The 72,089-nt window shown below is 36.8% G+C and overlaps 1 long non-coding RNA gene across 1 annotated transcript; it reads left to right on the forward strand.

Annotated features, from left to right (window-relative positions):
- Positions 1-33,083: 33,083 nt before the first annotated feature.
- On the forward strand, positions 33,084-37,643 carry LOC140226427 (uncharacterized). Its single transcript, XR_011900956.1, has 3 exons — positions 33,084-33,210; positions 35,275-35,325; positions 37,593-37,643. It is a non-coding gene; the product is annotated as an uncharacterized lncRNA (long non-coding RNA).
- Positions 37,644-72,089: the final 34,446 nt, after the last annotated feature.

Genomic DNA, 72,089 nt, shown 5'->3' on the forward strand with positions numbered 1-72,089 from the left:
CTAAGTAATATGAAATCTGTGTAACTTAAAAGTGAAAGGTCTAGACTTCACTTAGTCTATAATTAGACCAGACATTCATGAGGCAAAGGCCTATTTAGTAGATCTATTCTTATTCTATCTTAATGTCAATTCCTGCTAACTCGCCACGTGTTATTCCTAAGGCCAAGGACTTCCGGGTTAGTGATTTTTTTTTTTTTGGATAAATACCAAACAGCAGACGTGTTTCATTTGCATTCTTGCACAGACTTCATGAAAATATGTGCAGTATCAAAGAAATATGATGCACATGACAATGCCACTGTTTTATAGGTGAATGGTTAATACCTTTAAAAGCTGAATGATAATGTAGTAGAGTCTAGGTCTAATTAAGATGATACAGTCTCTGATAAGAAACAGGTTTGATTGTCGTAGACTGTTTCCCAAATGCAGGTAGTAATATTCAGCTACTTCAATGCAATGCCTTGTTTACAAGTACATGTAGATTTATATTCATGTGAATGATAATTCAATTTCTACATGAGACTTACTAAGTGCTAGACATAAGATCTTGCATCATTAAAATGTGTAAATGACGAGACAATTTGAATATGGATCAAAGACGAACAGCAGTATATTTTGACATTCTTTGATCCTGCATAGGCCTACCATTTTGTTTTATGTTTAATATAAATAAAGCAAAATAATTTCAACTTCAGTTTTGTTGGCTGATTTTTTTTTCTTCTCAAAATTAAAGTTGTATCTTGTACCATGATGTTTGATTTTAATCAAAAGTTCTTAATTTCTTTCTTTTCTTTCAGATGACTGGTGCCATGTAGTAGCGAAGAACTGGACTGTCTCAGAAAAGAAAAGAAAAAGTACAGGGTCGTGTACATCATCAACGGATGTGAATACAATGGTAATTAGAGTCTAGGTCTAATCAAGATGTTAAAGTCTCTGATAATAAAGAAGTTTGATTGTCGTAGACTGTTTCCCAAATGCAGTTAGTAATATTCAGCTTTTTCAAAGCAATGCCTTATTTACAAGGACATGTAGATTTATTCATGTGAATGATAATTTAATTTCTACATGAGACTTACTAAGTGCTAGACATAAGATCTTGCATCATTAAAATATGTAAAAGGCGAGACAATTTGAATATGCATCAAAGACGAACAGCAGTATTTTTTGACATTCTTTGATCCTGTATACCATTTTGTTTTATGTTTAATATAAATAGAGCAAAATGATTTCAACTACAGCTTAGTTGGCTGATTTCTTTTTCTCAAAATGAAAGTTGTATCTTGTATCATGATGTTTGATTTTAATCGAAAGTTCTTAATTTCTGTCTTTTCTTTCACATGACTGATGCCATGCAGTAGCGAAGAGCTGGACTGTTTCAGAGGAGAAAAAAAGTACAGCATCGTGCTTATCATCAAGGAATGTGAATACAATGGCTTAGGAAAGAAGACAATCTACAGATAGGATAGAAGGGAGAACTTGGGATGAAGGGCGACAACATAAGGACGGTATATCTACATTAAAATGTGATTGTAAAGTGGAAACATGAAAGAAGATTCTAAGATTGAAGGTGAAAACATGCATTCCATTCTGTGATGTCGTAATTACAATTTTGCTACACTTTAATAACACTACTGAGAGACATTTATATCAAGGCAAGCTTCATGTGGATATGGAATGTTAGATTTTCTTTAAGTGTTCATTGGTATGTATTTCATGATAATAAATCTTGAAGGTTTTGTGTGGTAATCATAACCTTGTGATACATCTTGATAAATTTCTAAGTGCACATTGGCAATATTCAGATGATGCTGTAATCAGATGAAGTTAGATGGTTGAATAATCATTGCATAGTTGTAATAGTTATCGACTGAGGATTAACATGCCCTTCACTGATTTATTTTTCGTAAACGGTGATAATTGCGAGAGTCAATCTAAATTGTCGGGGGCATAACCAAATGTGTCACACTGTCAAAATGTGTATATCAGAAACTTTTCGCTCGCTGTACGAATTTTCACAGAAAACAGATTTATGAGAGTCACAAATGGTAGCTTAGACCCATTAACAAAAAGTTCCAGCTTCATCTTCAACCATGTTCATGATACATGTTCATCTACATTTTGCAAACATTCTGAATGTTGATTGAGACATGTTATACATGTATGTATTTTTATGAAATTAATGCAACAAATAATCAAATATGCATCTCTGCTAGATGATAATATTAATCCAGTTAATGACATGCCAAACTCACCTCAAACTGTAATTCATTCTATTCTCCTTTATTCTTTTATTTATTATTTTGTTGTCTTCAACCCACTTTGAATGTGTTACGTATGATTCTTATAAACATGGGAAATGCACTCCATATAACTGATAGGACTTATAACAAATTGACATAATCATTCAACCATCACTAGACAGTTCTGTTATGAGATGTTCTTTATTTAACTAAAATTGTAAATTATGATACGTGTATGCTCCCATGCAAACTCACAACAAAATACAGAAATATGATTTCTTTTAATAATAATTCATTATGTCTCTAAATGTACAATTAAAGAAAGTCATTACAAAAAGGATGTCAAACATTGTATATTAAAATAATAGATTATTCATTTGTCTCCATCCGTAGTAACACATGCAACTGCAGTGTGCAGTTTGTGGGCTGCTGTGAAAAAAAAAAATCACAGGCAGCCCAAGCGGGATTCGAACCCACGACCTCCGGATTACTAGACCAGCGCCATAACCACTAGACCACCGGGATGCCCTAGCACTACCTTTAGACATGAATGATTAAATATAGAAGGGCTTGGGGGCGCTTCGAAGTTAACTGCTCTTATTAAATATGCACATGTCATTTGCAACTCGACTAAAGATGATTAAACGCACTGAAATTCTTACTTTAAATAATATTCATAATCTGTTTTTTTTTTTTTCTTTAATAGCTTGGGATGTACACTTCATACACTGTATCGGTCTACATTTCGCCTACAATATGGAATTCTTTACTTCGAGACGTTTGTTTTTTACAAAAGAAAATTAAGAGTCCTTTAAAGGTGCTGTAAAACAGTGGCGTGTTTTTTTTTTGGGGGGGGGGGGGAGGGGAGTCAAATTAGCCTTGGCCCCTCTCCACCGTCCTTTTTTTTTTCCCCCTTTGGCTGCATTTTTTTTTAGTCATCACGTGAAAATTCGTCTGCATCCACCCCGTAGTTTTGCCGATGACCCTTCTTTTTAATTATCTTAACCACACACAATTTTGGCCGAATTTCCCCACCCCTCTTGTGAATTTGCTAGCACATGTGTTTATAGTACTGATGGATTAAGGATTCGGAGGGGGGGGGGTCGGCCAAAATTTCTCTTTTCTCATATGTAACAAGCCTACGGGGCGAAAGGCTGATATTATGGGCTTTCTACACACACTTTTAGATGCTAATTATTGGTTAATATGAGCACGATCATTTATGTTGTGATTAATTTGTTTCCTTTTCATATATGTATAACTATTAGAGACTTAATTGCCTTGGCACTCCTTACATCGACCTATTTTAGACACCCATTTCCTTCTCTCTCTCTCTTGCTTTTTCTCTACTGTCCTGTGAATAGTGTAACTACATGTACATGCAGTACCTCTTCTCTTTTGTATGATATACATCAAGTTTCCATCTGAGCATAATGTGTGTTGCAGCACTCACAAGCTTCATGCATATGCAGCAACATCTTTTTATGTTCATATACATAATTATGCTTGATATATTAATTTGAGAATGTTATTCTTTTGTATATGTTCCGTCCGCACTCTATAGATGTAAATGTAAATTGTAAGATTTGGTGCGCATGTTCGAACTGTGTTTCTCTTTTTGTGAACACACAAGAACTGATGTAATAATGAACTTGAATTACGCATATTCTTTAATATTGATTCCATCTCCATTTGCCATTAGATATTTATTGATTTATGGAGCTCTTCCACAATTGTTATCCTTCCCATTGTCATTACTCATCTCTGAATAATTCAAATTTGATACTTTATTGAGAACCTATGTTTCTTCGATTACATAATGTACCTCTTCAATATATTGCTGCAAAAGGCATAATAAAACATGACCATTGTTATATATTTAAAATGAAGCTTGAAATTCTGATAATTTTGATATTTATGTATTTTAAGGAGTTTATCAGTTTCGAAGAGTGCATGCAGGATGAGTTTTATGTTTTTATATGATCAAGTGCAGCTATCAAAGAATATGTTGAGTAGGAAAGAGAAAGATGGAAAATGAGGAATTATGAGTGAATTCGCATGCAAGCCAAATGACAATAATGACACCGCTAAAAATTGTGACAAAGTAAAAGTCACAAATAATGTGGAATAATAAGAAATAAAGAAATTAATAGATTATTTCAGAGAAAGAAATAACAGAGTGCATGAGTATGAAAGATGAGTAAATGCAAGTAATCATTACTGACTGGCACATCTTTTTCCCTATATTTAGCGGTATCCTTCATCTTAGAACAAACATTCATAATTATTATGAAAGAAGTGAACTGAATTTGAATCAAAAATTATGTGAAAAATAAAGAAAGTAAGTTAAAAAAGTAAAAAATAAAACAGTAAAAAGTAAAAAAATATGAAACACAGTATACCGAGTACATATTAATTACCAAATGATAAATGTCCACATGCAAAAGTGTTGAATAATATATCCACACAAAAAAGGAGGGGGGAGGGCAAAGAAATCTTTGGAGCGATCAACGACAGCTCTAATAACAATGCTAAATGAAGATGAAAACAAGGACAACACGCTTTTTAGAACAATTAAGAGAAACTGGCTTATATTATCATCGTAATTATCACCCAATGTATTATAATCATCACAATAATCATTACATGACAATTAATTTCAATTAATAAGGTTATTGTTGATAAGCAGGTATAGCCCTAATAGTATTTGTATGTAAACACATACGAAAATGAAATAGCGACGGTTCGTAAATACACGCGTATTGCACGTTATCTATTGTGCAGGCCCTACAGCGCGGGTCTCACGAACCGGCGTAATACAACTTACGTCGGTTCGTGAGACCCGCGCTTAAGTACATAACCTATGGTGCGCGCAAGAAACGATGGATTTACGAACCGACGCAGTGAGTTTGAAGACAGAAATATCGTAATTCTTTTGAATTCACACTAAAATTACACTATGGATAGGAAGAACAACTTCCACTCTCATCACCCTGTCAAAATTTTCACACACAAAACAGGAAAAGTCATTGAAAACGTTGTCTAAAACTTGTGAGATCTTTAAACGCGATTTTCTCAGAATTGCATTTTCGCTCAAAAACGAAATAGCGTCGGTTCGTGGTAACACCGACGATATAATTTATATTGTAACGGTTTTATATTTATACATTATATGATTAAGTATAGGGTTCAGTACTCTGTTATGGTTTTGTTGTGTAAGCTATAGCTTAACGGCCGGCTCAGCGTCTTCTGTGTTTCTTTTCCTCTCTTCATCTAATTCCCCAGTCACCGGACAACCCCGGATCTGATCCGGGGAGAGATCCGTGTTGACGCCGGGAGGCCAACACGGCAACTTTTGGAGATCAAACACATCCGGCGTCATCCGGGGATTGCCGTGTTGGCAGAGCAATCCGGGGTGGTCCGTGTGACTCCCGTGTAGCTGCCGTGTTGATCCGTGTAGATGCCGTGTCTGTCCGTGTAGACGCAGCGCTCTTCCGGCCTTATCCGTGTAGCTGCCGTGTTGATACCGTGTGTACAGTCATACTTAAATCCCGGATCTCCCCGGATCTCCCCGGACGTCCCTGGATCTCCCCGGATCACCGTGTAGATCCTTAAGCATCCGTGTTTATAATGTGACTGGGGCACTAATTTGCTCGTCTATTGTCTCTTATGTTGTTCTCTGTTTCTGGTCTTGTCTCCCTCTCTCCCTCGCTAATGTTGTTTTTTGTTCTCTCCAGTCCCTCTCTCTTCCCCTCTCCTAAGTTGTTCTTTGTTTGTAATTCGGTCCATCTCTCTTCCCCTCCCCTATGTTGCTCTTTGTTTCCCGTCTAGTCTCTCGCTCTGTCTTCATCTCCCTTGTTGTTCTTTGTTTCTTGTTTACGCTGAGTCTGGTGTCTTTAATTTGTGTGTCTGCTTTGTAGTTGATTGACAGCTAGCTCTCCAGACGGTCACTGCCAAGTACACTATGAATAGAGCAATATTTCTCTTTGTTAGGCAGATTAAGATACGGATTGGCAGATTGGAAGATTGGAGTTAGCATAATACAGAGAGCTGAGGTTACAGTTTGGAGATGAATTAGTGTCAGACTTCGGCAGATTACAGAATAACAATGACATACACTTACAATGTTCAACGAAAGACACTAGAATGCACCTTTCCCTTGACTCAGCATAACCTGCATGTCTGCCCCCCCACGGAAGAAAGCAGTAACTGCATAACTGCTGAGCTGAGATAAATGCGATTTTGTGTTTTTTGCAGATTCTTTAAAAACACAGAAACATTCAAAAATAATTTTGTGGTATGATTATGCACCATACCTAGCTGTCTAACAATACCTAGGAAAAAATGATGTTTCCGTTATTTTTTAAATGTTATTTAGGAAAATGCAGTTACTGCGGTGGCTCACCCTTGATTCTGGGTAGTTTCCCCACGGAAAAAAGCAGTAACTGCAGACGGCCAGGAGTCTGCTGTTTTCCCCATGGAAAAAAGCAGTAACTGCACATGTCACATGACCATAGGAGGAGAATTGTTACCACCACCAGGTTATAAAGTTCTTCTACTTTCTGGTTAGTCTAGATCTATAAGATCTAGGACCTATCGCTAGACCTAGACTAGGTCTTGTAGATTGAATGGCATTCTGTGTAAAAATAAGGTAGACACCTATGTACCCTAATTGAACTTTGGAGTGCCCGGCCTGGCCCCTGACACATGACCCTGGACTAGACAATAAAGTCAAGTCTCTTCGTCTTAGATCCTAGTCGAACTCTGACGTTACACTTAAGCTAGACTACAGATCTATGCCCAATGTTAGTGCTAGACCTAGGCCTAGATCTATTACGTTAGATTAGGCCTACTGACATTTTGTCTAACACTAAACAGTTAACAATAGATTACAATCTAGATCTACTCTGTAACTTTAGATCTGGTAGACCTATTTTAAACTTTAGGGCCTACATCTAACATTAGACTAACGTTAGTGCATTAATACTACTCTAGTGCTCATCTCCCTTCAATATATTTTCAGCTCACCTAGATTTTCTGGTTCTGGCCAAAGCCATGGCTACCATGACTTTTCCTCTGCAATTCATGATAGATTTACAGGCATGCCTGGACCGCAGAAACTGTGTGACAGCATGGTTAGCACTGGTATGATCACTCAGACTGTACCAGACCTGCAATACTGTGCATGCAAGTGATGACTGTGATGTGATGCAATGTTTAGCTAGTTACTGTATGCTGCAGAATTTATGCGCATGCAGCTGCTGCACGCGTATTCTGCACTCTGAGCGCGCTGAGTCTGCCAGGTTTGCTAGTCTCCAGAAAGAAGCTTTTTCTACAACTTGTCATATGATTCCCTGCGGGCAGAGTCAAGTTACTGGTGAAACAATCTTTTTATATCTACTCTCCTAAATTATGGGAGAAACTGCTGTTTACATTGTTTAAAAAAAAAAAATTAGTAGAAAAAATAAATGGTATTAGGGAAAAAAAATACAGGAAGGACTATACAGAGTCTGAATGATAAAGACTAAATTGTTAGTTACTGCTTTCTTCCGTGGGCTTTGTTAGTTACTGCTTTTTTCCGTGGGGAAACTTGCAAAGTTGAATCAACTGGATGCAGTTACTGCTTTTTGCAAAAGTGAAAAATTGTATTTTTGGTCACTTTCATTTTTCTTTTCGCAAAACTGACCTATTAACATTGGAGAGCATTGGGTAAACTATTCATTTTTGCAAAAAAGTAAACATTCATAAAAATGTCAGTTACTGCTTTTTTCCGTGGGGGGGCAGATGTTCCCTCGCCATGTCTTTCGCTAGTCACGTTAATATGACAGAAACATGCAAGTTATGCTGAGTCGAGAGGAAGGTGTCTTTTGTTAGACATTTTAGTATACTTTACCAATGATTGACAGATGATGTCATGTCAAGAATATTAATATTGATTGGTATGGAAGGATTTGTGTGTGTGTGTGTGTGTGGGCGACCCCAAGTAATCTGAAGACAAATAGAGGAAAAATCGTTAACAATATAATTATGTAATGTTTGTAGATATTCGTTTCACCGCAAAAGTGATGTTGAGGTTATCATAAATCAACACAAATCAACATGCATTTGAATTGCAGGGCCCCTTTAAGTGACGAAGTGTTAATGAGGGATCAGGTAAATCACGAGCGGTGAAACTGGTAGTTAAAACAAAACAAAATGCATCAAATGAATACATAGAATGACAGAGTACTGGCTATGATAACGAAAATATATCAAGTTTACACATGAATGTACAACTGGATAAAACAACAAGCCGTAAATTGATACCGTGCGGGAAAACTTCTCGTGCACTTCTGATCACATCGGCGAATCAAAGTGTTAATGTCACTGTTTTCACTTATATTTTTTACCCCCCAAAATAGTCATTCACTTCCATTAAACTATTAAATACAAAACACATCAATTCACTTTCGTATAACTGTGCAACATAATGTAATGATACAATCTTTAGAGACAATTGAATTATACAATTAATAGTAGCATTTATTATGTATTCACGTCCATTCAAATGTTACAAGAAACATCAATTCACGTTAGTATTACTGTTTAAGGGAAGAGAATAATTCCTTCAAAGAGAATTAAAATATACATTTTCATGTCCTCAGTATACAACCAACGTGTAAACATCAACAGCACAACATTTAACGAAGAAAAAAAATAAGTACATGTATTATCATGTCTATAAGCCATTCCAAAAACATTTTCCTCTACCTAAACTAAATGTATTTCCTAATATACGGTACTCTACAATAAATCATATTGAAAAAACAGAAAAACCTACCAGCCCATGAAAGATTACCTACACCTTCCCTAGCAGTTGTTATGATAAAAAGGGGGAAAACATAAAAAAAAAAACGCGCAAGGAGGGACGAAACATAGTTATCATCTTTAATATCATCTTTGATATAACATATGTTGTTGTTTTAAATAAACCCAAACTCAACTCAAACAAAAGCTACACCATTACAAGCACACACGGCCGCATATACACACACATTGCATATCAAGCATAATCTATGTACATCATTATTCTTGTGTATCTATACTTAACTTTTTCCATAATGCGACCACATATGGAAAAAAGAAATAATTCAGTTGCCAGCAAACATGGTAATAAACTTGTAGAGATGCACTATATCAACAAGCAAAATTCAGCCTAGCTCAAATTTGTTCAAAAAATATGGAACCAAGAACATACGAAATACACAATTTACCATTTGTTTTGCGTCTTTCATTTTTTTTTTTTATGTGTTTAGTACTGTGAAGAAGTATTCTTTTGTTGTTGTTTTTTTTTCTCTCTCTCTTAGAAAGTTGGGGGTATATAGAGAAAGGCGGGGTTGGGTTTGTATTCAAGTAGTAAAACTTCGCCAACCCTTCAACACGCAACACAACAGCTATTGCTTTGTTCACAGAGCACTGAGCTGCCCTCAAATTCATGGCATTGACAGTGATAAGACTCTTTTCCTACACTTTTTTTCTGTCGCATAACTGACGTTAGAAAATTCCATTAAAGAAAATAATAATCCGAATATGACAGGCCATTAAGCTTTGGAAATTCTGTGAATGGAATAAGTTAAATACGTCAACTAAACTCAAACATGTGACATGCGGTCCTTAATGCAAAAAACAAATACAAAATTGTAATCGCAAGAGTCGATTTCGTGATTGCCACCTGCCAGCCTTGACTAAAGTAAACATGTATTTACGTTTAATGTATTTTATGTTGTTGCTCTTAGGCTGTTTCGAAACTTTTATATGATAGGATGTTTTGATACGAATATACGAATCATAGGAATGTTGTCTACACCGTTGCCAGCATGGATTTAATTCATGGGTCATCTGACAAAACATCATAGGTTTAATGTGTCGGGTTGTGACCCTCTTTGCTTAGCGTCAAACTAATGGGCTGTATGATGACTCGTGGGCTGTATGTTTGGTGGGTGTCAGCCTCGTGGCGTGCACCCATACTTATTAGATCTTAAAGGCACAACGGCTATTCATAATGTAGTATTATCTCTGCTAGATTATGGAAAGGGGGAGACCAGATACCGATGGCACAGTGTACGAAATGAAGGGAGAAGCAAGATTACCAACTCATCCAAATAATATGATGCTTATTAATATACGTTAGGTAAAGTAAATGCAGCTCCTGATATTGCCAAAACCTGTCTGATGACACACTTTTTACCCCTTCGAAACCTGTCTGATGACACACTTTTTACACCTTCAATAAACCTTAAGCAATACAAAATAAAGAAAAAAATAAAAACATATTCTGGAAGGCAAAAAGGGATCCTCCTCTTTACCAAAATGGAAATTTCAAGGTGGAGGTGGATTGAAGTGATTACACTATTGAAGTCAAAGTGTAAGTAAAGATTGACATGTTGGCAATGATTGACAGTATTTTGGTACGGATGAGATGAGAGCAGAAAGGCCACCGGAATAGTCCCCATGAAACCAAGCAGAAGCTATACCAACGTTTCAAGGGACATCTGATTGAGTTACAGTCTGAAAGATATGTCAGTCTATATAAAACATAATAGAGGACACATGCATTGCAGCTTTACATGTTCCAACAACACACCATCTTTGATTGACACATTTATTTCCCCTTGCGAAGGTGACGAAAAGGAAACAACAGGATTGTGAAATTGATGAAATTTCGTACGAGACGACTGCTGATGGAAACACATTCCGTGTAAAATATATGAACATGTATTCTCATGTTTCCTTATACCAACAACATAACACATAATGAAGTTCCATATTTATGTAAAATGTGGAAGACCTTCAAACTGCAAATTTCTTGCCGCATGTAGGGATCGAAAACAAAAAGTTTGGATATTGAAAATTAATTTCTGCTTCGTTAAATGGATACTTTACTGCTTAAAAATAAATGTTGTACACGTGATACAAATAAAATTAAATTTCTCGTATACATTTCATTGTTTTGGTTAGAAGTAGATATCGTCTAACACACATAGGATTATAACCATAACTACTTGATTCATCAATTAATAAGTAGTAAGTTATGGTTTCTGCACTATAGATACTAAAATATAATCATTATTGGAAACTATCTGGTAGTTAAACGTAACTAGACTGTAGGAAAAAATAATGAGAGAATTATTTGTAACTGCCTGAATTACACAAACCCAACTCGACTACCATTGATATTATTTTCGAGATTGTATCTTCTGTTTTTTATTGTATTGTATATTTGTAAGCATATACAAGGGTCACTGTTGTATCGGATGATATTTTCGTTCGTGATGGGGAGGGAAAAATAACATGAAGGGGCAAATAACATCATTGCAAAATTGACACATTTCTAACAAGGCAACTACCTTGCCTGTTCCATATGACTGCTTGTACACAAATACAATGGATGTTGAGCATTGGATAATTCATTGATCAATACTCGCCTTCATTCATCCGTTCATTCATTCATTAACGCACGAGTTCTGTATTGCACGCACCCAACTTTGAATGATGATTGTTTTCTATTTCATTTCGTTTAACGTTCACGATTGAAGATTTAATATGTGAAAGAAATTCATGTGAATGACAATGCCAATTAAAGTTTTTTGTAAAAGTAAATAAAGCGTACAATCTATTGGTCTGTGCCCAGTAAAATCTGAGCTCTGAAATATCGCGTATTGTTTTGTTACGGGGAGATAAGGGGGGCTATAAGTAGCAGGCAGTTTCCTCATCAGACACCATTCTTCAATCAGCAAGAGAAGAATAGACATCATCAACCATGAAGATCGCATGTTGTCTGCTCGTCATCGCCTTGGTGGGGTGCACCTCCGCCGCTTCAATTGCAGGTAGGTCTCCTATGAGTGATTTGTATTTCCAATTTCTAAAAGTTTGACATGCATGAAACCGGGATAGCTTAAAAATATATTGACACCGTCAATAGAAACCTAAAACATGTGCATTGAATCAAATATCTCTTTTGTTGTTGTTGTTGAAAATTGCCTTTCATATAAACTTGTGCGCTTGTCACATACTCTGAGATCTGCATCCCTTACGTAATAAAAAACAAAATCAATATCTTCTTCACAATTACACATTATCAGATCAGGCGCAGAAGACCTGATGTATTTTATTCCAAACGTCTTTTCTTTTCCCATGAAAGTGCATGCCGTATTGTATAATTCCTCATGAAATACTGCGACTTGATTCTTTGTTTTATCATTTTGTTTGTCATTTAAATCGTATGCAGTTCACTTTGGTGTATCCAAATCAGTGTTTTTACTATTCAGACGAAGTCACTTATACTTCTATGAAATTTGAAATCAATTTTTGGAACAAGTGACCATTAACAACTGGTTTAAGAATAAAAGGACAAAATCGTTTATAAACAAAGCATCAAGTATACTAGTGGTAAACTTATAGCCTTTAGGTAGAGGTAGCGGGGGTGGAACTTAATTCGCCCTTGTTAAAGTACCTTGGTGTAAAATAAACACATTATTTTCTCTTTCTCTCTTTCTCTCTCTCTCTCTCTCTCTCGCACACAAACATGAAGCAGAAACTTAAAATATACTCACGAATCAAGAAGGATGCATCGCTTGATAACCAATCACTACAGAAAATTCAAGCTACATGAGAAAGGAATGAAATCGCCAGAAACGCACTTGCTTTCTCTATGGCCGTATTCGGGCAATTGCCCCGCCCGGGGGGTAATTGCCCTAGACCCCTCTATGGCATGTGGCGAATTTTCGATCGGTTTGAGCGAGTTTGTGCGTTCGGGCAGAACATGTAAACCTAGCACGGCACGATGTTGCCTGAGTAGGGGCGTATGGCAAGCCTTTTTTATATTTGAAATTAACTTCTGATATCACGAATTCCATTTTGTGATATCACAAATTCATTTTTTTATATCACAATTACCCATTGGTTTATCACGTAAAACGAATAAGTAATATCACAAATTCGATTTTATCACAAATTCAATTCGAGATATCACGAAATCACATTTCTTATATCAAGAAATACAGTTTGTGATATCACTAATTCCAAATTGTGACAACATTGTTATACATGGAATTTTAGCACTTATCTTTTGCAAAAAAATCTTTTGATTTCAAGCATTAGTTTTGCACAGGAAACCACTGTGAATTCCAGCGTTAGTTTAGCGCAGAAATTCACAGGAAATTTGAGCATTAGTTTCGCGCTAAAATTCAACAGTGAATTCGAGCGTTAATTGAGCGCAGAAATACTCTGGGAATTCAGGCGTTAGTTTTGTGCTGAAGAGCAGCTATGATTTGTATTCCTGCGCTAAACCAATGCTCGAATTCACAGCGATTTTCTGCACTGAACTAAAGCTCGAGATCCCTGTGTATTTCTGCGGTCAACTAACGCTCGAAATCACAGGGATTTACTGCACTGAACTAACGCTCGAATTCCCTGTGTATTTCTGCGCTCAACTAACGCTCGAATTCACAATTGAATTTTAGCGCAAAACTAACGCTCGAATTCCCTGTGAATTACTGATATCACATATTCGAATTTGTGATATCTATAATTCAATTTGTGATATCACAAAATGGGATTTGTGATATCACAAATAAGAATTCTTGATATCACAATTTCAAATTAGTGATATCATAAATTCGAATTTGTATTATCAAAAATGTATTTTGTGATATCACGAATTACCACTGGTTTTTCACGTGAAACCTATATTTTATATCAAGAATTCGAATTTCTGATATCACAAATTCATTCAGTGATATCTCAAATTGAATTTTTGATATAACAAATTCGAATTTCTCTTATCACAAGCTGAATTTGTGATATCAAGAATGGATTTTGTGATATCACAAAGCCCATTTCTTGATATCACAAATTAAGTTCATGTGCTACACTCACGGGAATTTGTGATATCAAAAATTTGATTTTTTTTTTTGATATCACAAAATGGAATTCGTGATATCAGAATTTAACTTTAAATGTCAAAAAGGCTTGCCATAGGGGCGTACGACCGTGGCACATAAAAGTTAGAGTGTCATTGTTTAAGTGCTCGTCTTCCTTTGTAGACTGTGAGATAAGCAGTTCTGTTTTTGTGGTCTTTACCTCACAGCCCTGACAGAACTACAGGAACTGCTAGAGAGGAGCGGACTGGAGCTGCGAGAGGCAGGTCAGTAAACAATGGACGTTCATTTTTTTTGCAATAGAAGCGATAATTTTCTGCAATATAACTATGTGACCCCTTTCAACAAAAGAATCGAAAAGTCATGTTGTATGTAACACGACTCATAAAAGTACTCGGTTGCGGAGATATCAATGATTCTAGGAGAGCAAGTCGAGTGTTCCAGGAAATTAGCCGCGTTTCGAGAAAACCGCCATCATTTTTTGTTTTCGTTCGAAGTAATCATCATTAAAGGTGGGACAGTTTTTACCCATTGAAAATAGATCGTATGCTACTAGAATCCTCCACGATTTTCATTCAAGCTTGGCTTATGATGTCATACGGACCCATCGAAGTTGAATTTCCCAGCGTGCGTCAATGCCGCTATACAGTGTAAACATGCCAAAAAACCGCTAATTTTCAAGCCGTTATAGCTCGTCAGGATGGGCGGTGACCCCCTCCCCCTTTTTTCTTTACACACTCTGGCAGATGATGTTGTAGATATCACTTCATTTGTGGCCGATGCTGGCAAAATGATTAAAGTCTTTCAAATTCCTCTATAAAAGGAAAAGAAATATATCACAATGACGTCATATAATTTCGAGTTCACTCGAGCATATCTCCTATCACTGTAAGATTTTAACCCAATATATAACAATATAACAACAATTATAGCAATATATAACAGCTTCTTCGATGTTCTTTTTCCTGAGTTTAATATCAGGTTTCACATGACTTGGGTGACGTCATCACGTTGAAAAATTGATTAAATGGAAGCTTGTCAAATTTGAGCGGTTTACGTGCTATCTGTACAGATGTTCTTTTTTTTCTGTCTGGAAATATCTTCATCGAGCACTAGTTCACATTTTCTTCGGTGAATTTCTTTTAGAGTTCAATATTTATTATGTTATGGAGTATCGTAATTTACCATTTTTTTTTTCACTGGATTTCGGAATGATGTCATAAAATTCGCAATATTGGCGCAATGTTTAATCCATGTCACGAACATCCTTTCCTAAAGTAACAGGTATTTCATCAGACACCATCATGGGTAGGTAAAAAAGGGTCACAGGTCATACATTTCTCGTCCTGAATCTTTGTATTGCTGATTACATGTTATATATACATAAATAAATATATATTTGCACAAGTAAAGACCATGTTACAAGAATCATATCACAAAATAGCATCTTTTTGTCCAGATGCCATCTTGACCTTGCAACGTGAGGTCAAATGTCAAATATTTTTTTATTCTTTATCTTAGTTACTTCGGTGCAAAAGAAGGCAGGCTCGACTGCTTTTTCTGGATGAGAATATCACATTGCAAAATGCACCGAAAAAAAAAAATAAACAGATCGGATCTTGCGTATTGGGATCACGACTCAGAACATTTATTTCAAAATACATCGGATCCCTTACTTTATCAGTCTTGATAAATTTCGAGTGTAGTTACGTTTTGATCATTTTAAATGAAAATGTCTGGTCAATTTCTCTACATGAACACTTGGTAGGTACATGTATTTTTGATAGTTTGGCGTACAAATATACATTTACCATTTATAACATAAAGGCACCCTGCCCAGTTTCCTTTATTTTTGGGCAACAAGCAAGAACGCGAGGAAAGTAAACTGATGGCATTCAATTAAGAGCAATATTCCCCGGTTTCTTGTTGTTTTTGTTGTTTGTTCATTGTCTTGTTCTCTATCCCTTTCTTTTTCAGAATTGCCCACGTCTAAACGCGAACAAGGTGTTCTGTATGAGCGAGAGCCAGGTAATATAATTATGTTCTATTCGTTATGTTTGTGTGGTGAATGACAGGCTATTTTCATTGAGTATGCGATCGTTTTGTCAAGAAAACGGAAGGGACCCAAATGACCACGTGTTGCATTCGTTTTTGTTTGATGGAAATTTCTTAATATATTGATTCACGTACTGTTCTCTTGTAACAAAAGTCTTATTAACGTTTCGAGCGTGTTTGGGGAGAATTTTGTCAATGTGTCTGACTACAATGGCATATTATAGCCTTCATTTCAATTCAGGGTTGATAGAGCTTGAAATAAATATGGCATGTATATTATACAAATGATGCACAGGATAGAGTGTGTTAGTGAAGGTGCGGCGCGTTTGAGAGTATTGACAATGGTGCGACATGCACGAGGCGCAGCCGAGTGCATGTTTGCAACCGTTGTCAATACTCGAGAGTGAGCCGCACCTTCACTAACGCCACGAAATAATCCTGTGCATCATTTGTTTTATAAGATGGGTCGAAAACTAACAGCAGTATTCACCTACCTTTGTGGGTCAATACCAGTCAGCTACATGTAGCACTCGCTCAAAAGTCAAGATGTCCGAAGATGTTTGTCCCAAACATTTAAGCACGTCGCACTCGGAAATCCCACACATAAGTACTGTACGTACGTATAAGAGTATACGTACGCCACGTGTTATGCACAAAAAAGGCCGCCGACTGTCGTGTGGCAGCCCGAACTAGAAGTTGTTTACAGGATTGACAGCGCGTACAGTAGCGCGTGACGCACTTGTAACAACTGATTAAGTGCGCACTGCTAGTGTTAACATTCGGCCGTGATTTGGCAAAACAACGTATCTGCATTCTGGTACTTTCGAGATATTCGCGATTTTAGATTTTGAAGCCTCAGAGTACTAGAATTGCTCCCATTTCTCTCCAGTCGATTAATTTTCCAAGAAACTTTTTTTAAAAACATGGCTTCTATCATTCTTCTAGTATCTAGTCAGAATTTAAGTCAAAAAGAGCTTTTTTGTTCAAAATATCAAAGATTTTTTGTAGATGCGTTGTTTTGCCAAAACACCCAAACTTCGGACCACGTGCGTGGTTTGGTAAAACAACGCAAGTTGTTCTGCGCACCACGGCATTAGCACGGCAGAATAACGTATCTGCAGCCTGCAGCGTGCAGCCTCTCTGCGCATCATTCTGCGCAGGGAATGTGATTTGGCAAAACAACGTATCTACATTTTGGTACTCGGCTGTAGCAAGGCAGAACAACGTATCTACAACGTGTAGCATGAAGCCTCTCTGCGCATCATCCTGCGCAGGGAATGTGATTTGGCAGAACAACGTATCTGCGTTTTGGTACTCGGCAGTTAATCTGCTGCACTTCGCTCTGCATGTGCGGCATGCATAAGACCGGGCGCGGCGGCGGTTCAGTTCAGTCCGAGGCAACGCATCTTCGTTGTGTGACATGGCAAAACAACGTAACTGCAGCAGTTACGTTACTGCCATGTCACACAAAGAAGATGCGTTATTCTGCCAAAAAAAAAAAAAACCGGAAGCTCAAATGAGAGTCAGGGACAGCAACTGTTTTGGCAGAACAACGTAAGTAAGTTACGTTGTTTTGCCAAATTATTTGGACTTATTTTGAAAAATCGCTGAAATTCAAATGCATTTTAAAAAAAATTGATATCACTTTCAGAGTTGAAATTTTGACAGATGATAAAAAATGGCGTAATTTATCTAAAAAGCTAAAAGCCTGACAAACCACAAATTTTCAGATGCGTTGTTTTGCCAAATCACGGCCGCATTGTGACGTACGTCAGGCCCCGGCCGCGTGTTTTTTTTTTTTTTTAGACGGCACAGATTGGGGAAACTAAAAATCTATCGGCGACCTTATCCCTAAACCTAACCCTAATCCTAATCCTAACCCTAACCATCAAACCCTAACCCTAACCCTAACCCTAACCCTAACCCTAACCCCAACCCTAACCCTAACCTTAACCCTAACCATAACCATAACCAAAAACCCTAACCCAACGTTTTTCCCATAGGTTTAACACGCACGCGCCATGCCCCAATCTGTGCCGTCTTCAAAAAAAAAAAAAAAAAAAAAAAAAAAAAGAAAACACGCGCCCCGGCCGTGCATTTACTAAGAAATTTAAAATGCACGCACACTTGACTCATTTCAGCGCTTCCAATTGGTTACATTCTTGAACCCATTTTATAATGTGTAATGTCATGATTAGTATATATAATGGAATATAATGACCTTGCATCACAAAACGAACATAAAGTCGCACCCCTTGATTTTACATGAGGACTAAAAAAAAAAAAAGGTGAAATGGGTTAACCGATTCAATCTTGAGTTTTTCAGATTTTCTGACAGAGATATTCTTCTTTTACATTATTCTATCATTTGGGATCATAACATGAATGGAAAAGAGTGTTTCCAGCATTTTTTTTTTTGTCAAAACCCTTTTGTTGGGATAGTAGAATGACCAGGTGTGTCTTAGAGGCCCCTTTCATTTCTTCAAATCCTTTGCACACTCTTCACTTTCGAGTGCAATAAGTTTTGAAAGGATAACTGTACTGCTTTGAAAGTTAGCACCAAACATGGACAGAATGTGTTCAAAAGACTTGCTCAGTTTCAGCTTAATAGTGTTATTTGACAACCTCTCCATTGTTGTTCCCCGGTTGTTGACATCCTGTGTTTTGTCCCTTTCATCGCACATGCTAGCACGGCTTCGTGGAGATTAAATAGACCCTGTACCTTAGAGCCTGTTTTCTCAGTTCACACTTTTCCATAGTGTGTGCTTTCTTTCCAGTATTTAGACTGGGTAGAGGAGTCCATTTGAATTACGTTTCACATCATTTTAAAGCGTAGAGTCTGCTGTTTCAGAATCTGCCCTTAACTAAAAATCCAAGTCTGGTGATTTTTGGTTAGTTACGTGATGCAGGTCAATTATTCTAATAAACCCTGAAAAGAGATTGATTAATAGAACAGACACTGACCTTGCGTTATACATTATTCGGGGATGTATGTAGACATTAAATGTTGCCAGAGTTTGTATGCTTACTGTATTTCTGTAGTATGAAATCAAGTATGTTGTATTTTTTACAGTTGTGGAACTTCTGGAGCAAATCCTCAAGAGGAGCGGATTGTACGAGAAGAACTCAGGTCAGTATGTATGTCTGTGTATGTGTGAACAAACATAGCCAGTAGTAAGTTGACCTTTGAGATATTCATTTTAAATATGACGGACTATCGTATATCAGAGAGCTTTATATTTTGCGACGGTGACGTTCAGAAGAAAAAACAAATCTCAGTATGCGCTGAAACGCGCGTCAAGTTGATCTATTTTTAGCTTGCGTCGTCTGAAATTTCCCTACGCGCTCTAGGCTATTTTTACGTACGCTCAATTCACGACGTAGAGAGCTACATGATGCACCGATCATATGGGGCGCAATTTTATTCTTTTTATGCGTTGCGGTCCTCCAGCGTAGTCTAAAGCTACTTTTCAACACGATGCAGGGAAGAGGAGAACGTCCAGCTCAAGCGTCGTCTCAAGCGTCCGCGGTGCAAATATAAAGCTCCCTATTATCTACAAAGGAGACACGGCAGTTTAAGTAACGACGCATTGACAAATTTATCTTGGAGGTTCAAAGCGACAGTGATGAGCTCAAAAAGTTCAAAATGTTGTTTAGCAAAGTCCTCAGAGAGAACCATCCTTTGAACTCTTACGTGTTGTTCGAGTTGCATCTCATTACTCATCTCCTTTGTGTTGTATGCATTTATTTCTTCATTGTTATGTAAATTATTTTTTTTTAATTTTTCTGTCTTTCTATTCATTTAATAGCTGTCTTCTCTCGCTTCTTAAACGCGCTTTAAGACTTAAATGTTAATTGCGCTCCACAAAACTGTGTTATTATTATTGTTTGTTTCTCTTTTCCATTTCAGAACGACGCCAAGGGGCTTTGTTTGAGAGAAAGCCTTGTAAGTCTTCATAAGTTTGTTTTACATACATAATGCAAGATGCAACTCATCTGTAAGATATGGGGGAATCATTAAAAGGCCATAATGACACTTTCAAAGGCTGACGCCTGTCAACATGGCACAACTAGATATTGATCTACAGACAATGGGTTACAACACAACAATAAATAAATAGATAAAATCCCCTCATTATTTTCTCTCTCCCTTTCTGTCTCTCTGTCTCTCTCTGTCTTATTTTCCTCGAATACTTTTGCTTTTCGTTAATGCTAATAGGTAATGGTATTCTATTAGCTGGCAATTCAGCTAATTTAGCTTGTCATGGTTTAATCGTCACTGTAAAGGCTCGTCAGACCACCAAATGAAAGTATGCTTCAAAAATTTAATATTTGACCCGAAAATATTATAATTTGTCTTTTTCTTTTTCACTTTTCCTTCAAGTCCTGGAGGGGTCCCCTGACTCGAGGGGGCACAACCCAGCCTGACTCGAGCGGGTAGCTTCATGTTTCATTGACTGACAGGTAGTATAAACAATATTCTGTGCAAACATCTCAAACCATTTCAATTTCAACTTTTAAAACGTGTGAGCATCGCATAACTCTCAAACATTATGTACTGAGATATCCTTTTTCGCTATTTAATGCTTCAGCTCGAGTTAGCTGTATTTTCATTTTATTTCCATAATGGCAACCTGGAAAACATAATATGGAGGAAACATCTTCCACTTGTTTTTAATAAACTTTTTTTCACTTTTTTTTTTCATATTTTCACCCTTCAATATCTTCTCACGGCCGTTTATCATGTCATGAAGTTCCCATAAAAAGCAACATTTGAACGATATTCTATTTTGTGTTATTGTATTTCACCAATCCTTATTGTCGCTCTTTAGTTGAGCTGATATTGATGTAGCACGATCAATAGTTTCCCCCCCCCCCTTTTTTTTTTCTGGCATATGCATTTCAGCACATGAAGAAAGGAAAATGAATAATATAGGCCCGAATGCACGATTGTGGTACAAATTAAACCATGGTTTAAACGAAAAACCAAGGAGCGCCAAATGTCGCAGGGGATATTTCGTTACAAAATTGATCATTCGTCTACAAAATAACGAAATAACATTTCATGAACTAAATTTGCATTTAGTTACAAAATGTTGTCATTCCGTTACAAAATAATCATTTCATCGACAAAATGACTGATCTCTTAACGAATTATTCCACGCTACACATGGCGTTCCATGGTTTTAGTCAATGGTTTAAAACATGGCTTCATTTGTGCCATCTTCGTGAACTCGGGCCATATTTTCAAAGTTGACATAAGTCTACGTGAATTTGATGTCTCATTCTTTCTGCCTCCACTTCAGGTTCAAGTGGTTCTTATAACAGCATGGCCAAGAGCTTGTATACACAACGTAGCACATGGATTCTTTTCGACTTACTTGGCGCTCACACATTATCAGTTATCAATTCCTTTCTGTTTCTCTCTTCTATATAAACAGATAAAGTAGTGGTCACATGGCTTGTACACTTATGTCATTAAATTATGCGTTTTATTGCCTCTGAATTTTATTAGAAATAAAAGTAATGAGAGAAAAATGTTCCATTCAAGTATAAATTTTATCCTAAATGTAAAGCAAAAATGAAATCCGAAGAAAGTCTGGATGAAAATATCTAATAAGAGCTTGGAATTATCTAGCTTACAAAATCATCTAAATAACTACCCCAATTCTAATTGTTTTAATGGTTAGACAGATATTGATAATGATCAGAACCCATGCTACTCTCGAGGGCTTTCACCTTGCATGTAATGCCAATGACCAAACCAAGTAGTTAAGACAAGCAAGACGAGTTAAAAAAATATATTTCATCTCATTTTTGTCTGTTTCCTACGTTCCACTTCGTTTAAAGTGAACTTGGAATGTGAACTTTGCATACAATGCAGTGATATCTGAAACACATCTAGATGTTTCAGAGTAGCATCTTCATGTGTGGTTCATAGGGAGTAAATTCGAATAACAAACAAAGAAGTAATCAATCAGTGTATGTGAGCAACAAAATGAATACAATTCAGCATAATAAACATTGTTTTACGCAGTAATTCTTCCTTGTCTCTTCAGTATAAAAAGTAAAACATAATACGTATTCGAATCAAAATCCTTGTAAACAGACGATGGATGGAGTTTTTTGTTCAACATGACATTTGACTGACGTGGATGTTGAAAAATGATGATGATCTATAAAAACAGTGTAAAGATATTAAAGGATAGTTACTTAGAAATGATAAGGCTGTGATTAGTGTTGGTATGATACTGCTGTTGATTATAATTACAATTGTTGCAACGTTGAGGATGACGGAGGTTTAAAATTTTTATGTCCCACAATCGATGCCGGACTCATTTGACGTCGTGCCATGTTGGTCTATTTCGCTTAAACTCACAAACGCACTGTATTCGATCGATATATCTTAAAATGTGAGAGTGTAATATTACAGTGTCGAACTGATTCATGTCACATAAAGCTTGTGTTCTTCATGTACTGATTGACTATTATCAAGCGGTGTAATACATGAAGCTTGATATGAATTATGATTTATGTGTGTGTGTATGTGTGTGTGCGTGTGTGTCTGTGTGTGTGTCTGTGTTTGTGTTTGTGTGCACATTTCATGCCTGGAAAATTATTGTAGATGACTGGTTATTTCTAAGAAAAATAATCATAGGTTTGTAATAAAACAAATCACATAAAAAACAAAGCCGTCATTTTCTATACAACTTTGTTCATTACATGTTCAGCCCACAATGTACACCTACACCGCAGTCTAATAATGTGACAAATAGGAGGTTTACACAATGACACATAAGGAGCTAACAATATGAACGAAATTCTTTGCGTTTTAGTAATAATAATCAATTTCTATTCTGCTCCCTCAGTTGTCCGTATGAAACAAGGTATCAATGTCTGCACCCATGCATTAAAAGATCAACACAATCAACAAGAACTGTCAATTGAAGAATATGGTTTTAATTAAGCCAGAAACGATAACTACCCTTTTCCTGCGTTTTGTTTCATATTTGATACCCTGATGTTTTTGTTTGTTTGTGTGTGTGTGTTTGTGTGTGTGTATGTGTGTTTGAATTTCTATAGATAGCATGTATTCTTTAGTCTTTCAACCAAAGCTGAATAACGGAAACTAATACAATGCAGAAAAAAGGGATACTTCAATTGTATTTTCTTAGATATGATTGACTTTGTTCACATCGGGATATGAGTATGTCAGTGTTTATTGCTGAACGTTCAAGTTGGGTTATTAGGGAGCTTCAGATTTTAGACGCGCGGACGTTCAAAGGGGAAAAAACATGATATGAGCGTGCGCAGTATAATGACCCGCGCTTCTGCGCACGCTCAGAACATGTTTTTTCCCCTTTGAATGCCCGTGTGTCTAAAATCTAAAGCTCCCTATTGTCAGTATCTCTTATTTGCATTACTTTAAGAAAAGAACGCTGAGGCATGTGATACCATCGTTGTAGATTAATGATTGAAAACAAAATCTGAATTCAAGCAACTTATAGTGCATGCACCCTGTTTTTCACTATAGGCTCAAAAATGAAAAAAAAAAATCATAAGACACCATAGATGATTTTTAGTTGAGGCAGATGAGACTAAAGTGTGAAAGTGAAATGGCAAACAGTGTTGAAAGTAATTCAAAAGTAATGGGAGAAAATGGATAGATGCAAGGGGAGGCGAAAGAATTCCAAAGTAGGCGTGTTCATGTGCAAGGGAAAAAAAGTAACAAAGATAAACATGCATCGATACCTCGAATATATGCATATACTATTCTACGGAAATCAGATGCATTTGATGGCTGAAATTGCTCGCTTTACCGGAAGCAATGTTACTGTATTCCCATTCGAAATGACATTCGAAATGTCATACTTCTCTTTGTTCAACCCCATTTCGATTTTGACTAGTTATCGTTACAATTGATGTATTATCACCATGTATATTGTTTACAAGGTAGAAGAACTTGTATTATTATTTATGTTGTAATGTTCATATTAAATGAGAAGTATAACAATGAAATGAATTGGATTGAATTGATGATTATGGCGACAGTTTCCATTGTACAAGGACATCATGTGGAAGTTGATGTTGGAAACTGGCAAGTAAAACATTTCTTTCCCTACTCCCAAAATACAAGGTGGTACAACTTTCCTAGAGTGGCTCAACTCTTATTTTGGGTAAGCTTAGCTCTCATCGACCTACCGGAGACTTTTGCCGTTAGACATTGTTATTAGACTGAGTGCTACTTGAGCATGCAATAACCCTAAATGTCATAACCTTCACCATTTCACAGTATAGTGTTTAACTTCAACTGACAAGAAGTTCTATCAATAATGCACTCTTTTTCACAGTTAATGAAATCGATGACTCATTATAACTTGGCATAACTTTTCGGATCTTCCCAATGTGTGTGTGTGTTTTTTTTTATTATTATTCAAATTTTCACTATTATGCAACCACATACGCAAATGAAAAAAATAGTTGCCGGCAAACATGGCTAGAGACTTGTGGAGATGCAACGTATTATTATTATTATTATTATTATTATTATTATTATTATTATTATTATTATTATTTATTCGGCTTTCAATCACAAATACACTTTTCGAAATCAGAAAATTGTACATTGGAGTGGTAAGGGGGCACCAGGTTGGGTAGCCCGGGTCTGGAAAGAGCCAACTAAATGACTTAGGCCCTCAGGCCATCCTCCCCAACCCACCTGGTGCACTCAAAACAGTCAGTTTACACATATAAAAAATACAAATTTCATTAACAGGCATACATAAAAAACAAAAACAAAACAACTGTTTCTTTGTAAGTGTCAATTTGAGATATGTGAACCTACCAATCTTTCTTATTCCATTCAGATATCAGAGTTCATTTTCTAAATAAAAAAACTAAGAAAAAATATGATACATTGCATATGTGACAGTGCACCTCAAAACGAACATAAAGTCGCACACACTGATTTTGCGTGAGGACTGAAAATAAGTGAAATGGGTCAACCTAGCCGAACTTGACTTTTTCATATTTTCTGAAAGAGCGGGTCTTCTTCTACATTATGCTAAAATTTGGTATCATAAAACGGGCAGGAAAGTGTGTTTTTTTAGCGGTTTATCTCGAACATTTTTGGTAGAATAGTGTGATTAGGTGTGTCTTTAGAATCCATTTTTCATTTTTGAAAAACCTTGTCCACACTCTTAACTTTCAACTCTAATAACTTTTGAAAGGATAGTGCTACTGCTTTGAAAGTTGGCATTAATTATGGACAGAATGTGTTAATAAGGCATGCTTAATTTCAATTTAATGTGATAATCCCTTCATTGTTGTTACTCTGGTGGTTTACTTCCTGTTTTTTGTCCCATTCATCGCACAGCCAGCACGGTTTGGTAAAGATTAAGCGCTTGAATTGACACTGTACTTCAGAGCCTCTTTTCTCAGTTCACACTTTTCCTGAGTTTGTGCTTTCTTTCCAATATTTAGATGGGTTAGGAGAGTCCATTTGATTTGAGTTATACATCATTTTAAAGCTTAAAGTCTGCTCTTTCAGAATATGGTCTTAACTAAAAATTCATGTCTGGCGACTTTTTGTTTGTTTTGAGGTGCAGGGTCACATATATGTATGTCAGTTCTTAAATGACTACCGACATCAAAACCTATACTGTGTGTAAAAATGCATACAGTTAATGAACAATGTATGAATTTGAAATTTCCATGTAAACTATATTCCCTTACAACATTTCATTTTAACTTCATTATATTTGGACAGATAACATAACAGAACTGCGAGAGAGAGAGAGAGAGAGAGAGAGAAAGAGCGAAAGATAGAGAGAAAAATGATAAATTCATAGATAACTAAAACTATCTCTCAACGTGAGTAACACCCCTACCCAACACCCATGGAGACAGCTCAACCAGTAATGATCATCTGCATGTTTTCTATTGGAGGAAAAAAAAACAGAATACCATGGCAATGTACCGCTCAACATTGAACAAAATGTACACTCTGCTCACTAATACAGCATATAGTCACGTGTGCCATGTGTTATCTCAATTCAAGTGCTCATAACCCGAGTAAGGTATTGGAATAAACAATGATTTTCATTAAGGAATGTTGTTACCATGGCAACACAATGTTTGACATGAAGATAAAAAATATGGGAAAAATGAAATTTGCACAACTACACAATATATTTCATAGCTGTCACATGTGCCAAAATTTAAATGAAATTGCTCAAATGCTGAGGGAGTTAAATAAATTTACAATAACAATATGATTTTCATTCAAAATATGCTGTTAACATGGCTACACATTTTGTAACAATGACGAAAGATCGATTTTGTACAGGCAAATAGTATAGTCACGATGTGGTAACATGGGCCATATTTGATACCTTACAAACAAACAAAAAATACATACTTTAGATATACAAATATTATAGTCTAATCAAAGGAAGAAACATGTGATTTCAGTCTTTGTTGCCAGTTTGGAAAGTTCACAAACACAAAATCTGTGCGCAAGTTCGTGGGCAGCTGATCCCATAAAATGGGAAACAGGTGCATGGCTGTCTTTGAAAGTCTTTCTGTGCGAGCTTTCAGATGCTGGAAACGTACATCATATGGGCGTCGAGTAACAACTTTAATGGTAGACACGATGTCGTCACACAATATGAAATGATGCAAGGCTTTGGCGATGAAGCTCAGTAGGAGGTATGTGCGGCGGGACTCTAATGTGGACCAGTTCAAGGTACGTAGACGCTCAGGGTAAGGCATTATTTTGTTGTCTACGCTGCTTCAGAATCATTCGGGTTGCACGGCGCTGGGCGCCCTCAAGTCGGTCACACAAGTTCCGATTGTAGGGCATGCATGCAGGTAAGCCATACTCCAAGACTGGCAGAACGAGCGATTTGTACAGGGTAAAACTGGCTAATGATGTAAGGCCGGAAGACATGGAATTAATCAGGCCCAACAATCTATTGGCGCGAGAAATTATGTAATTAACATGGCTTTCCCACGACAACCTATGATTGATCACCACACCAAGATATTTAACTTCAGAAGCAACATCGATTGGAACTCCCTGTATGAAATACGAAGGTAAGGCAACATTCATTTTCCTTGCTCCAGCGATTCGCATGACTTTTGTTTTCTTGACATTGATTTCCATACGGTTGCGGGTACACCAGCATGACACGTCATTCAGGTCAAGTTGCAGATCCTCGACATCCCTGGCAGATTGAATTGGTCGATATAACACCGTATCATCGGCGAAGAGGGCAACTTTTGATGAAGCAATGACAGGAAGATCATTAATGAACATGTTGAAAAACAGGGGCCCAATAGCACTTCCTTGGTGGATCCCGGACGGTACAGGAGACCAGTCAGAGTGGACACCTCTATACAAAACTCGCAGCTCACGTCCGCAGAGGAAATCTTTTGCCCAGTGCCAGAGCTTTCCGGTGATATTGTACTGAGTGGAGAGCTTAATTAAGAGAATATCGTGAGGCATTTTGTCAAAAGCACGGGAAAAATCGAGGAACAGAACATCTACAGGTGAGGCATGTGGGCCCTCCAAAGAGTGAAGCCAGTCGTTCGTCAAGTGCAGTAATTGGGTAACACACGATTTCCCCCTCCTGAATCCGTGTTGGACGGTTGTAATCGGACAGTTTAAAGCGAGATTGTCCTCTATAGCTCTGGCCACCAAGGACTCCATGATCTTACTAGCTATTGAGGTAAGAGCAACCAGTCGATAGTTGGACGGGTCAGATTTGTTGCCTGCCTTAAACACTGGTATGATATTTGATCGCTTCCAGGATGTTGGAACAGAACCAGTCGAAAGAGAAATGGAGAAAATCCGCTGCAAAATATGAGCTGATACTGGAGCTGTTTCCTTGAGTAGGACTGGCGAGAGCCTATCAGGCCCTGGAACTTTTTTGGCTTTGAGAGTGAGGAGTTTCCGGTAGACATCCGCTACAGATATGTCAAGTGATTCCATGGAACTTATGGGAAACTGGAACTTTGGAGGTTCAGCGGGTACCTCTTGGCCTCCAGTAAAGTATCTTTGAAAAGTGGCAAGATACCCATTTGCAATATCAGCTGGGTTCCTGATCACATGGTCGTCAACTACAAGAACCGGAGGAGGAGAGTGTCTTTTCCTTTCCCTGACAAATGCAAAGAACCGTTTACGGTTGTCAGGGAGAGAGAACATATTGTTGACGTAGTGCCAATATGACGCTCTGGTGTGGTATTTCACCTGGTTGCGAATTGCACGAAACGCAGACCAGACACTCAAGAGCTCAGTCCTCCTAGCTCTTCTGAACAGCTTGCGTTTCCTGTTGATCATATGTTTCATCTCTCTAGTAATCCAAGGTCTGAATGTGGTAGAGCGTTTCTTGGTTCTGGGAATTGCATTACTAACAGCGGCGTCGAAGATGTCTAAAAATCCTTCCCAGGATGCATTGGGGTCATCAGGGTCCAGATATAGACTCCATGGGACGAGCTGCAGTAGGCGATTTAGATGAGAAAAGTCCCCTTTGTTGAAAAGCATGAACTCACGAATTACAGGATTAGTCGAAAACATCTTTGTAGACTTTATTTCAAAGAAGACACCATGACGGTCACTCGGAACCGGATTTGGACATACATCTGCTTGCAGAAAGACATCAGGGCGGTTGGTAAAGAGATGATCAATCAACGTTCCAGACATAGGATCGTCGCGTGAAGGGCGAGTAATAGAACTAACGAGTTGAGAAGCATCCAATGTGTTAAGTATGGACAGCAGACGAGTGGAATCAGGTGAGTGACGATTCAGCAAATCCACATTAAGGTCACCAACAAGTAGGATACCTGAGAAATCTGACGATACTCTTTGGACATTGTCAATGCATTCTTGCAAAGCTTCCCATGTATCAGCTGCTGCATTTGGTAGACGATACATGGACACCAAGAGCCACTTTGAGTTACCAATGACAAACAGAATACATCCTGCATGGCTGATGGGTACACATATTTCATTTTAGAGGTGTTCTTTAATACGAATACCTATTCACGTAATGTATGTATGGTGTAGTATAAGAACAACTCAGTGGGGAAAATTATACGGCTGAACATACCAATGATACAATATTCAATTTAAATCATCCCACATACTCCACTTTATTCAAACCATGTTGAAAACGTCAAAAATCGGATAAAGAATAGAGAAGATATGACATTTTGAAATTTCGCACTTAATAGGAAAACATTCTTGATCAGTCCTTGTGAATATTCGAATGAGCGAGTTGATGATTTCCTACCCTCGTAACTTTCCATGTGTGTTATAATACTATGAAATTCGGGAAAGATTGCTATATTTAGCTAATTGAAGTAAAGACATGTTAGCGCACTAAAATTTAACATTTGTTCTTTTTCGGTGCTCTTAAGACAAGTTTTCTGTTTTTACAGCTTAGTTATGCGGTGTTGTTTTTTTTCATTTCTGTAAATGAAATGAATACAAAATTGTGAGAGCATGACATCTTTAACTTGCTGCTTTGAATTTGGAATGGTCAAGAAATGTTTACAGAAAATAGACTGCAATTTCAAAAGTGTAGATGAACGTTTCCTTATATCGGGGACAGGGTGGCATGCAAGAGGCCGGGCTTGAGTGGCAAATCAGAGCAAAATACCTATACGTAATCTTGATTTGATCAGGAAGAATGCAAGGTTGGGGCAATTTTTGTTTGTTTCCTGCATTCTTTTCATTTCGTTTCATTTCATTTCATCCCATCTCATTCTATTTATTTTATTCGCATTTGCTTCCTATAAAATATAACACCTTCCTGTTGAAAACACTAAAAGGGTTTCCACCAAATGTGGAATGTAGCATTTTTAAAGTGGCATTATAAACTCAATTTATTCAAACTTTTAATTGCGGTCATCAATATACTTATCACTAACAAGACACTAGGTTGACCTCCTTTCGAAAGCAAAGGACTTAAAAGTAACATTAGAAATAAGATGGAGATTTCAAATCCCATTACTATGCAAATGCAATCTGGCAGAGTAGGTGGAAACTTGTTTAGGTATTTTAAAACGTGGGGCGCAAAGGAGTTTTTTTGTACAAATTCTTCTTCTTAAAAAAAAAAGTGCCAACTTTTGCACACATGCTGCCCAAATCACATTTTTGACGTTTGATGGGCGCCGAAAAATGCGCCATGACATTCGGGACGGTCAATGACGAAATATAATGCTTAATAATACTCGTTAGGCAAATTTAAGAATGTTCCTGACTTTGTATGTCCGATAAAAAAGCTAATAAAGTAATTTTCGATGTGGGCAAACCATCCATCTTCCCTCTGCCAGTTCAAACTGACTTCAAGCAATGATTGACAGAATTCAATGGCACGTTAGTTCACTGAACGAAGGAAGTTTGATCACATCAACCCTGTCCTGGCTGAGCTGCATTGACTTCCACTCCTAATCGTCACATATTCATGACTCCATGGAACCTGATGAATAATTTTTAGTGGAGATCCATACATAACATGTGCTATGGTGAGATATGAGGAGATGTAAATCACTCTGTCCAGTAAGATATGTATAAGAAAAATGGTTTCTTGTGAATGTTTTGTGTTGACAATTTCTTGGAATTTCATCCGCGCACGAAAGGAAAACATGAATATTCGAGGTTTCAAGAAACACAGGAATCCTAAACAACCTGAAACATATTCTGCCCAACCATATTTTGTACATCATATTCAACCACGATTTACCCATAATCTCCACCACGAATTTCTTGTTTGGGGTAACGCATCCAAATATTTGCTGAATTCGCCTTTTCTTGTTCAAAAGCGAGCGATTAAAATTCTTAACCATGCCGGGTATTTATCTCACACAAGCGCCATATTCAAGAAAAATAACATTTTGAAATTGACAGATTTGTTTTATTGTAACTTTTTTTTTTGTGTAAATGAATATTCCTCAAAAGATCTTCCTGACCTTTGTTATTCATAACAAACAACCTTTCCACCAATATCCAACTCCCCAAAGTGACGCTTACCACCTTCTAAGGACTCGAATAATTTTCGCTAAAAACATTTCTGTACAAGTATACAGGTCCTAAATATTAGAAAGATCCCCCGATACAAGTTGCAAGCTGTTTGTCATTAAAATACTTTAAGTGTAAACTCAGACAGCATGTATTGAATAGTTACAACACACAACTGCATTAGCATTTCTTTTGATCATGCTCACGGATGTTCTGGTATACTGCTTTGTTTTTGTCATATGAACAGACTTTAATATACATGTAGTTGCTTGCACTCTCAAATATCTGGCTATCGGTGTTTTCTTTCTACATCTAGTTTAAGACCTTCGGTCACGTCACATACTGTCATAGTTTCCCCTTCTTTCTTTCTTTTTTTTTTTTCATGCGGCATTGCAACTCGCTGGTATATCACACAATATAGGAATTGTTTTTCCGACTCTTTCCCCGTGTATTTTCAATGGAATTAATTCGGAATGTTAAAACCACAATGATATGTCGTATTCACATTTATCACTCCCCTGTCAAAATTGCTATTACAGCAAGTGCTATATAGTGTGCAGCATGTGGTCACATGTTCACATTTTCTTTTTGTGAAAAGAATCTTCTGTACCCCCGAGTATTGATAGTAATTCTCTTTTTTTTTTTATTCCTTACCATGGTCTTTACCTGTGCTCCTTCATGTTCTCCACAAAAGGCTTTTGTTGGGACATATTCAACGAGTTGTGCTGTTTAGTAGGTTCCATGTTATTTCTTTTTAGCAATAGTTTACTTTCATTAAAAATGACAAATCAACCGCTATGTACTATGTTTGTATGTCTTCGTATATCATATACAAGCTGGACATTTAGTATTATCATATTTTGTTATATTTTATGTATTTTCCACCGAGAAATACGAACATGAGATTGACAGTGAAATTGAGAAATCTTGATGGGAAATGTAAACGGTAATGTGCAAATGCTTCTGTGTTTGCTGCTGAAGTTGCTAGTTAGAGGAGGAAAAGAAAAGGCTATTGTGCAGAAAATAAAATAAAAGAAGAGCAGACTTTCTCTTTTCAAGCGTGATATTATTATGATGGCAATGGGCAGAAAAATATCCTGCTCTACACCACAATGGATGTCTCAAGGTGGAGGTGAGTTGAAGTGTATACACTATAGAGGACGAAATACACGTAAGGATTGACAAGTTGACAGTGATTGACAGTGGTTTGTTACAGATGAGATGATAGCAGAAAGACCACCAAGATAGCCATCATGAAATTAATCAGATTCTTTTTACACCCTTTCAAGAAGCATCTTGTAGAGTTACAGTCTGGTAGATATGTCAGTCTAATATAGAAAACATATTGGAAGCCATTAGCAACACAAACTTACATTTTCCAATGTCACATCATTTGCGATTGACACATGTCATGTGTGTCCATATTTATAATTCGTGGTGGGAAGGGAAAAAAGACATCAAGAGGAAAATAACATCATTGTAAGATTGACACATTTCAGACAAGGCAACTACCTTGCCTATTCCACATGACTGCATATTTGCAAACACGTACACAGATTGCATTGAATAACACATTGATCAATCCATGCACTCATTCATCCATTCATGCATTCATTAATACATGACTTATGGATTGCCCTGTAACATAATTTCAACCATGTTGAATTATTTATATGTAAATATTTACTTTTAGGCGTACGACGTTTATTACGATGCCACGTAAATCAAATTTGGGGTAAAAATAAATGAAACTGATAATTTGTTGGCTTTGTGCCCAGCATAATCTGAATTTGTAATATCCTCTTTTGTTTTGCTTTGGGGATGCCATAGGGCTATAAGTAGTATGGAGCATCCTCATCAGACACCATTCTTCAATCAGCAAGAGAAGAGAATACATCATCAACCATGAAGATCGCTTGTTGTCTGCTCGTCCTCGCCTTGGTGGGATGCACCTCCGCCGCTTCACCCTGGGGTAGGTCGCTGCTTTTTGATAGTACAGTTTGTATTTCCAATTTCGAATAAGTTTGACATATCGTGGCACAGGGTTATCATATCAGCGTGTTTGCGTATTGCAAATATTAAATATGATCCCTTGATCGCCTGAAGGTTAATGTTTGGCAGTTATAAACATTGCATTTGTGCCAGAAGACTACTAGTAACGTAATGACTTAATTATACGTTTACAACTACTTGTTCGAGGTTTTGTTAAGATCAACGTGCCGTAAAATATGATATATTTTTCTGGCACATAACTGGATGTTAAATCATTCAGGACTTTGAACATCATAATTTGAATGTGGAGAATTTGGCGAGATTTCAAAGCCCCCTATAGTAATATTGCATGCGCTTATCATAATTATATTGAAGTGCAATCGTGTTTTTATTTTTAAGATTAGTATTTTCTCTCTTACTTCATGTTTTTCATTTCAAATGATGCAAAGAGGTAGCTCGCGTGACATACGATTCGAGTATAACGTCTGCATAATCTACAAGAGATGAACTAACTGCTCCATATATCAAATCACGATGTCTCCTCTTGATAAATTTTTATAAACAACGGAGAAATGAAATCATGCGATCAACCTTTTGGCACAAATAACCAGCATGTACATTCCATTTAAGTGTAACATCAATTTAGGTCCTACAGCCCCAAGTATGGTGTGCTCTGTACTTCATTGATTACATGATCTTTTATGCTAACATCCAATCTTTTGTGCTTTTTCATCATGTGCCAGTTCCAAATCTTGCATTTTCTTTGTCAAGATCTCCTGTCTGCACTCTTTACTGTAAAAACAACATCTTCCTCATAAGATCATATTATAGCAGAGGTTTAAACAGAAGCAGAGGTTAAATCAGGTTGAAGGTAGAAGACCGGGGCCCCGTTTTATAAAATTTGTCATCGATGAAATATCACCATAGCTGGAATAAGATATTTAAATCCTTGCATCTGATTGGCTGATAGCATTTTTTTTTTCATAAGAAATGTTGAAATTTTTTCTGATGATACGCTTAATGAAATGGGACCATGGTACAGTGCCAAGAGTCTCTTGTGAGCCGCCACTCTTTCCGGGTCGGTTGCTGGGTTCGGCCCCGCAGTTTGTGCATTTAGTATGTTGGGTTGAAATTTACCCGGAGATGGCTTTGACATTCTCACCAACGCCATCGCTTCTCGCTACATTAAACTGCTTCATTCATTTGTTTCTGCATTTATATTCATTTACCCTTCTTCGAAGAAAGAGTGTGAGGATACAAATGTCGCTCACTGTCGACGGGACTGGCCTTTTGGGAAGACCCTCTCTCTTTATAATGACTATAGCGGGTGGGCGAAGGGCGTTTGTAAAAAAGTAAAGTTGGATATAGGCTTTACAGTTGATCAGTATCTATGAATTTGAAATTCATTCTGAAGCCTCCTCGAATATAAACGCTTGCTTTTACGGATATCGCAGTATCACAAGCTCTTTTTTTTTTTTTTTTTTTTTTTTTGGTTTAAAAATAATAAGACAGGTCGCATACATAATTTAACACAAAGTATGGGGTCAAGAAATTAAATCCTGAGGTATATGTATTTTATCAAGAGGGTCTCTTATTTACCCCGTCTCATGAAATAATAACAGTTTTTTTTTTTTTTTTCTCTCGTAACATTAACCACCATAAATGTGTGTAGCTGCACTCTGGGTGTGTGCAATTGTGTCAGTGCTTGTTTGGGCGCATGTATATTCCTGTATAGAGTATATGAAGAGTTTGTTCGCAAAAACCGATAAGTCCATTTTTTTTTTTTAAGATTCTGAAGTACGGTCTTTGTCATGAATTACAAAATAATACCTTTAAATGGTATATTGGTCACTACATAAACGTATGTATACATTTTTTAAAGTTATAGTCAAAAGAAGCAAACATTTTCTTATTGTTTTCTTTATTTTTCTTAACCTTTAATTGCTAATATCTCCATTTGGCAAATATGCACTTTTTGGTTTATGCGAACAAAGTTTACATATAATGAGCAGTTTTGCTAAATATACTGTGGTTTACTTTACAGCTCTGGCAGAACTGCAAGAACTCCTGGAGAGGAGCGGACTGGAACTGAGAGGTCAGTATACAGTAAACAGCTGTTGCAAAACGCTATTGTGCAAACGAATGCGTTGAAAATAATGCATTTTATTGATTAAATTTCAATCTTTTATATTACACACATGTTCAATGTTTTTTAAAGATGTAAAAATTTTGGGACCACAAAAGTTTCCCTGAATTCCCTTGTCTTAGTTTGTGTTTCAGGTTAAAGTACCTTTCATATAACTAACACTGTGAGACTGACCAAACTCGCCACAAAGTGCTCTCATGTCTTAGTACTCATGCAATTAACTGCGACCAGCAGCCCCATACGCATAGCGTAACGGGGCTTCGCATCGTAGCATTCTGGATCATGACAGATTTAGTATTGCGGGTTAATATCAACTTAAAATCCAAAAAAAAAAAAAAAAAAATTCTTTAATTTGAAGACTTACCAGTTAAGTTTAAGTCTTCAAATTGAAGCCTTTTTTTATTTCAATTTGATATTTACCCGCGAATACTAAATCTGTCATGATCCTGAATGCTACAATGCGAAGCCCCATTTAGGTATGAGTATGGGGCTGCTGGTCGTAGTACTGTTAGCTATGCGTATGGGGCTGCACGCTGCTGGTCGCAGTTATCATGCAATAACGGTTTCGTACAATACGTGTACTACCTCGCCGCCGTCCGGGGTCGCATCAAAACGGCTCTGGATTGCATGATTACTAAAGACATGAGAGCACTTTGGGGCGAGTAAGTCTCACAGTGTCAGTTATATGAAAGGCACTTTAACCTGAAACACAAACTAAGACAAGGAAATTTAGGGAAACTTGTGAGGTACCAAAACTTTATAATTATTATCTTTAATTTGATGGTTCGAATACTACATGAGAGTGCAAGTTTAGCAGATTTTTTTTTTTCTAATTACGCTAAGCAGAGTTTGTTTGTTTGTTTATATTTTTGTTGAATATATCATATGGAATATCAGCTAGAAATATGATGTGTCATTTCCTGGTAGTTCCGATCAAAGTTTAAGGGATTGTATAGTTCAGGTTGAGACTTAACATAACCCGCTTAAGTGAAATTTAACTTAAACCGCTTACCAAAAATCATATAATTTCAAGACATTTGAATTTATTGGATGAAATTCACCTTTGACATGGCGGAGATACCTAAAACAAAGTGACATAATACAAGATGTTATCCACCTTTTGTAAGATCATTTTTGATTTTCTTTGTTTTGGGATGTCTCAGCCATTCCAAACTCGATTTTTCATCTAATAAACTTTAAAAGTGAAAGAAATAAGTGAAAAGCCCAATCCCCATCTCCCCCGATACTATACATCCTTTTTAATCTCAATTTATATACCAACTCCGTGGCTTGTGCCTTTTATAGCGTAGTCAATTCATAAATTCACCATAACCCCTCATCTAAAAATCTTATTCTCCATTGCTCTTTCAATAAATAGCAATAAAGTTTACTCCCATTATAACGATCTTGTTTGTCAAAAAAAAAATGGTTATAATGATCGTAAAAAAAGAAAATATGACATCAAAGCGGTGCAATTTTATAAAAAAGTAGAGTCAATCTTGAGTTTAACACTGATGGCAATGAAAATACGAGACATCAGCCATCCGATTTCCATTTCCCCTCGTTCACAATTCCACGGCTGACAGAGGCAGCGTGTGATGGCACAAACCGTATGTCACGTGATGGGTAATCAACTAATAGATAGTTACGTTCTTTCTAGGTCTTATGAAATAGTTAACAGTGATATGAGGAAGTCATGTGTAATTATAACATTCATCTCTGTCATCGACCATGATTCACCATTCACTGCTGCGTATTACAATCATTATCATTATCATTATTATTCCCGCCAACAATTTGTATGACACTGAAAAATGTAATTCTTACATTTTCTTGTCTTTTAATATAATCGTTACGTACCAAATATTTTTTTTTTCTCAAACGATCCCCATGCAATGTTTGTTTCTCAAATAATCAGATATTTCATTAGAATTGTTTAATGTGTTATAAAAACGCATATTGGAAAAGATATCGCTTTTTCTTCACTCAGTGGATATTTGCTTCGACCAGATTCAGTATAGCGCCGCGAAGACTTGTCAAAATTGGACACATTTATATGTTTGCCTTTCTACTATCAAGATTCCTGCTACAGGGTAAACATTATTGGTCTGTTCGTTATCTGCCGTACAAGCAGATTTCTTTGATAATTCATACTTTATATTTTTATTTTGAATCCTTTTCAACACTCCTGCTTTATTCGTCTTTTTCTATTCCAGAAATGGACGTCGCAAAACGTGAACAAGGGGTCATCTTCGAGAGAGAGCCTGGTAAGTCTTCACACATTGTCCATAGTTGTCCTTTGTATACGTAAAGACACACACACATATTATACAAATAGAAGCAACTGAACATGTTTCCCCCTCCCCGCAGGTTCTAATGATAATATCGTGTGTCTATGACCAAAAGCAATGAAGAGGTTATTGTGTTTTGAGGGAGAGCCTTATGGTTGTCCCGTATTGTATGTTGTTGTTGTGTTTGGTTTATATCACCATGATATCTGAAATATAATTTCTTAGAGGTCTACATATAGCTTGTGTCCGTAACTCCTGCATTGCATTAAATATTTCCAATTCTGGAATAACATGATTGAGAATAGATGTTTGGGGCAGGGTAGGCTAAGTATTAAAGAGAGAAAGTAAAACCAATTTCTGTTCTGTCACCTGTTGATGTTCGGAGCGCGTGTACATTTACATATACAATACATCCATGTGAATAAGAGGCACATTATAACATGCGATGTTAGGAGTATGAATAAGCATAGATGTTCATGCCTTTAAGATATTATAGAAAAGAGTGTTGCATAAAAATTCTGGGCTTGCAATACATAGAGATCACTCAAAACAAGATAAATTGTTAGTATACATCATCGTTTTTCTAACCGTAATTATTTTGAAGCACAGATAACGCACTTTTAAGGGAATTTAATGTGGTATAGGGCCCTCTCTATCTCTCTCTCTTTCTTCTTTCTTTCTCTTAAACAACAACAAGAATAACAGGGAACGTAACAATGTTTAATTTCCAAACAATATTTGAAGACAGAAGAATGGCGAAGAAACTAAAAAAAAAAGAAACGAAAAAGGGTTAGGATGAGCTAGGGTCGTGATAAGGTTGAGGAATAAAATTAAACAGTTGAAGATTTTGTTCGCAAAAACCGATAAGTCCATCTTTGCCAAATGGAAATATTTGCGATTAAAGGTCAAGAAAATAAAGAGAATAGAAAAGAACTCTGTGTTTCTTTTGATCATAACTTCAAAAATGTACCTTTTAGTGACCAATATATCATTTAAAAGCTATTATTCTGTACTTTATGACAGAAGCCGTACTTCAAAATCTTCAAAAATTGACTTATCGGGTTTTTTTTTTTTTTTTTTTTTTTTTTTGCGAATAAACTCTTCAGTTGTAGATTAAGGATCAGGGGAAGAATATGGGATGGTCGCCCTGAGGAAGACTGTCCGAAAACCGACTCGTGTTTATGCATGTGAATAATGAGAGCATTTTTTTTTTTCAAGCAAAATTGTACAACCTTTTTAAAACACACTACACTACCCATTGTACTCTGACAGTCTAAAGTTCTCTCTACAATTCCGCTGTCAGCCAATCCTTCCAAGGTCATTTATTTAGTGTATAATCCACAAAACCTGAAAACATTTTCTTCAATGTCAATCATTTTAGACTCATCATAATAATTTTCTTAAATAAAAAAGGATAATATACAAATTGAGACTGATAAATTTCCGATTTTAAGTACAAATTCTGCGAAAATTCGTATCTCCTTAAAATCCATATCAGAAGAAAAATGACTTGTCCATATTTCAAATGAATTAATGGAGATTATTTTTTTTGCGTATTTTTTTTTACATAATGATTATATTCCTTTATACAGTATTTCAATATAATTCCTCTTTGATTTGATTTCTGTATAAAAAAGCACCTGTAGCAGATAAAATAATGTGCTTTTCGTGGGAGATGGGTACTCTTTCATGCGGGAAGGGGAGGTGAGGGGACTTGACATAAGATGGTCCATTGTAGCTCTTTGATGTTCAGGTTATTGCATTGAGATTGCGTTTACAAGATTTGTAGGTGAAAAGAGACCTTTACAAAGGTCGTACAGTAATCATGATGAAAAATTTACATGCGTGGGTATGTGTCTGTAAAGGGCTGTATACATATATATACTTGTCCTTTCTGTAATCTGAAATCAACTGTTTCAAATGTCGTACACTTCACAGCCCTGGCACTTTTGGAAGAACTCGCCAAGAGGAGCGGATTGTACTACGGTTAGTATGTATGTCTGTGTATGTGCCAGGAATAATCCGATCTTTCAACCTTTCATTTAATTGCAAAAATACAGAGGACTATCCATAAAGTAGGTAAAATAATTCAAAAGACCAAACTGACAAAAAAGTAAGCAAAGCATTGCTTCCTCTAGGAGACTCAAGGCCGGAATGATACAGTCAGAAAGTGCATAAAAGTTGATTTTCAACGTCCTAACGGAGAGCGCAGTTGTATTCATTTACATTTCTATCATAAGGTAATAGGTTTATAATCCTCCTTTGCTCATTGTGTTTTATGAAAAAAAAAGAATAAAGCTATGTGGCACATTATTGAATGACTTGCTGAGAGCATTCACGTGGCTAGTTGTTTTTTTTTTTTTTTTTTTTTTTTTTTTTTTTTTTTTACAGGTTCTGCAGGCATAAGTCTTTCACCATTGCCCCCCTTCCTAATGATCAGGAAAGACAGCACGGGATTATATAGCAATCGAGTGTGATAATCACACTCAATGATTTCATGTATGGTTAAATGGGAGGTTTAAATAGGTTGTGAAAGATATTCTATAAAGTAAATAATTTACAGGCATAAAGGACAAGTTTACTTTTATTAGGTCCTACATGTGAATCGAGGGAATTCAGCGATGGTAATAACATGGTAATTCACATCAGTGAATATTTGAGGAAATTCGGACTATCCGTTCAATGATTATGATTTTTCAGTGTAGCGTCATGACTAAGGGTTGTGGTGGTGCATATGTAAAGCGGAATAAAGAAATTATTCAAAGAAATTGATATATTTGAACTTGTTTTTGCATAACAAAGGTTATGGGTAAAGGGTCGGCAGGGATGAAAGCACACAGCTGAGAGAATGTCTGCCAGCAGTGGCTACCTAATAATGCACTATAGAGTATAGACACAGCATATGTATGCGCACACACACACACACACACACACACATGCAAATGTACTATACGTGTACATGTACATAACTGTGAGTCAAAAAAAAAATCGACTCTGGCGAAAGTCGCATTTTCTTTTTTCTTTTTCAGTCCCGAGAGCTTCGGCTCATGCGAGGTTTGCTGTACCCAGGTATATGCAACATTTGCCATAGCATGTAGCTTGTCACATACAATGTATTTTCATACTCATTGTTGCCTCTCTGTACTACTCCCTTTGAAGAATATTTCATTTCAATGTTGTCATGGGAACTATTATCATGTTTTCGTTGTTTGTTTGTTTTTTGTGTTTGTGTTTGTGATGTAATGTGTTTTTGTAAGGTAGCTCACCACAAGCTTTGCTTTGTTGAGGTTCTGCCTTCCTGTGAAATAATTTCATGCATGTGATTTCCTACATGAGAAAAAAAAAATAGAAATAAATGTTATACAAACTTGAACTTGAACTTGAACAAAATTTCCCATGAACTGCCTTTTTTTCAGAATGGAGAAGGAATATAACAATTCGAGGGATCTGTGTGTAACTTGGTGAAATTTGTGAAATTTCGTCAAATACCCTTTATATTGCCCTTATGTCATTCCACGCATATGACATGATAAGCTGCACAAGCCCTCTCATCAAGAAGTGATTGCACAAGTACTTTACGGATTCATAACTTGTGATCAGATTGTCGCATTTAGGTCAAAATTCCAATGATGTGTTCTACTCAAAATGCTGCATTGACTCATTCCACATGTATATGAAGGACAACGTCGTCTTCAAGATCGGGGCGTTCGTGTAGAATAAGCCCAATGTAAAGTCTCCATAATGCTGTGTATTATGAACTTTGCTTCAGCATTGTAAATCCATTAAGGCTCTCTCACCTATGTATCTCTTATTCATTATTTGATGGTATTTGTATTTCAGTGTTTAGTCTATTGTTTAATGTCTCTTATTTGCTCTGACTTTCCCTTTTCGGAACAGTGAGTTGGGTTTCAAAGACAGATTGGTATCTTTTTACTCTGTTGTTATAGTTCCTGAAAAAAAAAATGTTCTTCAGAATAGTAGTAAGAATGTAAAAACAACCCAAATTAAAAAAAACAAACAAAGTTAATCAGTATAACAAATATTAAGTACTGTTAAATATACAAAGTGTGAACAACGGTTGTACATAATAATGGAATTGTTTCTAGAATTAACCGTCTACAGTTAAGGTCACTTAAAAGAAAAAGTAAAGGTACGAAATGTTTACATGTAGGGAGCTTTGTGGCGCATATGCATCAAATATGATAACTCAAGCATTTTTTTAATCAAATCACTGCAGCAATTTATAAACAATATCTTTAGAATGAATCAATGCCCCCTCAACACATGTTTTAACGGCAACGCATAAAAAAAAATCACATTTTTGGTGGTAACAGCACAGATAACATTAACATGCATCATTTAGCATAAGGTATATACGTCAATGGATGGAGTCAAAACGTTACTTTGCAAAGAGAAAGAACTCGAGTGGATAAAAAAGTCTCCTTGTTCTCCTTAGTTTACCAAGTGAAACCCTGTGAAATTTTGATCAACATGCAATTCTGAAGATAATCGAACGTTAATTTAATGGAAATCGGTTTTGAAATGACTGAGATCTTAAAAAAGTAAAACAAAGAGATCCTGATAAATTCCTTACCCTGTCACAATTTATTGGGATCGTTTTTTCTTTCATACCTGAGCCATTTAATTCTAATTTAATGGCTACAGGGAATGACCCAGAAAAAGGGGGATTTTTTTTTTTCAATTTGAAATAGTTGCCTTGTTCAGAATGCCTATTTTCTACCATTTCCCGATTTCTCTTTGATTTTTCTTTTTTGACCCTCTTTTGAACATTTTTTTTTTCTCTCGTTACCAAGAAGTTATGTTTGAGGGACGTATGTCTTCCATCTTTTTTTCGTAGTTTCTGTTGCCGAAGATTTACAATAACACTAAAAAGGAAAACCTCCTTTCCTCAATTTCACTCATGGTGCATGCTATTTAATTTGACGGAGGCCAAAACGTGGGTGTTTTTAGAGAACTCGTAGTTCAGCTCCTTTGTGTGTGTGTGTGTATGTACGTGTGTGTGTGTTTTTTTTTCTTCTTTTTGGTGAGGGTAAAACCTCAGGCCAACAAGAAGATGGCCGCACATTGAATAATTTGCAATTGGTTTAACGATATTGTATTTTTCGTTCAATCTTCCCTTCAAGACCTGCCGGGGTCTCCTGATGCCAGGACTGGCAAAACAGGACGATAAGTTCATCTTCACCGGAGAGTCAGGTACTGGTGAAATTTCCTGTGAATACTTATTTTTCGGTTGTTAAACATTTCAACAAATTACACAAAACAGATTAGTGTTAACTGAATAGCTTTCACACATTTTAACTCTGTATGTGCCACGTTCGCACCCCCGACTCAGTCGTCCGGGTGCCAACTTCGCATATTCTGCTCAAAAGCACAAACTCGCAAAAACCAATCGATAAATCGCCAAATGCCACAATACAAATGAAAGCGTTTCTCGCGAGACAGTTCCAGTTATGGAGTGATTAAATATCAACCGGTGTTCCTTACTGGATTTGAAAGTAAATTCCCAGTTTCTGTCAATGCGTTGTGTGCAAAAGTTATGCCTCTACAACAGTGCATCTACTGTTCTTTTGAAAGAAAATAATCATAAATATGTGAATGCAATTTACATCAGAGAAAAGTTAGACATTTTCTGTACAACTTTGCTCAATACATGTCGAGGGTAGAAGAAATCTGTGAAAATTAAATGGATTTGAAAAACAGAATATTTTACCGAAGCAGAACTACGTTGGTGTCTCAGCAAAGTGTGGCACACAGGTGGTTTACACCATGGCACATGAGTTAAAGAGTTAATGGCATAATTGTGACCGTGCACCTCAAAACGAACATAAAGTCGCACACACTGATTTTGCGTGAGGACTGAGAAATAAGTGAAATGGGTCAACCTAGCCGAACTTCACTTTTTCATATTTCCTGAAAGAGCGGGTCTTCTTTTACATTATGCTAAAATTTGGTATCATAAAACGGGCAGAAAAGTGTGTTTTTTTAGCAGTTTATCTCGAACATTTTTGGTAGAATAGTGTGATAAGGTGTGTCCTTAGAATCCCTTTTTCATTTCTGAAAAAAACTTTGTCCACACTCTTCACTTTCATCTCTAATAACTTTTGAAAAGATAATGCTACTGCTTTGAAAGTTGGCATTAATTAGGGACAAAATGTGTTAATAAGGCATGCTTAATTTCAGTTTAATCTGATAATCCCTTCATTGTTGTTACTCTGGTGGTTTACTTCCTGTTTTTTGTCCCATTCATGGCACAGCCAGCACGGTGTGGTAAAGATTAAGCGCTTGAATAGACACTGTACTTCAGAGCCTCTTTTCTCAGTTCACACTTTTCCTGAGTTTGTGCTTTCTTTCCAATACTTAGATAGGTTAGGAGAGTCCATTTGATTTGAGTTATACATCATTTTAAAGCTTAGAGTCTGCTCTTTCAGAATATGGTCTTAACTAAAAATTCATGTCTGGCGACTTTTTGTTTGTTTTGAGGTGCAGAGTCACAATTTATCTTTCGCTCTTTTTTCGGATAGCTCTAGTTCAATTAGATATTAATAATATTCTTTTTACTTAACTACAGGAAAATGGAAAATCAGACACAACATATTATTACCCAAGATTTCGCAAGTGATTTAGCAATTTGTCCTTCTCGTATTCTTCTCCTTTCTACAGCTGCTGCTCATGGCCTTTCTAAAATAATCAAGTTCATAGCATGAAAAATTTGAAAGATATTATATTGCGTCTAGATAATTAACCTCTATTTCTCTCGCTCTTAAGTTTTGACGGAATTCAATAAGTGCTGGGTCACAGTATAAGCAAATATTAGATATGTCTGAGAAACACTTCTTTGAATATTTTGAAAGCCTGAATAATATGTCATGCATTGGCAATGTTTATAGTAACCTGAAGGAACGTGTGTACACGTAATTCATTTTCTTTTCGTCCTCATTGCAGGTTCAAGTGGAGCTGTATGACAGCATGACTCTAACTTTGACCAACAACGGAAGCACATGGATTCTCAACAACTTATAGCTCACACAAATATAGATCTTTCCATTATGTCACTGTCTTCTGTTCAAACAAATTACAATTTAGTAGCAGTGTGATGATATGTACTCCTAGGTTAGAATATATTTGTTCTTTCTTTTTTTGTAGTCAGGAGTTCGTTAAAAGAATAAGCAACTTGTGAAAACATGTAAGCATGCATAGGGGGAAAAAGGGAATTCCGAGAAAGATTCTGAGTCTTCTAAATGTCATAGAACATAAAGTTATTTAGATGTCCATTAGAGCTCTAGTTAGCAATTGAGATTTCCGGGGATACGACACACAAAGGCGCTTAATTATTCCTCAAGATAGAAAAGTCGGAATTTTTACAGTGCACTCATAGAATATAACCATATTACTTCTTCTGGATCTCTATTCTGCACACACGCTAGGGTCATGGTGAAGTCATGTAGTTTAGACAAATAAGACCAATGTTATACAAGCATTCCTTTCGTCTTCTGTTTTTTTTTTCTTACCTTACATTTGACTTCATTTGAATAATTCTCCAATTTGAACATTGTATGCAATGCATTGATTTCTGAAGAAGGCCCGGATATTTGAGAATAACATCTAGAATATTTGGTTAAAAGCGAACCGAATGAGAGAATTTTTATAAAGTATTTTCCTTTTCCGTTTACGTGAGCAACCAAGTAATAAAATAAGATTCAGCATAATAATCACACTTGCATTTAGTCATCATTTTGTATCATTTTCCTGTTCAGTGAATTAGATTACCATTTAGAAAAAGGAATCAATAGAACACAACGCGCAATCGAATCAGAATTAAGTTAATCAGACGATTTGTAGAATTGTTTTGTTTCGTGTTGATGTAGGCTGTCTTAGATGTGTTGATTATGATCTATAGTGGCAATGTGAGATAACAAGATGATTCACTTAGAAATAAAAATGGTGGTTTGCATGATGCTGATGATTATAATGACAATTGTTGCGACGTTGAGTATAGCGGCGAAAATCGATTTCTTGGCTACTAATGATCGAAATTCGTCTGGATTCACGCAATATTTCTTCGATTAATTCATGATTATCATCTTTTTCTTGCCTGATAAAAAGTTTTCAATGACTGCTATTACTCACATAAAAACAACAACACACATACACATACTCACGCACACACACAAACACATCTACTCTCAAAATAATTAATACACTTATCACGTTCTTTATATACACACACAAACATCCATAAACACAATCAAAGAATGAAAAGGTCTATTGTATTTAGAGAAATAAGCACACAGACATTTTAACGTTATCTTTATAAAGTTAAAACTCTCTGCTTTATTTGCAAATTTGCGGTCTCATTTATATCTCAAATTTTTACCCTTTCAAACACATCTAAGCATACACTTTAAGCAAACTATCATTCAAAATAATCTTGTTTTATTATCCTGTGTACACACACACACACACACACACACACACACACACACATATATATTCAATCATTGAAGAATTCATCTTGATTACTATGACTGTATAGACAACAATTGTAATATGCTAAGACTCACACGTTGTAGGTAGAACTACAGGTTGGGAAACAGAAATTAAGTAAAGACACATTACAGGATAAGTCGGATATTAACTGATCATGGGCAAATAATGAAACAAATTCACACTTCACTTGCCCTTTACTTTCAATTAGAACAAAATCTATGATATTGACCCGATCATGAATGCTGTCGGTTCAGAACTAGGAATGAAAGGGGGTTTGGCCTACATTTTGTTATAGTGTAATCCTAGCAGCAATTCAAACAAAAATTATTGTATTGCATGACAAAGAGAAACTTATTACAGATTGATATAAACATGAACGGCAGAAAATAAACTTGTGTGTCTTGCAGTTACTTAGATGAAAAAGCATACTGAAATGCATCTCGTGCATCAGATCTTGTGTCGGTGTTAGGCCTCTGACCACGTATCAACACACTCACACACACACACACACACACAATATATATATATATATATATATATATATATATATATATATATATATATAGATATATATATATATATATATATACACATATATATACACACACACACACACATATATATATATATATATATATATATATACATATATGGGTCTAGGGCAATTACCCAGGACCCTTCCCCTGTCCCTAATCCTAATCCTAATCCTGAAACTAATCCTAACCATAACCCAAACTCCTAACACTAAACCCAACCCTAACCCTAATCTTAACTCTAACCTTACCACTAATCAGTATTTAGCCGGGGGGTAATTGCCCTCGGGGGGTAATTGCCCGGATACGTATATATATATGTATATATATATATATATATATATATATATATATATATATGTATATATATAATGAGTATCTGAATATAAGAACGACCCAAGTCCATGGAAGACCATTTCGAATAAACTTTAAAAACTTATATACAAATTAGAGTATATATTATTATGACAATCAACGTTTATATTACTTGTGGAGAGGCCATTTTGTGTGATGGACTTGGGTTGTTCTTTGAATCATATGGACTTGGATGGTTCTTTGAATGATACATGATATTCTGCTATAGAGATGAGAGGACGAGAGAGGGCGCTATAACATGAATTTAAGAATGACCCAAGCCCTTCATTCTTACATTCATATAATATTTAACTCATTCATTTCAGGCAATTCCGGGGGTAATTAGGCATTATCATTTATACACAAGATGAGTCCATGCATAAGCTACAATTTCCCATGTCAAACTGAATTTGGTCAAAAATTGGACTTGGGTCGTTCTTATAGGTCTTCATATACACACACACACACACACACACACACACACACACACACATATATATATATATATATATATATATATATATATATATATATATTTATTTATTTAATTATTTATTTATTATATATATATATATATATATATATATATGACAGAATACGTGAGTTCATTTAATTTCACAGTATAAGGAGATGCCCACAAACAACTAAAGTAAAAACTTTTTTTTTCCACCTGATATATGACAAGAAAGTTGCCATTGTCATTTCTATCTTTATAAAGGCAATGTTAGCAAGCACGTCGCTACAGCTCGTACATACGTTGGCATGTTGAAATTTCCATTTACGTTAAAGGAAATCGATGAATTAATACTGTTATATTCATACTCAACTGCAAGTAACTATGTGTGCCATGTCGAAACCCGTGAGTTCCACATTATTCTGAGACAGCAACTTTGACATGCTTTGGGGAGCATTCTGTTTTGTTTTGTTTTTAAATCTATGTGACTGTTACAGACAGATTTTTGTTTCCCTTTAACGAGCAACGTTGTAGAGTAAATACCAAGATTTGCTTTGATGTAGGTTGTATGTCAATTCATGATCGTATTCTGTCTTTGTTTTGTTTTTTTTCTGTCAAGTGACCAGTAGCTATGCATTATTCTATAGAGACATTACTTTTGCACACGAAAAAGTGACGGAATCTTTAAAGTCAATCACAACATGGAATGAAAGCTATCATACATGTTTTAGGAACTGAACCGCGAGAAACGTTTTCATTGTAGTATGGCATTTGGCGATATTTTACCTATGGGTTTTGGCGGGTTTGTGCCTTCCAGCAGAATCTGAAGATATTAATATGCGAACTTAATCATATAATGACACGCTATCGACTAAGTCGGACGTGTGAACGTGGCACCTTTTAAAATCATAGCCTGTCCTAAATGTCCAATGTTCGCAATTTATTTCTACAAATAAACTACAGAGACAAACAGCATTCCTGCTCGAAAAAACAAACAAACAAACAAAAACAAACAAAAATAACTGGTTAGGTCGGAAGTCATTTTGAATACAATTTTACTGGATGGGAGGACTGGATAACGCTGACATCAAATTCGACAGACAATTAATAGTTTGACGCTGAAATGGCGCCAGCTAGCGGCAGCACAGTAAAAGCTGCACAGTGTGGTGAACTTTGTTAGGGTCTATTCAATTCCATGACTACAGACAGATTTGCAGTCCGTTGCAGATAGTGAAAAGGAGAGACTAGAGAGAGAAGAAAAAAGGGAGAGAGACACAGAGAGGGAGAGGGAGAGAGAGAGCGGGAGAGGGAGAGAGAAGGGCTAACGCAGGAACTGTAATGCAAACATTTCATTTTTCATTTCATTTCATTTATTTCCATATCCTGGTAACAAGCATTTACAAGGAATATAGGAACAATACATGCACAGTAGAACATTGGAACAATACAGGAAAAATGTTCCACATAACAATTCCACAACAGACAAACACAGCATAAAAGCAGTTATTTCAGTTTATGGGGGATCAACAAGGACCGTTGGTCTCTTTTTTCTTTTTTTTTCTTTTGGGGGGGGGGGTGCCTGATCCAAAGTATTACAATGAAATAGTTACACTAATACAATACAAACAAGACAACTATACTACAAAAAGAACACAATAAGAATGAGGAGGCAACAGTGACCAAAGTGTGGTGCTTAAACACTGAATAGATACTGAAACTTATAATATTTTATTATCTTTATGAACAAGAAAGAACTTGTAACTTCTTTTAAATATTGAAAGTCTATTAGAAAAAAAAATATTACATTTGGCAAATCATTCCATAAAACAGTTTTTTTTTTTTGAAAGTGTATCTTGAAACGCAGTATATTTATATTGTTGATATACAATATATTCATCTGTCCAGTATTTTAATCATTTTTATTTTTAGTGAAGGAAATATCAAGAAACTTTATCAAATGTTGTTTACATAAAGTGTACATGAAAACAGCGAGAAAGAATTGGTTAACATAAAAAAAATCATCAAAAATTTACGATCTTTAAATACAGGATCCGTGTAGACATAGAACTTAGAAACCATTGTAGAACATGGAAAACATTGTTATCCTTGCTTAGAAATAGTATTACTTATTAAAGGGTTGAAGTTCATCATCTTCATCTTCATCTCCATTCCTAAAACACACTTTAATACTCTTGAATGCACTGTGAATCATTCTTGCGAAATTAAGTTCGTAAATGGATGGTCAATGAAAGACATGGAAGAACTTAAATAGCGCCCTCATACTTTGATAATCGTCAAATGTCTTGTATTGCTGTATTGCTCTATGTCTTGTATTGCTGTCTTGTATTGATGAAAGTTCCAAAGAGTTCCAAATAAACCGTTAGCCCTAACTGCTCGTTTACTTGATCCGGCTTGACGTAGTATTGCACGTATCAAGAGAAAGCAAAATGAAGTGACAGATAGCTCTTGGAATTGATTTTCGGACATGTCGTGTTTTTTTTTTTTGTGTGTGTGTGTGTGTGTTGTTTTGTCTTTGTTTGTTTGTTTTTTTTTTGTTTGTTTGTTTTTTGCCTTCACGTAGTTATTGACATTGCTCTGTATGAAGTACAGAATAATTACTTAGGGCCTACTCCTCTCTTACTCATCTATCGGGATATGCTAGCTTCTCCACCGCCCTTCTGTCGTCTCTTGAAATAGTGGCTTTACAGAAACATCCATTGATTATTAATTTCTTATTGGGTTCGATGGAAGGTAATCTGATCAAGTAATTTTCGTGACTTGGGTAGGCAGATATGGACTTGTGGTGGTGGGGAGGTCAACCACTAAGAGTTGTGGGAAAACTGATGCGCCTGATGGTTTGTGTGTTTAGTAAAGATAATAAAGCGGCAGATTTATGTGAATTTTTGCTCTGTTCTAATTTAAAAGTAGTGTACCAAACTGTTCATTGTCAATGTGAAGTTAAAATAAGTTAAGGCAAGATTTGTTTTTAAAAGAAAACATTAAAAGAAGTAAACAAACAAAACACAAAAGACAAAAATTCCAGATATTGGAAGAGAAATGTTTGAGTTGACACCATGTGCATGTAGTCCTTAACCGGATAGTTGATTGGCAGAAGAAGAGTCTAAAAATTAGAATTGAAGACGGAAGCGAAATATGGGGGTTGTAAGGATTATTGTAAGTGAAGAGTGGGGGACAGTTAAATGGGCTGGAAGTTGAAGCTGCACTAGCGGAAACGCTAAAGAGGGGAACAGAGAGCGTGGTAAGGAAGAATAGGGTGAGAATCAAACAAGATGTTCGGAGATTGTTAGGAGGAGAAAGATGAAATAGAAGGGACAAGGAAGAGAGAGGAGGTGAAGGTTGCAAAATCATTGAGATAGGAGTGAACACTAAAGATTCATGAAACCCAAAAGAGCGCAGTCGGCGAACAATGTTGACTATGGAAAGCGGAATCAATGAAGAAAGGATAAAGAATCCCGCGGGGGAAGGTAAGTCGAGAAGATATAAGACGATGCTGACAAAAGGGAGAGAGAGAGGGGGGGGGGGGGAAACAAGAGAAGAGAAAAAAATGAGGAATGAAAGTTAAGAAAGTATAGGAGAGGGGGCTTGGCTGGATTGTAGAAATAAATGTTGAAGTAAAAGGACAAATTGAGGAGAGGAAAATTAATGGCAGTTAAATCCTGAAGACGTTCATGTGGAAGAAAAACAAATGGAGAGATCGAATAAACATTTGCTCGATATCATGTTAATAACTGTTTCTGAATTCCTATAGTTCCCAGAGGAGGCGCAGATTTAACCGCAATTAGCATTGACTTTCAAATCAAATGATACGTTGTACTTGAATGACATAGTAAACAATCGTTCTTTTGATCAATCAGCGTGAAGACTCCGTCAAACAACAGTTTTCACGCAAACATGACTTTTCTCCCACGTATTTCTTTATGTCATAAATCGGAAAATTCCTAACATGTTCTCCAAGGCAATTCAGGTCCCTTGTAGCGCATTCCCTTAAAGTTATTGTAGATGGTGATGAGCTTTAAGACAAATAACGGCCATCATATAGAATGTCTATATCATCATACATTCGATTTTAAATATGTCCTGTTTAGTAATGAATATCAATAATATTATATCTGCAGTGAAAAAAAAAAGAAATGTTAAAGCTGAGTCACAAGGTCATATCAAAGATATTGAGTCGGTCATTCGATAGCTGAGCATGAACTTAGCCATATTGACAAAATTAATCTTAATAATATGAATCCAAACGGGTGCAAGCTGAGATGATTATTAGACAAGTAAGGGAAGGGCCTACAAGCTGACAAGGTTTACATTTTAAGACTTGACACGCAATCGGCCCACTCAGCAATTTATTGGCTTGTTCTGTATGAAAGATGATAAATTGACTGGAATCAAGTTAAAATCAAACACATGACAAATAAACCGCTACATGTACAAGACAATGCAACATAATTATTTTTTTGTCTGTTGCCATTTCAATTGAAGAGCATGAAAACAAAAGAGAGAGGTGACGCTCCCCAGTCAATCCTTTATCTCCACAGAAAGGAAGGATAGGATTGAAATTCCAGCACAAGTCACGCATGACACCATCCTGATCAATAATTATTCATTTCAAGGAGAGAGAGAAAAAAAAATATTAAAGATTCTGTGCGTGTGACTGTGACTTTGAATACCTTTTTTTTGAAAGGGATCGTGACTTCCTTGTGAAGGCGTGCACAAAAAGAAGGAGAAGAATAGAGATAAACCAAAAGAATGTAGCTACGGAGGAGTTAAATGTTATTACTATTATCAATATTGTTTTCACATTGGTGTGTGTGTGTGGGGATGGGGGGGGGGGGAGGGTGAGGTAATATAGGCCACAGGTGATCTAAACATTGAAATGCAAACATGTATCAACCTTCGATTTCATTGGCATAGTCGTTTCAAGCTCACCGTTGGCAATGTGTATGACTTAGATTAAAATGTACATTATATTATAATGAGAACTGTTATGAGCAAATCACTCTATTCTCATGTCAACTTTTGTCCCGTCAACGTGTGGACCATCATCACCAAAAAAAAAAAAAAAAAAACTACTAAAAGAAACAAGTTTTACAAATGTTTATAAGGGCTCACCATCCAAAGTCATTTCTGCACACTGCACTTGACCAATTTTTGAACTTGGAGGATACACAAACAAACCTTCACAAACAAACAAACAAACATCACCCTCGGCAAGCTTGGATTGAAGTACAAATGACTGTACAAGCCACTCAGAAGAGGGAGATTGGGGGGAGGGGGAGGAGGAGAACTATTTGAGGGGTCTGCAAGGAACCAGGTATTTCTCCAAAACCAAAACACCTGACGCATCTTTGTAATCAGCATGGTTTCTCTCACCGATGAGGAAGTCAGCTAAGGTGCAAAAGATCAACAGACCTGCTGCTCGCTTGAGTTTTTTATTCAGTTTGCGCACAGACCGTTGAACCACCAACATCCCCACTTTTTATTGACAGCAACATTATTTTCTCCAACGTAATTCTTTGTTTCATGAACTGAAAACTTCTAAACGTGTTTTCCAGGGCACATCCGGTCCCTGGAAGCAGTCAAGGTGGGCAATCTTGAATTTTGAAACCCATGTTAATGTTAAAGAGAAATTCGGTGTCTTAATCAATGCAATGCCTATATGAACATGTAGCACTATAATGATTTTGGCCCTAAGAAGAACTAAAATAAGTAAAGAAAGAAATTAGTCGAAAATTGACGGAGTTCACGACTAAGTTACAAGATTGATAAGAAGCCAAGTTGATTCTTTCGTTTGCTGATAATGAAGAATTTCCCTTTTCTTTTTTTCTTTTCAAACACATCTTATTGCCACCAACCTGCTCCAAAGTAGGAGGGTTGACTTCGAAATTCCAGCAAATGTATTTCATGGCACGTGGAGTCCCCGGGAACAACGGATCTAATATCTGCAGAAGACTCGAATTTGATTGTTGTTACTGCATTGAAAGTTGGTTTTCGTCATGACAAAAATAAGAAAATAGATTGTGCTAAATATCAGTTTAATCTGATAAAGGTTCATTGTAGTTATTATTGAGTTTTGGTCCAATTTCTTTTTTCATTCATTGCAGAGAGTTACATTTTCTTTGAAGATTTGTGGGCCGAAATCATAGATGATTCATTGGCAATGTTTATAATAACCTTCAGGAACGTGTGTACACATAATTCATTTTCTTTTCGTCCTCATTACAGGTTCAAGTGGAGCTGTATGACAGTATGACTCTATCTCTGACCCACAACGGAAGCACATGGATTCTCTACGACTTATAGTTCACATTAATATAGATATTTCGATTATGTCACTGTCTTCTGATCAAACAAATTACAATTTAGTAGCAGTGTGAAGATGTGTACTCCTAAGTTAGAATGTTTATTCTTTGTTTCCTTGTAGTCAGGAGTTCGTTAAAAGAATAAGCAACTTGTGAAAACACGTAAACATGCATAAGATAAAAAAGTAATTCCGAGAAAGATTCCGAGTCTTCTCAATAATAATAATAATAATACATAGGTGTGATATGACTGCGTTTACTTGACAAAGAAACAATACGTGCAGCGGCATTTTGTAGCTTTTGTAATTGGGCAATTTGCGAGTTTGGTAGATTGAAAAAACATACCATTACCGAAATCAAGGCGTGAAGAAATAAGTGCATGAACAAGTTTTTCCGTGGCAGAGCGAGTCAAATACTTGCGAATAAAACCAATATTGCGCAATTGATAACGGACTGATTTAGAAATGTTGGTGATTTGATCGGACATAGCCATGTGAGAGTCAAACATAACACCCAGATTGCGACATGACTTTGACAGAGGAATATCATTACCTACAATCAAAATACAATTAATATCCAACTTATTCAAGTGAGATTTAGAACCAAAAAGGATAAATTCACACTTGCTGTGGTTTAGAAACAATGAGTTAGACCTCATCCAAGCATCAATATCATGATGCAATTTTCTAGACAGCGCAGTGCATGAGATGCTTGGATTTGATGTGGTGGAAAAGATACAAAAACTTGTATGTCGTCTGCATATAGATGATACCGAACAGAATGCCTTTGAAATATTTTCCGCAGACCGATCAAATAGATAGAAAAAAGGGTGGGCCCGCCAACAGAGCCTTGAGGTACACCACAGCCTAATGGCTTTGAAGACGATGTGACACCATTCAAAAGAACAGACTGTGAATGGTGTGATAGGTATGATTTAACCCATTCGAGAGCTTGTCCCTGGATACCCAAACTTCTAAGTGTATTGACAAGAATTCTGTGATCTACAGTGTCGAAGGCCGAAGACAGATCCAACAAAACCATTGCTGTGACGGATCCGGAATCCATTTCCCTTAAAATATAACTAGAAACATTTATCAAAAGGGTCTCCACACTATGGTGAGGGCGATAAGCCGACTGTAAAGGATCGAATAAACCATGTTCCAGCATATAGTCTGAGAGTCTCGAAAACACAACTCTCTCTAAAATCTTGAACAAAAATGAAAGATTGCATACAGGACGATAACTTGTCAGTGACTCCTTATCCAATGAAGGTTTTTTCAGCAAAGGACGGATCAGACCTTTCTTTAAAGATAAGGGTACAGTAGCTTGCTCGATACTGAGGTTAACAATTTGAGAAATAATCGGGGCAAACGTGGGTGCGCAGTCCTTTAAGAGAATGGTTGGAACCGGATCCAATGGACAGGATTTAGGAGGCAATTTACGAAGAAGGAGAAGTATCTCATCAGTAGTTGTATGTTGGAAGGTTTCCAGTGTGGAAGAGGTAACAGGTTCAGATTCAGATAGTACAACATTACAATTGAAATTATCTCGGATTTTTTCAACTTTCGAATGAAAAAAACTGACTAAAAGTTTCAGCCATGGCACAGCCATCGACATGTTTAGGCAATGGAGATGACTGTTTGCGGTTCAAAAGTCGATTGGCGACGTTGAAAAGCTTCTTATGATCATCTCCGCAGTTTTCGATGAGTCTGGTGTGATAGATGCGTTTGGCTCTGGACACAAGGTAGTTTACTTGGTCTCTCTGATCACAGAACAACTTTCTGTCTGTCTGCAGCTTTCCATTGTTGCGCCATCTCCTCTCAAGTCGCCGCCGCTCTTTCTTTGCTTCAGAGATACCAGAGTCATACCAGGGACTGTACTGATGAGACTTCACTTTCCGAGTCTTGGCTGGTGCGTGAATGTCCAGTAACCTGCTAAGTTCTGAATTGTAGCGGTTCACAGCATCATCAACGTCGGCTGTTGACAAGGACGAAATGTTACTGTCAGACACGTCGTTGGCGAAATCAGTCCTGTTGATGCCTTTTATGTTGCGAGATGAGAACGTAGCATCATTCCTCTCTGGCTTGTTAAAACGAAACAAGCAGGTTACGGCGGAATGGTCGGAGATGCCAGGAATAACTCGTGTGTTAGAAAATAGCAGTCTGTCAGATTGCCGTATCAAGATGACGTCGAGAATATGGCCATGATCATGTGTAGGTGTAGTCACCAACTGGCGGAGTCCATGGCCATCGACGAGGTCGTTGAACTTCTGCGTGTACTGGGATGAGAGCTTATCTAAGTGTATATTAAGATCTCCTGTGATTACGAGAGAAGATAACTTATACAACTTTTCATCTAACAAATCCGAGAACTCATCAATAAAAAATGAAAAAGAACGATATCCTGGTGGTCTGTACATAACTACAATCTCAAGACTAGTAGTATTGTTAGAGACCACGGCTGCTTAGATTCAAAACTTAAATGGTGATCTGATGGATTGAGAACTACAGAGAGATTGTCCCTGTACAAGAACCCAACACCTCCACCACGCCTGGAGGCTCGGGGCTGGTGCAGAAATACAAAACCGGGTGGAGTGAGATCTGTGATGGCTGCATCATCTAATGGAGTCAGCCAAGTCTCAGTCACTGCAACTACATCAAACTTGTTATCAACAACAAAATCTTGAAAAATTGTTGACTTATTACAAAGGGAGCGGGCATTGATTGTACAGAATCTAAGATGATCACTAAATTTGTCATAACCTCCTCTTTTCCCTCGATGTGTCTTCGACCTCCGACCGATACCCAGGGACAGAATACTCCTCCATGCTTCCTTGTTTTCTTCACGCCATTTTGGGGATTTACTGCCACAGTTGTATGAGTGAAGAAGCTCACTAGAATATCGAACCCTAGAATTGCGTGTGCCAAAAGTTATAGAATCAGACACATCATCAGAAGGGCCTGGATTCGGGTTAATGTCCCCACATATAAGCAACTTTACACGATAAGTTGATACAGTATTGGAGTAGTACAGTATGGGGCTCCCAATGTACTTGCCCTTTGGTTGTACAGCAGAGCCATGGGACATACCAGGCTGGGTAGCACACATACGACAATAGGTCTGTGATAGCTGAGTGCTATTACACAAAAGAAGGGCAACAAATACAAAAGAATGCAATGCCAATGGTAACATTGTGTCAGTGAGAGTGAACCACACAGAATCAAGTGCAGTGAAGCCTATGCTATAACACTGCCCCCCCAAGGAAAAACGCAGTATCTACATCCAGCTCCATTTCTAAACAACCGAGATATTCACCATTTTATATTTTTGCCAAAGCCCCTGGAAAATATACTCTTTTGAAAAATTCCTTCATTGTGGAATTTTAGTCTATCTAGCTACCAATTTTCCTGGAAAATATCATTTTGTGTTTTTGTTTTGTTTTTCAGTTATTGATGAAAATGTAGATACTTTGGGGAAACCCCACGCAATTGACTGATTTCCCCAAGGAAAAACGCAGTATCTACAATGGAACGAATTTCCCCAAGGAAAAACGCAGTATCTACAGCGGAATGACTAGGATTAATCTTCTGCCATAATTATGTATGCATGTATACATCATTGTTCAAGTGTTCTCTGGCCCTGGGGGATGCATCCTCCATCCCCCTCCCCCATTTATGCCCTGATTACAGAGCAGGCTTCATAAGATTATTAAATAACAGATCGTTCTTGGAACGTTTTGCTTAAAAGTGTATCCCAGACCGATCTTGCTGTAGGCCTAACGTTACGTCGATACGTGTTTAATGAAGCTTGCCAGGGCTGTAATGTGATGCTACATGGCCTAGCCGCTAACTAGCATCTAACCAGTTTGTTAGAATACTAGATCTAGATCTGTACAGTCTAGGTTACAGTCTGTCTAGACCAAAATAAATATAAATCGGATGTCTGGACCTAGATCGATCTAGACTAGGTCTAGTTTTTATATCGTTTATTCTAGGCTGGCTACGTAGCAGGCTACACGAGTCTACCGCCTCAGGCTATACATGCACGATGCTCACAGAAAAAAAAAAATAGCATAACGTTAGAACTGCAGAAGGTTTAAGCCCTACACGAGCCAGGACTCTGATTAGAAAAAAAAAATACATCTAGAACCGATCTAGAATGAAGTGACATCCGCTCTCTAGGCCTATTCCTTCTTGATTGAACCTAAGTTTAACGTCATGTAAATTTGTAATGTAGGCCCCTAACTTTTTTTACTTGTAAGTTATGTAGCATGCAGCATGGCCATGCATGCATTTTACGCAACCCAGTCTCACTAGGGTCTAGACACTGTACAGATCCGATAAGAATTAAAATACAACTTATTCTTAACTGTCTCTATTTTGTCCATTTACCGTGGGTACCTATTTTTCACATGGACCCTAATCTATTGTCAACTATGTAATTTTAAGACAGTATGGTATGGAGTAGATAATTGAACATTGACACTTCACTAGACTTAGGATTCTAAAAAGTGGTTAAGTTTTAGACTTCTTACTACAGGCCTGCCCTAGAGTAGGCCTATTCATGTCCTACACTAGGTCTTTCTTTAGACTTTCGGAATAGGACCCTGAAAGTTCTGATTAACGTTAAGTCTAACATTAGAAAAGAGACGCAAGACTCAAACGTTACTGTCTAGACAAGTCTAAAAGACTTAGACTTAGATCTAAGGGAGGGTGTTACATGTTACATAACCTGACGTTTATCCGATACAACACAAATAGATCTAGGGCCTATTGCCTTTCGACGAAACTTTCGGATTCGGAGCCTGATGAATTTTGACAAGGGTCTAGGCCTAACAAAGTTACTTCACAACAAGTTAATATTGAAATAGTACGGATAATGTTCATCATTGAGGTAGAATATGAAAGAATAAAGCTGATCGTTTATCACACGAAGCGAAGTAAACACAAATGTTTGATTTGTGTTTACCTCGCTTCGTGTGACAAACATGCATTTGTGTTTACTTCGCTTCGTGTGACAAACAATCAGCTTTATTCTTTCAATATTGAAATAGTTTTGAATAACTTACTCATTATCTGCAGATAAATTTTTCTTGAGGGCTAGGCTCACAAGTAATTTTCCCCACGACAACATATTGTTTTATTCCAAGTACACACTCCCACTGTATGCTGACTAGCCGGGCCCTGTGCTGACTTACTGCTGCACAGCATCAGTGCAGCTAGCTGCAAGCTGTCAGTGTTGTGTTGCATTGTTTAATGTGCACTCGGTTAGTCTTAATCACACACTGTGTTTTATATTAGGATCACGATCTCATCAAAATATTTACTAATCAGTATTGTTTCGGTTAGATATTTTGAACATTATGTGTTATTATTGAGCAAGTATATCTAAAGAAAGTAATTTACGTTCAAATTACAGAACAACCGGCAAAGTATTCACATATATAAATAACAGTGTCTGGTAATTAAGACTAGCTTTGTAGATACTGCGTTTTTCCTTGGGGAAATATTCATCATGTAGATACTGCGTTTTTCCTTGGGGAAAGTGCAAGTTAAGTGTAGATACTGCGTTTGGCAGTTACGGAAAAGTGGCTTTCTAAACATTTTTTCAAAAATCTGAATATGTCATATGAAGAAGGATTGCCCACTGACTATATTTATGCAAAAAAGTGAAAATCGCCAAATATGTTAGATACTGCGTTTTTCCTTGGGGGGGCAGAACAGGTATAAAATGGCTGTGGTTGTCTGCACTGTATACACTGTAGCTGTACTGAAAAATCAATCCACTGTAAATGCGCAAAAACAGTACAGAAATCACTACAATTTGTCCAGCAAGTGCTGGAAGACAAACATTCAAAGATAGAATACAATACACACTCAATGAAAAACTTACAACAGGAGAAATAAGCGAAGAATTAAGAGCTCTGCTGGCGGGCAGCCACCGGGCGCGCGCAACCACCACAAAAAAAAAAAAAAAAAAAAAAAAAAAAGATGTCATAGAACATAAAGTTATTCACATGTAAATTAGAGCTCCAGTTAGCAATTGAGATTTCCGGGAATACGACATACAAAGGAGCTTTATCATTCTTCAAGGTAGAAAATTAAGTCAGAATTTTCACAATGCACTCAAAGAATAATTATAATAATGCTACTTCTTCCGGATCTCTATTCTGCACACACGCTAGGGTCATGGTGAAGTCAAGTAGTTTAAAGAAATAAGACCAATTCTATACAAGCATTCCTTTCGTCTTCTTTTTTTTTTTCTTAACCTTACATTTGACTTCATTTGAATAATTCTCCAATTTGAGCTTTGTATGCAATGCAGTGATATCTGAAGAAAGCCCGAATATTTGAGAATAACATCCAGGATATTTGGTTAAAAGGGAACCGAATGAGAGAATTTTTATAAAGTATTTTCCTTTTCCGTTTACGTGAGCAACCAAGTAATAAAATAAGATTCAGCATAATAATCACACTTGCATTTAGTCATCATTTTGTATCATTTTCCTGTTCAGTGAATTAGATTACCATTTTAGAAAAAGGCATCAATGGAACACAACGCGTAATCGAATCAGAATTAAGTTAAACAGACGATTTGTAGAATTCTTTGTTTCGTGTTGATGTAGGCTGTTTTAGATGTGTTGATGATGATCTATAATGGCAATGTGAGATAACATGATAATTCACTTAGAAATGAAAAAGGTGTTTGGATGATGCTGATGATTATAATGACAATTGTTGCGACGTTGAGTATAGCGGCGAAAATCGATTTCTTGGCTACTAATGATCGAAATTCGTCTGGATTCACGCAATATTTCTTCGATTAAGTCATGATTATCATCTTTTTCTGCCTGATAAAAAGTTTTCAATGACTGCTATTACATAAAAAACAACCACACACATATATATACTCACGCACACACACACACACACACAAACACACACACACACACACATCTACTCTCAAAATGATTAATACATTTATCACACTCTTTATATACACACACAAACATCCATAAACACAATCAAAGAATGAAAAGGTCTATTGTATCTAGAGAAATAAGCACAACATTTTAACGTTATCTTTATGAAGTTAAAACTCTGTGCTCTATTTGCAAATTTGAGGTATCATTTATATCTCAAATTTTTACCCTTTCAAACACATCTAAGCATACACTTTAAGCAAACTTTCATTCAAAATAACCTTGTTTATTAACCTGTGTACACTAACACACACACACACACACACACACACACACATCAATCGTTGAAGAATTCATCTTGCTCACTATAACTGTAGGAAACAATTCTAATATGCTAAGACTCACACGTTGTAGGTAGAACTGCAGGTAGGGAAACATAAATTAAGTAAAGACACATTGCAAGATAAGTCGGATATTAACTGATCATGAGCAAATAATGAAACAAATTTACACTTCACTTGCCGTTTACTTTCAATTAGAACAAAATCTATGATATTGACCCGATCATGAATGCTGTCGTTTCAGAACTAGGAATGAAAGGGGGTTTGGCCTACAATTTGTTATGGTGCAATCCTAACAGCAATTCTTAAACAAAAATTATTGTATTGTGTGACCAAGAGAAACGTAATACAGATTGATATAAACACAAACGGCAGAAAATAAACCGGTGTGTCTTGCAGTTAATTAGATGAAATAGCATACTGAAATGCATCTCGTGCATCAGATCTTGTGTCAGTGTTAGGCTTCTGACCACGTATCAACACACACACACACACACACACACACACAAGATATATATATGTATATATAAGATATATATATGTATATATAATATATATATATATATATGAAGAGTTTGTGCGCAAAAGGCGATAAGTCCATTTCTGAAGATTTTGAAGTTTGGTCTCTGTGATAGAGTACAAAATAATACCTTTTAAATGAAATATTGGTCACTACATATAAAGGTATATTTTTGAAGTTATGGTCAAAACAAGCGAAAATTGTCTTATTATTCTCTTAATTTTTCTTGACCTTTAATCGCAAATACCTCCATTTGGCAAATATGGACTTATCGGTTTTTGCAAACAAACTCTTCATATATATATGACAGAATACGTGAATTCATTTCATTTCACAGTAAGAACATGCGCACAAACAGCTGAAGTAAAAACTTGTTTCTTCCACCGGATATGACATGAAAGTTGCAATTGTCATTTCTGTCTTTATAAGGCAATGTTAGCAAGCACGTTTGTTGCGACACGGATTGTCGCCCCTACACGGATTGTCGCCCCCTGCTCGGGGCGACAATCCGTGACGGGCGCTGGCGGCACGGATTGTCGTCCCCTACACGGATTGTCGCCTGGCGACAATCCGTGACGCTTGTGCAGTTCCCAGTTTTTGACCTCGAAGGCGACAATCCGTGTTGGCAAAAAAATTGTTGCGACACGGATTGTCGCCCCGTCACAGATTGTCGCCCCGGGCTCGGGGTGGTTCCTCCGGTGTTAAGCTTTGGTGGGATGGGTATGACTGGTAAGTTACGCGTATGTGTGTGTGTGTGTGTGTGTGTGTGTGTGCGTGTGTGTGTGTGTGTGTGTGTATTGTGAGCTGCATGATATGTGATGTGTATGATTTGTTGTGTGTGTGTGTGTGTGTGTGTGTGTGTGTGTGTGTAAGTGTGTGTATGTGTGTGTGTTTGGAGTATAATAATACAGTATGTAGAAACTGTGCATGTGTGGTGGTCATAGTGGTAGTGGTTTGTTTGTCTGTGTGTATACGTGTGCCTGTATGCTTACGTGTGTATGTGGAATATAGCGGCGCTACTGTGGCAATACAAACGCCTTCAGAGTGTATGAGCACGTGTTTAAAAAATTCACACCAGCGTTGATCTAAAAATAGTATGGGTGTGTGAACCAATATCAGCGGTGAGGCAGGCTAGGCGAGACAGAGACCGAGAGAAAATACATACGAGGGAGGTACCCTCCACAAATGTTATTTGTCTTTGTTCATTTTTCACTGCAGTCATTTTCTTCCATCAGTCTTACAAACTAGAACGTCCATACCACTATTCTTTGTCCCAGAATAGGTTTGGCATGCTTTATGCATGAGCGAATAATTTCCACACGCCATAAAAAATTTGTCAATCGTTAGTTGATTTTAGCACAAACGAACTGCCATTGCACACCGCTAATACATACGTAATACAAACAAACACCAACAAACACTCAAACAAATCCTCATAATGCAAATAAACCAACTCAACACTTTTTTCTTGATATTCATTGATTTCATTTAAATCATTCATAAATCGACTCATTCTGGGTGTAACATGAAAAAAAAAAGTTACAAATGGCAATTCGAAACAGAAACAAATCCATTTGTCAATTTATACCACAAATAATCTCACTTCAACATAGATAACTCGATTATAGACCAACCCTACTAACAATTTCTTCACGAGAAAGTTTTGACATGTAGGGCCCTACCAAACCTATATTCCTTGAATACATTGGTTTGGATCATGTAACATCTTCTTTCTTACAAGGGCATATACATAAAAAAAAAAAACAGAAATACATTACACGAATCTAGAATGAAATCAGTCATAAAAAACCCGACCACCCCCTCCCCTCCCCATCCGAAACAAATCTAGGGCCTACATCTATCCTAAATATTAAATCCTACCAACATCTGTCATACCATTTATAACTATCCTTTTTCAAATCCAATCCCCAACCCACCAACCCCTGATTAAACAAAACCTAAATCATCCCACACCCACATTCACCAACCCAAATACATACACACACACACACACACACACGAAGGTTCCGTTATTCCGAAGTTTCGTTTTTTCCGAGGCTTCATTTTAATATCCGAAACACACAATTCCCTATACCTAGAGGTTTGTTGATCCAAAAATGAAATTCGGAATAACGAACCTTCGGAATAATGAGCCTTCGGACGAATGAGCCTTCGAACGAATGAGCCTTCAGAGTAACAAACTTTTGCAATAACGAAATGTAACCCCCTTCCCACATACCGACGCACACCCGAACCGATACCACATTCCTTCCTGATGAAACGATTTCCCAATGTTGATAAATAAGACATAATGGACCGTATGCAGAAAAGCAGCATCTGCCCGCACGCAAGCTCCACTCCGAATTCATAATTATACAAATCTGCCAAACAAACTTATCAAATTCAAAGCTGCTGATAAAATCAATATCAACGTTTATGCCAGCAACAGCTTACTAGTTATCCCTCCCCACGCGCAGCTAAAAAACACATACGCAAAAAAACTGACATTATAAACACATTCTTCCATATCACACACACACACACACACACACACACACACACGCACAAACGGACACTAAATTATCATGTGCACGCGCACATACACACTTCCTTGAAACCTCACCATGACTTTTTACATGGTATGTTTGCATGGATGTAGCCATGTAAGTTATGTGTTAGTATTTCAATGATTATGTCCAGAACGATATTACCCAGCAAAATGTGCTTCGAGGGCGGGCGACAATCTGTGCCGCCAGCCCCCTACACGGATTGTCGCCAGGCGACAATCCGTGTAGGGGGCGACAATCCGTGCCGCCAACGCCCGTCACGGATTGTCGCCCCGAGCAGGAGGCGACAATCCGTGTAGGGGCGACAATCCGTGTCGCAACACACGTTGCTACAGATCGTACATACGTTTGCATGTTAAGATTTCCATTTACGTTATAAGGAAATTAATGAATGAATACTGTAATATTTATACGCAACTGCAAGTAACTATGTGTGCCATGTCGAAACCTGTGTGTTCCACATTATTCTGAGACAGCAACTTTGACATGAATGATTGATTTGGGGAGCGTTCTGTTTTTTGTTTTTTGTTTTTCAATCTATGTGACTATTACTGACAGATTTTTGTTACCCTTTAATGAGCAACGTTGTAGAGTAAAATACCAAGATTTGCTTTGATATAATTTGTATGTCAATGTATGATTGTATCTTTTTTTTGTTTTTTTTTCTGTCAAGTGACCAGTAGCTATGCATTATTCTATAGAGACATTACTTTTGCACACGAAAAAGTGACGGAATCTTTAAAGTCAATCACGACATGGAATGAAAGCTATCATACATGTTTTAGGAACTGAACCGCGAGAAACGTTTTCATTGTAGTATGGCATTTGGCGATATTTTACCTATGGGTTTTGGCGGGTTTGTGCCTTCCAGCAGAATCTGAAGATATTAATATGCGAACTTAATCATATATGACACGCTATCGACTAAGTCGGACGTGTGAACGTGGCACCTTTTAAAATCATAGCCTGTCCTAAATGTCCAATGTTCGCAGTTTATTTCTACAAATAAACTACAGAGACAAACAGCATTCCTGCTCGAAAAAACAAACAAACAAACAAAAACAAACAAAAATAACTGGTTAGGTCGGAAGTCATTTTGAATGCAATTTTACTGGATGGGAGGACCGGATAACGCTGACATCAAATTCGACAGACAATTAATAGTTTGACGCTGAAATGGCGCCAGTTAGCGGCAGCACAGTAAAAGCTTCACAGTGTGGTGAACTTTGTTAGGGCCTATTCAATTCCATGACTACAGACAGATTTGCACTCCGTTGCAGATAGTGAAAAGGAGAGACTATAGAGAGAAGAAAAAAGGGAGAGAGACACAGAGAGAGAGAGGGAGAGAGAGAGCGGGAGAGGGAGAGAGAAGGGCTAACGCAGGAACTGTAATGCAAACATTTCATTTTTCATTTCATTTCATTTATTTCCATATCCTGGTAACAAGCATTTACAAGGAATATAGGAACAATACATGCACAGTAGAACATTGGAACAATACAGGAAAAATGTTCCACATAACAATTCCACAACAGACAAACACAGCATAAAAGCAGTTATTTCAGTTTATGGGGGATCAACAAGGACCGTTGGTCTCTTTTTTCTTTTTTCTTTTTTTTGGGGGGGGGGGGTGCCTGATCCAAAATATTACAATGAAATAGTTACACTAATACAATACAAACAAGACAACTATACTACAAAAAGAACACAATAAGAATGAGGAGGCAACAGTGACCAAAGTGTGGTGCTTAAACCCTGAATAGAAACTGAAACTTATAATATTTTATTATCTTTATGAACAAGAAAGAACTTGTAACTTCTTTTAAATATTGGAAGTCTGTTAGAAAAAAATTATTACATTTGGCATATCATTCCATAAAACAGTTTTTTTTTTTTTATTTGAAAGTGTATCTTGAAACGCAGTATATTTATATTGTTGATATAAAGTATAGTCATCTGTATAATATTTTAATCATGTTTATTTTCAGTGAAGGAAATATCAAGAAACTTCATCAAGATGTTGTTCACATAAAGTGTACATGAAAACATCGAGAAAGAATTGGTTCATATAAAAAAAAAATCATCAAAAGTTGCTTTCTTTAAACAAAGGATCCGTGTAGACATAGCACATAGAAAGAATTGTAGAACATGGAAAACATTGTTATCCTTGCTTAGGAATATTATCACTTAAGGGTTGAAGTTCATCATCTTCATCTTCATCTTCATTCCTAAAACACACTTTAAATACTCTTGAATGCACTGTGAATCATTCTTGTGAATTAAGGTTCGTAAATGGAAAGTCAATGAAACACATGGAAGAACTTAAATAGCGCCCTCATATTTAATCGTCAAATGTCTTGTATTGCTGTCTTGTATTGCTCAAATTTCCAAAGAGTTCCAAATAAAGCACCGTCAGCCCTAATTGCTTGTTTACTTGATCCGACTGGACTTAGTATTGCAAGGAAACAAAATGAAGAGACAGATAGCTCTTGAAATTGATTTTCGGATATGTCGTGTTTTGTTTTGTTTTGCTTTGTTTGTTTTGTTTTGTGTTGTTTTGTTTTTGTTTGTTTGTTTTTTGCCTTCATGTAGGTATTGACATTGCTCTGTATGAAGTACAGAATAATTACTTGGGGCCTACTCCTCTCTTACTCATCTGTCGGGATATGTTAGCTTCTCCAGTGCCCTTCTGTCGTCTCTTGAAATATTGGCTTTACGGAAACATCCATTGATTATTTTTTATTGGGTTTGATGGGAGGTCATCTGATCAAGTGATTTTCGTGACTTGTTAAGGGTAGGCAGATATGGACTTGTGGTGGTGGGGAGAGCAACCATTAAGAATTGTGGGAGAACATTTACTGATGCGCCTGATGGTTTGTGTGTTTATTAAGGAAAATAAACCGCCAGATTTATGTGAATTTTTCCTGTTTTAATTTAAAAGTAGGGTACCAAACTGTTCATTGTCAATGTGAAGCTAAAATAAGTTAAAGCAAGATTTGTTTTTAAAAGATAACATGAAAACAAGTTTACAAACAAAACACAAAAGACAACAATCCAGATATTGGAAGAGAAAGGTTTGAGTTGACACCATGTGTATGTAGTCCTTAACCGGATAGTTGATTGGCAGCAGAAGAGCCTAAAAATCAGAATTGAAGACGGAAGCGAAATATGGGGGTTGTAAGGGTTATTGTAAGTGAAGAGTGGGGAACAGTAATGTGCTGGAAGTTGAAGCTGCAATAGTGGAAACGCTAAAGAGGGGAACAGAGAGAGTGGTAAGTAAGAATAGGGTGAGAATCAAGTGAGATGTTCGGAGATTGTTAGGAGGAGAAAGATGAAATAGAAGGGAAGAAGAAGAGAGAGGATTTAAAGGTTGCAAAATCATTAATATAGGAGTGAGTACTAAAGATTCATGAAACCCAAAAGAGCACAGTCGGCGAACAATGTTGACTAGAGAAAGCGGAATCAATGAAGAAAGGATGAAGAATCCCGCGCGGGAAAGGTAAGTCGAGAAGAGATAAGGCGATGTTGACAGAAGGGAGGGGGGGGGGGGGGGGGGGGGGGGCAAGAGAAGAGAGAAAAAAAAAATGAGGAATGAAAGTTAAGAAAGTATAGGAGAGGGGGCTTGGCTGGATCGTAGAAATAAATGTTGCAGTAAAAGGACAAATTGTGGAGAGGAATCATTTAAATCCTGAAGACGTTCGGAGAGATGGAATAAATATTTGCTCGATATCATGTTAATAACTGTTTCTGAATTCTCACAGCTCCCAGAGGAGGCGCAGACTTAACCCTGATTACAATTGACTTCCAAATTCAATGATACTTTAATGACACTGGAAACAATCGTTCTTTTGATCAGTCAGCGTGAAGACTTCGTCAAACTACAGTTTTCACACAAACATGATTTTCTCCCACGTATTCCTTTGTCTCATATAAATCGGAAAATTCCTAACATGTTCTGCAGGACATTTCAGGTCCCTGCTAGCGCATTTCGTGAGACCCGCGCTTAAGTACATAACCTATGGTGCGCGCAAGAAAGGTATGATGTACAGGAAAGAGCTGAAAAGTCCATTATCTTTTCAATACCACGACCCACCCGTAACTCCCTCAGATCAAAGGGATTAAAAAAGCACACTACCGAGAATGTGACGTTATGCTCATCCGTGCGATTGTATACTGTTTTCAGAAAATGCTTTCAGAAAACATTGTGTCATCCTTTGTAAGGATATCTTTGCATAGATCGCATCTAAGTTGTTGGAAAGCTGAAGGGTTTTGAGATCACAATTCCTGTTGGATATTTCCGTCTCGAATCAGGTGCACAGGATGAGTTGTCCGTCCCATTTATTCTTGGATATCTGTGCGCTGATAAATGAGGGCAGTTCTTTATTTTTCAATCTTAATTTTCAGGAAGCCGCTATGCTCTTTTTTGAGTGGTGCCATCACCATCTCTTATCAGAGGTCCTGGACTGCACAGTGATGCTGCGCAAAAATGTTAAGCGGATTATTTTCTTCAGGATCAGTATCCCATACAACATCAATAGGTGTTCAGTTTCCCTAGTCATTTGCGCTTTCAGTAAAGAAATGGTTTCGTTTGATAAAAAGAGAATAAAAAAATATAAGAAAAAACCTTCAGCCGAATTGTCTTCACCTACTCTGATACGATACTGTCATTAAAGGACTTTAATGATCGAATTTAGTTAACTGCCCCTAGAATACTGGTCTGACCTGGATTGAGGAGATCGATTCCCCGGAAGCAAGGGAGAGCAGGCATACAACAATTTCAGCAGGAGGAGAATCATATCGCTTGCCAGCTGGAAAGTTATATAATTGACCATGAAAGGTGACGAGGTGGCTCAGTCGGTAGCGTATGACTTGCGGTCTAAAGACTTGTGTTCCGGCGCGGGTTCGAATCCCACTTATCTCAAGTCTAGCTGAGCAATGGTGTGTGTTGTCATACCGTCCCCTCTAGTAGAGGCACAACACTTTGCACCTCATCACTTGGATATGCAAAGTGGAAGTCCCTTGTGTGAAAAAATCACAAACCCAGACACATAAAAAGATCCCGAATCGGCATTCCGTTATCGGAAAACTCAAGGTGCATAAACCGGTAAAGTGGTCCACCCCAAGCACATACAACTGACCAGCTAGTTGCATACGGGCTATCCAGTTATCTCGTCAGAAGGAAAAACAAAGACAAAATAAGATTAGGCGTGTTTATTACCCTCTTTGCCATTGCACCCTGATTCGGCACCTCGGAATAGGATGTTGGCCGTATTTAACCATGTATATATATATATATATATATATATATATATATATATATATATTTATATATAATAATAAGCAAAGAAAGGAAAAACTGACCAGAAACAATTGATAAATAGTGAGAACTTTGAGCAAGGAAAATGAGAAAAGAAAACGAAACCGATGGAAACCCATTTTCTGTGCTCAAAATGTCAATATATATATATATATATATATATATATATATATATGAAGAGTTTGTTTGCAAAAAACGATAAGTCCATATTTGTCAAATGGAGATATTTGCGATTAAAGGTCAAGAAAAACAAAGGGAATAATAAGAAAATTTGTGCTTCTTTTGACCATAACTTCAAAAATATACCTTTATATGTAGTGATCAATATATCGTTTAAAAGGTATTATTTTCTACTTTATGACAGAAACCCTATTTCAAAATCTTCAAAAATGGAATTATCGGTTTTTGCAAACAAACTCTTCATATATATATATATATATATATATATATCTTCAATATAATTATTTCATTTATTTGTCATAACCATTATTGATATGTAGGAGGGTGGAACCGCTCTTGGCCCTAATTGACCATTGAAGGAGTATGGAAGAGATGACAAATGGGACAAAATAGGGGTACCAGTGAATTGCAGTTGAATGCTCACAGACGCCATTTCGAAAAATGCACAAAATGCCTGATTTGACCCTTATTTGACCTTGAAAGTGACCTTGAGAGGTGATAGTGACCTTGAATTGCAGAAATGATATTTAGAATCACATTCTCTAACCCCGTGAAATCTTCCACATGGGATTCATAACATTAATCAACTTTTTCAATTTGTAACTGCAGTTGACCTTTAACCCGGATGGCGGCCATATTGGATTCCACCGATATGGCGGCCCCAAGGGATTTCAGTCTTGGCGCCCATCAAAAATCGAAAGAGTATGGTACAAGGGACCTATGGGCCAAATTTGGTGCTTTTGGAAGAATCTGAACCAAACAACCCATTTTGAGCCGTTAGGCCCCCAACTAGCATTCCTGCAGTGTTAAACAAGCTGTTCAAAATCTTGTATACTTCACAGCTCTTGAACTTCTCGAGCAGATCCTCAAGAGGGCTGGAATGTACGAGAACACAGGTGAGCATACGTCTGTGCATGTGTGAACACACAGTACCAGCAGTAGACTGAACTTAGAGCCATTCGTTTCCATTATGCCAAGCTATCTTGGATATCTACGAAGGAGGCAAAGTATATTCCACCGTCGAACTGACCAATCCAGTCCATTCTCTAGGTGACCTAAGGAAACATGAATGAACTAAAAAAAAGCATAAAAATGTTAATTTGCAATGATCTAGAGTAGAACATTGCGTAGAACTATGCAATGTTATCCTAGCGTTGAAATAGCGACTGGGTTTAGAATCTTCCTCTGAACATTTTGTGTATTGTTTTGTTCTATTTTTTTTTTGTGTGTGTGTGTTTTAATTCTTTCTTGATTTTATTCTCTCTGTCTTCTCCATTTCAGAACGTGTCCAGGGAGTAATCTATCAGAGAGAGCCTGGTAAAATTTCACTCATTAATTTTGTTCACAGTTGACGAAAGAAATGCTAACGCTAATAACAAATATAATAATAATAATAATAATAATAACAACACTAATAATAATACCGATAATGATAACAATAACAATAGTTGAACTTCTGTAGTGCGTTATAACAAATCAACGTTTCCTACCTGCTTTCTAATCATCCGTTTTGCATGCAATGACACCGAAACATAATTAGCGAACTACATTGAAGGTAACAATAAAGTTAACATATTAAAGAAACCACACACAACATTAGCTGCACAACACGGGAATAAAACCAGAAAAACAACAATGTTTAGCTTGTACATAGATAAAGAAATAAAAAAAATTGTATCTGACTCTTGTATGTCACCTTCTACCTGCTTTTTTTTTGTTGTTGTTGTAATCTTTTGGTAGTTAATTTTCTTTAGAGTACCAAATATAAGATACATGAGGTTTATCCCCAAAAAAAAAAAAATACATTTAACCTTGTAGATGTGACATTGCCTATCTCTCTTCATCTAGTTGTTCCTGTTCAATAGTACTTTATAAATACTTTTTCAGACCATTAACCAAAACAAATGCCACGTTAGTCTTCACACCTTTTTTTCGTAGTACCTGCTGAGTAATACGCAATAGAGCAATGGAAAATACCTCCCCAGTCTCATTTCACTCAAACGCTGTTGTTCGTTCTTGGTTTACATGTTTTAGCGAGGCCAATATTTAAGTAAAAGAGAAGAAGGTGGTGATTCAGCTCCTTTTGGTTGTCATGGTTTGATGATAAATACTCGTCAGACCACTTTAAGATGAGTGTTTGTTAAGGATCTGTATGTGGCTCTTAGACATTTCCTTGCATTGTGAAAACATCGGTGTTAGATTTAACTCCATGGGTGTTAAATCTAACACTGATCAAGTGCCAATAGAGGACCACACCCACAGGTGTAGAAAAAGTATTGTGATGGTGTTGAAAAGTTTTCACCTGGTACTTCGTTTGTTAATTGGACACCTTAGCTGGTGATATTTTTTGACACTGCGCAGGCGTTAATTCAATAATGACACCGCATGGTTTAGATTTGATATTGC

This window comes from Diadema setosum, chromosome 3 (genome assembly GCF_964275005.1).
Source record: "Diadema setosum chromosome 3, eeDiaSeto1, whole genome shotgun sequence".
NCBI lineage: Eukaryota > Metazoa > Echinodermata > Echinoidea > Diadematoida > Diadematidae > Diadema > Diadema setosum.